Genomic DNA, 60,948 nt, shown 5'->3' on the forward strand with positions numbered 1-60,948 from the left:
ACCGCTTGCCATCCGTTTGGATGCGGGATTCCCGTGCATACTCTGTAATACCGTGCAGAATCGGAGTGTTTCACCCGCACACGTATGGTTTGTATTTCGTCCGTAAACACGCCCTGTTCTTAAAGAGTGAGTCCGTCCGAATGCGGAGGACACGTGGGCGTTTCTACGGACGATGGCCGCACGCGGCAGCACACCGTGGCGTGCGGACCGCACCGTAAGAATTCGGGAATATCCGCACCGATCAGAATAAGGGCCTTTATGAGACTGAATCTGCAGATTACCAGGCAGAAAGAGGCTTGGAATACAAAAAACTAAAATGGCCACTGCAGGTTACAAATAGAGGAAACGAAAGTGAGGCTTGGAATACAAAAAAGCAAAATGGCCACTGCAGGTTACAAATAGAGGAAATGACAGTGAGGCTTGGAATACAAACCAGTTCAGAGCAAATTTACTAACAGGATGAGACATGGAGCTTTAAAAACAGTGGAGAAAGGACTCATAAAACTTCTGTGGAAGCTGCTGAGGACCGTCAGACACGTAATTAAGTTGGGAGACACATTTTGAATGATCTCTATCTCTCCACGAGGTATGCAAATATAGCAGCAAGAGCAGAAGGAGGTGTTCAGCATTGTCCTGCAGGACTGTGATACATGCTAAAAAGCAGGTAGATATATACTGCAAACTAAATTGAGAAACCCCCCCCCCCCCCCCAGGTAAAACTGCATAAAAACCTGTGGATATCAGTGCACTGAATGAGAGTATGGACATTTATTTTTCATCTGGGCTATTTAAGTAAACTGCAGTAAATTGAATACCATCCAGGCCAGCTAATGAACAAACTGTGGTAATTAAATACCTTAAAAAAGCCTCCATACAGCTAAAAGGATTATATCAAGCCATTCATATTGCCATCAATAGCTAATCATATTATTTATCGTTTTCTAATTTTATTTCTTATGATTGTATGTATATTTTGTTTTTTATAAAAATGAATTTTTTATAATGTATTATTAAAAGATCCCAAACGTAATAAACTGTTGTAAATTGTTTGATTGAGCAGCGCTTCATTCATATGGTGGAGTAATCCACTATAGTGTTGGTATTTCTGGCTAAAAGAGGTGTACAATTGCCTCATAGGTGAAGGTGACGCTGCAGCACAATCACGTCAGGTTATATACATATATATTTAAAAATGTTTTAATAAGAAAAGACCATTTATGAGAAAATTCTGTTGCTATCAGATCCAGACCAGCGCTTAGGTTTTTGTTTGTTGCTCATGAACAAAATGACTGCTACTTTGGTCTGGACCCGTGTGGCTAGTATAAGCAGCAGTATATGGAAGCTGTACATGACCACAGCACCCGCTCCCTGCGCTGTGCGTCGCCGACACTGCTGTATTATTGATTACAGTACATCGGGAATTACCACTATGTCATCACAGACTCCATGACCAACAGACTGTTAGACTCTCCGCCTTACACCCCAGGCCTTCTACAGCACATTAATCCACGGTCTTGCGTGACAGCTGTTCTCGGCTGTGAAGGTCCCTGCTGTCAGAGGGGAAAAGAGTGGGCAGCGGCTCAATGGTTACATTAGGTAATCACCTATGCTGTGGCAGAAGAGAAGAGGCAGCATGGGAGACCATAAAGCATGTACTTAAGTGAGCTAAAACAATGTCTAAAACAACTCTGCTGTATTGCACATGCTGAAATCCATGACTGGATAGAGAGATGTTGAGATTTCATATAGAGTTTCTATACCCAGTCTTTAAACATACAGTGCCTTTAGTTCTTCATTGTTAATCCTTTTTTCCTTCCCTTTTTCTCTAAAATGAATGCAGCACAATTCACATTGTTTTGTAGGTCACTACACATAGATGAGCCCATGGATTCAGTTTGATGCATAGTAGAATCCTCCTACTCCACTACCTCTCCGCTTGATCCTGTACCCTCAAAAGTCAGTAAAATTCTTTCTCCTGTACTCATCCCAACCTTTAACTGAAATCTGAAATCTCTCTCTTGCTACTGGTATATTTCAAACATGCAGTGATTACTCCCATTCTGAAAAAACACATTTCTGACCCTAACTTTCTCTCTAACTACCGTTCTATCTCTCAGCTCCCTTGCCTCTCCAAGCTACTCGAGAGACTTGTCTACTCTCGCCTCACACACTTTCTTAACTCTCACAACGTATTGGACCCACTTCAGTCTTGTTTTCATTCCCAAAACTCCACAGAGACAGCACTGACTAAAATAGTGAATGATTTGGTCACTGCTAGATCTATAGACCATTACTCATTCTTCTAGAACTCTTCTACTGCTTTTTACACTGTTGACCCCTCTCTCCTCATACAAACACTACACTCTCTAGGTATTAATGATACAGCTCTTTCCTGGTTTTCCTCCTACCTATCTGATCGCTCATTCAGCGTTCACTTCTCTGATATCACCGCATCTTCTGTACCTCTGTCAGTTGGAATACCGCAAGGCTCAGTTTTTGATCCTCTGCTCTTCTCAATCTATACCTCATCTCTTGGCAAACTAATCTGCTCTTTCAGATTCCAATATCACTTGTATGCAGATGACACGCAAATCTATCTATCAACCCCTGAGTTGTCAACAGTGGTTTTGGCCCGTGTCTTTCAATGACTCTCTGCCATCTCATCTTGGAGGGTGCCAGTCGGGATCCCGACATGCATTTACCCGATGTCGGGATCCTGACTGTCAAAACACCAACATCCGGCTATTTTCCCTCGTGGGGGTCCACGACCCCCATAGAGGAAGAATAGAATAGGAGCCACCGTGCCAGCAGCGTTGTGAGCACAGCGAGCCCGCAAGGAGCTTAGTTGCGCTCACCATGCTGTCTGGGTCCAGCCGGTCGGGCTAATGACTGTCGGGACCCCTGTACCACACCCCTCTTGGATGTCTTCTCACTATCTCAAACTTAACCTTTCCAAAGCTGAATTAATTATATTCCCACCAGCCAGGAGCAGTTTCCATTCTGATACATTCATAACTGTGGACAATGCGACAATCTACCCTACCTCTCAAGCTCGCTGCCTAGGGGTCAGCCTTGACTCTGAACTGTCCTTCATTCCCCACATTCAGTCTGTCTCAAAATCATGTTACATGCATCTAAAAAACATATCCAAGATAGGACCCTATCTTACACAAGACACTGCTAAAACTCTAATCCATGCACTCATTATCTCTAGCACTGATTATTGCAGTTGGTCTTCCCAAGAACAGACTCTCACCACTGGAATCTATTTTGAATGCTACAGCGAGGCTGATCTTCCTAGCCAGATGTTCATCGTCTACTGATCCGCTCTGCCAGTCCCTCCATTGGTTGTCCGTATTCTACCGTATTCAATACAAAATACTTCTACTCCCCTATAAAACTATTAACCAAACCACACCAACCTATATCTCCTCACACCTCCTTATCTCAAAATATCTCCCAATTCGCTCTCTCCGCTCTGCACAAGATCTGCATCTCACTTCTGCACTGATCACTAGCTCCCATTCACTATTAAAGGACTTTCATAGGGCTGCACCCATCTTATGGAATGCCCTCCTGTGCACATTTAGACTCTCATCAAGCCTCCAAACTTTTAAGCGTTCCCTGAAAACTCACACCTTAAGGCAAGCCTATCATATATTTAAGTACCACCCACATAACCCTCAGTGGCACTCATGTATTTTATAGCTTCCCTTCTGGACTTGCAACTTGGTGGGACTGCTATGCTATTACCAGTGCCTGTCCTTGTGTTTCCGTCCTATGTCTCTATAGATGGTAAGCTTGCAGCAGGGCCCTCCAACCTCTGTCTGTCTGTTTTACCCACTTTGTTCTTTCAGTGTTGTCATCAGTTGTAAAGTGCAAAGGAATCTGCTGCGCTATATAAGAAACTGTAAATAAATAGTAGCTATGGTTCAGATGTAAATGAGCATAAATGGTCCATAGTGTGAGTGTGTATGAACATATGGTAGGGCAGGAGTAGCCAACTCCAGTCCTCGAGAGCTACCAACAGTTCACGTTTTCCAGCTCACCTCACAGGTGCACTCATTACTGACTAACACATTTTAAAAGATCCAGAGGTGGAGCTAATTACTTCACTTGTGATTCTGTGAGGAGACATGGAAAATGTTAACTGTTGATAGCTCTCGAGGACTGGAGTTGGGAATGTAAGCTCTCGAGGACTGGAGTTGGGAATGTAGATTGTAAGTAGACTGGTGTGACTAAAGGCCCCCATACACTAGGGTGGTGTACATGCAATTTATCGCTTAAATGCATGTACAGTGTCCAGATTGCATGTACATGACAAGAAGTACGATGCAATGTGCGCTGCATTGCACCTCCTGAGTCGCACCTGGCACTGGAGAAATCCGTTGCTGGGACATCGCCCCACCGTGGGACAGACTCCTCACTGCTCCTTCCCTCCTTCCTGCTCCCTCCATCCCAGCGGGGGAGGCAGTAGCAGCCTCAGAAAGAATAATGTTATGAGGCTGCTGCTGACACTGGCTGGGACAGACCCGGGCTTCAGCCTGGGCTGGGGTTCCCCTTGAGTCAGCCAGGCTGACCAGCCAGGGTGCTCATGCTTTGACCAGGTGACCCTGGCTGTGGCATGGCACCCCTGGCCGTTTGAGCCGGGGGCTTGTTTCCAAAATATGGGGGACCCCTGCTCCTTTGTCCCCCGTATTTTGGGAACCAGGACCGGGCTCAAGAGCCTGGTGCTGGTTATAGAAATACAGCTCCCCCTCCGGATTCCTTTAACCAGGACTGGCTAAATGAGCCCGTGCAGGCTTCAGCATGCAATATATCTGATGCGAAATAAGCACTCAAGTACAGAATCTGACACACAGGTCTCCCGGAAAGCTGCCAAGGAGTTCAAGGGAAATTTCAAGCCGCAGATAAATTGCCCTAGTGCATGGCCACCTTAACTGATCTATTTGCCTAATATGCATTCACTATATTAACACTTGGAGTGCCAACGTTGCTAAGACAAATGTTCAAAATATCCGCTAAATATGCCAGCATCGCTCACAGCGACTGTTCTTATGTGGCGCAATATTTAACTAAACGTCAATTATTTCACTTCGGATCATTTTGCCAGCAATAACTAAAGTGATTCATATTCCTCGACTACGACCCTGTCATTTTAAGCGGATATTTTACACATCTTACACAGCAATGTTGGCACTGAAAGGGTTAATGGTTAGTAAATAATTACTGACAACTGATCCTGTTATTGTGCCAGTCTCAAAGTTTGTAGATACATTGCTGGCAAAGAAAGGGCCATTTGCTAACGGGTGTGGTATGACTCACCGACAGTCGGGATATCGACAGTCATTATCCCGATGTCGGGATCCCGACTGCCTGGCCTCAGACAACGTGGCCATTGCAACAAAGCCCCTTGCGGGCTCGCTGCGCTCGCCACGCTGCGGGCATGGTGGCGAGCTATGCTCGCCACCTATTCTATTCTCCCTCTATGGGGGTCATGGACCCCCACGAGGGAAAATAGCCGCCGGCCATCGGGAACCCGGGCGTCGGTGTTTTAACAGTCGGGATCCCGATGTTGGGTTAATGACTGTCGGGATCCCGACTGGCACCCTTGCTAACACTAGGCCTGATTCAGGGATGGGCGCAAATTTGATGTTTCCCAGAACTGAGCTATTATCAGCAGACTGCACATGCATTAAAGTGCCACTGTGCACAATGACAACAGTCTGCAAAGTGATAGACAGGAAGTTACAGTTTGGGGGTGTTAACATGTTGTTGGCAGGGAGTGGTTGTAAAACACAGGCCTGTCTTGGTTGTTTCCAGGCGTATCTGACATCAGCTGTGCATAATGGCATGCAAAAATATGGCACCTGCGTTGCTGCTGCTGCTGCAGCCAGTCTGCATAGCCATAGACCTACTCGAGCAGTCTGTTCCCTGCTCTTACATGTAGGCTGCATATGCAAATTAGTTGTGGTCGCTCAGGTGGGTGTCTCTTCATTTTTGGGCAGGAGCTTAACCTACTGATATCAGCAGCTACTGTGGAAAAAAACGCACTTGCAGGTTTGCCGTATTTCAAATACAGTAGACTTGTGTTTATACTCATACACAAATGTATGATTTGTACAGATTGAGGTAACTTCAATAAAAGTTACCCACACACCATACTTGCCTACCTGACCCTCTCCATGTGGGAGAAAATGTTCTGCACCTGGACTTCCCTGATAATGTATGATTGCCATCACCTGTGGTGAGACACCTTTACCTAGCTCCCCACAGGTGATGGCTATCATACATTACCAGAAACAGAGCATTTTCTCCCGCATGGAGAGGGTCAGGTAGGCAAGTATGCCACACACTGTGCAAAGTGCCCCATGTGGTTTGTACTAGATCACATGACATCTAGTTCAAAATGCATGGGATACACTACAGCAGCGTGCATTGTGAACTAGATACGATGCAATCTAGTACTAAAAGTACGGGCTGCACATAGTTTTTGTACTTTGCGATGTGATGTGCGCAGGAGTGCGGATCACAAGGCAAAAATGCAAATGTACTGTATGGGCACCTTAAGGTGGGAGTTCTATTGAAGATGGGATGCTGCCCACAGCAATCAAATAGATTTTCTACAAGGTGACAGATAAATAAGAATCTGGTTCATCTTCAGTAGAACTCCCATCTTAATACCCTGATGTGTGGATGATTAAAACCAGGTGAAATGCATGCTTGGATTTAGCCATCAACGTAACCTGTGTAAATCACAGGTGTCTCAGATGAAAGGGATATTACGGCAAGCCTAAATATAATGGTCTTATGATCACATATGTGGTCAGGTCCTGTTGTTGAGGTGACCTTCTTCTATATAGCAAAGATTAATAAAATAATTTAGAATTAGTGACCAGTAACTGGTCATGTTTTGTGAATTCTGCCTTTGGAAGTAGTTGGGTTAATTACTGAAAAATACATAGGGGTCTTTGTACTAAGGCTGGTCACACATAATGTAGTGTTGTACCCAGCTAATGGCTTGGAGAGAGATAAAGTAGAGGGAGGTAAAGTGCCAACCAACCAGCTCAAATATGTAATTTTCCAAACAGCTTGTAACATGGTAGTTGGGGGCTGATTTACAGGATATGGGCACTGCCATGGGGCCCAGATTTGCACTGGGTTATGCCAACCTATACATGGATGAGTTAGAGGATGTCTGTGGGGGTATATATATTATTTGGGATGGAGATTTGGATTTAGCTAATCAGTTTGTTGCTTCACTTAACTCCAATCAATTTAATTTATCTTTCACTCACCAGTTTGATTGTGCACGTATGGATTTCCTTGATGTGCTGCCGATTCAGCCCCTAGATGCCATACTTTTGCTCATAAGTGTCTCCACCTCTGCACAGGCGCCAGGCCCGGCATCTTTTAGTTAAAGAATAGAAAAGTATGTTAGCATCATATTCTATATTATAGATTGAAAAATGCTACTATACCATTATGTAAGAAATAGTAGCAGTACAGGATTAGCTTGAAGTAGACGTTTTGTTTTGGTAACAAGTCGTTTTAAGTATATGTGATGAGAACTGAGTACCTTATGACGGTCACAAAATACACAATGGGATATTGTGACATAACAGGTTTTTAATAGTATATTCTACAGCATAGGATCACCAACAGGCCTCAGGTTATTGATAAACTAATGTTCTTGTTTTGTTTGGATTATTTTCTATATTACATTCCAATATAACTAGAGCCACGTCACTCCCTGACTGAATTACGGCATGTAACAGGTGCTTTTGTTAATGCTTACTCCTGCTGGGTATCCAGGTGATAACAGTGTCGTCATGCAAAAGTTTGATCGCATATTCAATGTGTTCTGGGCTCAATATTAGCACCTTGAACCTATAAAGGGATGTGGCATCAGTGGGAATGGAGGGACTCCAATACCTGCTGCTTTCACTCCTACATACATTCAAGTGATACTTTAATATTTGCGAATAAGTAAAAAAAAAGTCTAAAGGGCCAGAGATTTTGGGGGGGATATTCAATTGTTGCTTATTATCGTGCATATCGCACACAGTGGTTCAACCCGACAAAACTTATATACGTGAGATTAAGGGCGGTATTCAATGTCAGGGTCACGGCAGTCGAGCTTGCTCGACTGCCGTGACCCAGTCCCGTTCTCGGTCAGCTCGACCGAGAACACGCAGGCGGGATTCAATGTCCCACCTGCCGGGGAGCGGAAAGGGGGCGTGGCCGCGAGTTGTGTCCGGGAAGAGGCGAGCTGCAGCCGGCAGCTCGTCACTTCCCGGCTGTTCTCGGCAGAACGAGCCCGACAGCTTGTGATGTCGGGCTCGTTCTGCCGAGATACCCTGCTCAATGCTGTCGGGGAAGACAGCATTGAATAGGGCCCGGCGGGCATCTCCCCGGTGGGAGGTGCTCGCCGGAGATTGAATATCCCCCTAAAAGTCCCGTTGGCTGGCTCAAACGGGTCACTTTTCACTCACTTCAGCTCCCTGCCCCCGATAAAACAATTTAATTCCACTGCACTAAGGGGCCCATTTATCAAGTAACATTTGCAGCTAAATCCCCAAAAACACCCGTTTTTGGGAGTTAACCGCAAATATTATGTATCACTGAAATGTATTAAAGGGGACCGCAGCAGGAATCTCTGATCCCTGCTGCGATCCCCCCCTGCAGCGCCGCCGTTGTATCAACATCGGGCAGCCCGGCATCGCACCCCTGGGCTATCGCCATTCTGCCGAGCGGGGCAGTGCGATCACAGGGGTCGGCGGGGGTCAGCGCATAACTGCGCATGCGCAGACCCCCCGGCTTCCAGGTCAGGGCTTCACAGGGACGGGCTCCTTTCGGAGCCCTGTCCCTGCGCCCTCAAATTGATACATCCAGGCGGTATCAGATGATACCGCAATGCGATGCCCGGCGGTGTCATCACGCCGGCATCGCTATACAATGATAAATGCGCCCTTAAGTGTTCGTGGATTGCAAGCATTTCAGTTGATACTTTTTTAAATGAAAGACTGGTTACTTTCTAGCTTGTTTAATCGTAGATGTAGCTGTGGAGATGATTGATTTAATGTCTCTGTACAAATCACATTAGTATATTTTTGTAGATCCACTGGTAACAGTCGCAGGATTTTCATCCACCTCTGAATCCGTTACATTGTCAAATGAACCCATCATCATTTTAATATTCCGATTTTCAGATGCCCCAAATTTTACTATGTTCTTGTACAGTATGTCAATCGTGCTGTTGTCATTTTACTACAAACCAAGTAACTGTAGACAGATCAGAGTCCACCTTTTTATCAGGACAGTGTATGTTATTGCCACGCACAGTAATTGGTAATACCTTTATCCCATACAGAAAGCAAAGCACAGACACTTTCCACCTTGCTCCTGGAGATTGTAGACTGGACGTATGGGGATGGATCAGGATGAGCCTGGATATCAGAGACAGTTCAATGCAGCAGTGTCCGTTATTCAAGGCTTACCTAAACATGGTATGTAAAATGCTTCAGTGAGTTCCTTGAATCATACTGTATGGTATTTTTATTTTGACGAGTCAAAGTCATTTAAAAGGATGTAATACATATGCTGTCCTTATTTAGGGAGTATCCTATTTAATGTCCATGTCCCTATATTAGTGAACCAGTGTTGTACAGTTAGTTTTATGGTCTGCAATATTCTATTCTTGCATCACTACCAGGTTTCAGTTTATCCAGGGTCAACTGATTAGAATGTGCTACTATTGTACTACAGGTTGAGTATCCCGTATCCAAAATGCTCGGGACCAGGAGAATTTTGGATAACGGATTATTCCGTATTTCGGAATATTTTAATATTTCAATTATGTATTTTGAAGTATCTTGCATTTATGCTGTATAAACACATAACATACACACATATATATTTTATTACCACATAAAATACACACAAATATATTTTATTTGTTCAAAAAACAAGGTTTCAACACATGAAACAAAATTTGTGTACTATCTCAGATATTGAATTTGAATGCCAAGCAATCATTTTCTTGCACATATATAGTGCCAGTTACATATCATGTGCCCAGTGATGCTGTTACAAATGTCCCCAGTGAGTTTTTAGCAAAAAAAATATTATTTTTTTCACTTTCTGGAATGTCTGGTTTTCGGAATAATTCGGATAACGGATACTCTGATTTGGGATACTTAACCTGTATTAGAATATTGTCATACATGGTCATATGAGCGATACTATAATGTTCTACTGCAGTGTCACATATTAAAAACATGGAGGAATATCAGTGATCAAAACATGTTACAGTCCCAATGTCCGCACTGAATTGTGGCTCTAAGGGAAGTACGATGTTTAAAATGTCTGATATCTAGATGTATGACTGACATCGGTAATCATCGCAGTATCCAGTAAAAGGTTGAAAATAATCAAGGGATCTGTGGTAAGTTCCTGATCCCATGTGTTGTCGTGTTCCAAAGCATGCGAAACATAATACAGGATAAGTGCGAACGTCTGGGCTAACTGGATAACCCCTGGCACAACAATTACCCTCCGTCAATGACCGTGGATAATTGTATACCATTGTCTATAGGAGTACTGGGGCAAGATGTAACTTTCAGCATACTGTTACATTTTCCTTTTGCAAGGTTCTGTATTACATGTGTTCATCTCTATCCATAAACACTGCTTATGTTGCTGAAAAAGATTACATCTATTTTCAAAGATAATTTTCTATTGTATATTAAGTTTTGGCGCAACGTAGATGATACAGGCAATACTGTAACAAACTCCTATAACTTTAAGTACATTAAATGTCTTCTAATAGGAATTGTAATTGAAACCCTCATAACAGAGATTATGTCCAATAAAATATGCACAAATATTATATAAAAGGAATATACAAAACCCAAGAATAATTTTGGCTTTATTTTTTCATGTAATTTAAGAACCTGCTACAGATTATACTATTATGAAAAACTAACTTTCAAATTGCCCTCAGACACAAATTGAAGAACTTGCTGTAACATCATAATGTATACATAATGTGAAATTAGTATTGTATTAATGTTCATTCTTAAAGAGTCCACCATCAGGGTAAATATATCCAGAGTAATTGCCCTTTGATTCAAAGGTCAGAGTCCTACACTCAGCCATTCCAAATATTGTACATACTGTAATGGGATTATTATTCAAACATGGGGCCTTATTCTAGTTCACTCTTTCTGACAAAATACTTCTTAGATGGACAAAACCATGTGCACTGCAGGTGGGGCAGATGTAACTTTTGCAGAGAGAATTAGATTTGGGTGGGGTTTTCTTCATAGTGAGATCTATATTGCAGTGTAAAAATAAAGCAGCCAGTATTTACCCTGCACAGAAACAAAATAACTCACCCAAATCTAATTCTCTCTGCACATTTTACAGCTGCCCACCTGCAGTGCACATGGTTTTGTCCATGTAAGAAGGATTTTGTCAGAAAAAGTGAACTGGAATAAGGCCCATAGAGTCTAATTCAGCATGAGTTGTAATTTTGCTAAGTTAAGAAAAAATAAAAACTCCTGGCAGTACAACGCAGCACATGGCAAAACCACCTGCATGCTGGGTCCTGTCCAGCGATGTGCTCCCAAAATTATGCAGGCACACCATGGATTGCAGGTGCATCACTATAATGAAGCAGTCACACATCACTGGCTACAAAGCCAGATGCAGGCCAGCCATGTTTTAGCCCCCAGAGTGATGTGGACATGCCTGCGTTGTCGGGACTGCTCCCACAAAATGGTTGAAGCCCCCCCGCAAGTGCTTGGTTGCTGCCCCATCATGCTCTGTACATTTCATGGCCTTGTGGACACACGGATCTGGAAAGATCACAATCTGCAATTTATTGAATAAGCCCCATAATGGGGGTGACATAATTCTGAATCTAAATGCATATACAATCACACATTAAATAGTTGTGAGTAAATGTAACAGGTTTTACTCTATAGATTAGGTACATTTTCCCTTAGCTGCTGTCTGAGTTGGTGCTTTTCTTTTCCTTTTTTCTAGGTTCTTACAGTCCATCCTATGATGAGATGCTCAGATTCTATGGTTACTACAAGCAGTCTACAGCAGGACCCTGCAATATCTCTCGTCCTGGTTTCTGGGATCCTATTGGCAGATACAAGTGGTATTATCATTGTGCTTTTATTTCATAAATACATTGTACTTCCATTTTTAGTTCTGGCTTTACACCGCCCACGACCCACGTCCAACCAGTGTTCAACCCTGGTCAGGACCTGGGTAGGAGACCAGTGTTATGGACCTGGGTTGGCCCCTTTTACACCAACGCTGACCTGGGTCCGACCTGGGTCCAACCTGGGTTATTCCTTGGTGTAAAAGGGGTATTAGATAACATGTCCCATTAAGGAAGCTCTGTGCACCATGAGATAACTCTGTCCTTTTACTGTTAAATTGGGGTTTTTATTATTAAATGTTTTCACAGCTGATTTATTTAAAAGCATTGCAGCACTGGCCAATCGTTTGACGATAGAAGCCAGGACTTTTAATTGTTTGCTTTTCCAGGGATGCCTGGAACAGATTGGGCAAAATGAGCCAAGAAGATGCAATGTGTGCTTATATCAAAGAAATGAAGATGGTCGCACAAAAGGTAACGCTCATTCTTGTTTATTACATGATGATAACAGTGTTTTATGGCTTGGAATGTGCAGTAAACTTTCGGTTTACGCAAAACTGCATAAGTGCAAACCACCTGGTGAAGCAGCTGGACCAGTCCAAAGCAGTTAAGTCGTCTAAATACTGGAGGAAGGTCTCCACTGCAGCTTCCAGTGACTCAAAACAAATTCAGCACATCTTGAACTTGATTTGTGGGAACACACAGAAATTGCAGAGGGACAGGTCTGGACTGCATGGCAGATGACCAAGCTCTTGGATTCGTTCGTGGGCCGGAAAATCCACCACTTGTGTTTAGGTGCATTGTTGTTATGGAAAAGGGCACCACATGCACTACTACTCAGTGTATGGAAATGACTTCCAGCACTTGCAGCAGGCATTGGTTAATGTACCAGTTCTCATTAATGTACACACGAATGGTTCGGTAGCTACATGACCAGTCTTGGCCAAAAAAACAGCCACTGTCTGTATTATCCCACACAAAATGGTTCAGGATGATGCTTCCTCCCTAAAAGTAACTCACAGTTGGTCAAAATGTAGTTGTAGAAGATCAAGGTCTTCAGTGGACTATGTTGAGCTCCATAATGAGTTCATTAACCCTTTGAGTGCCAAGTGATTTTGTCAAAATTGGTGTGAAAATTGCCAAGCAAACATTTTTATTCATCATAATCACCTGTAATGTTTACCTTTTTATATAAGAAATATAATATTTTTTTTTACACAACATTTTTATTAGAATTGACATAATAAATGTGAGCGACGCTGGCATTTTAGCGGATATTTTGAGTATCTCTCACAGATGTTGACACTCAAATTGTTAAGGAATTGAACAGGTTAACTTCGTCAGTTATTTACGCTTCTTCGCCGTGACATTTCACAAAAACTTTAATCAGAGAATACAGTTCACAACTAGATAGTCAGATTGTGTCTACTCTAGCTATGCACTACACACAAACTTATTATACACCTTTCGCTCAGAAAGCAGAGGAAATTTTGATCATCAAATTGTCTTAACCCCAAAGAAACCATTGCGTTACTGGTACAAGTGACCCATACACATTTTTTTTAATTTGTATGTTAAATATAAAGCAATGAACAAACACTACAGAGATGTACCTGTAACAAGATGTGTACACAAAATTACAATTCAAAACCAAGCCACCTAATGTTGACAAAAGCATACCAAATCATCGCCGTGCTCAATAGAAGAACCGTCTGGTTTAACAAGTAGTGAAAAAATACAACTGGATGCGTCACATGTAACCTCACTATTGTTATAGCAGTATTATGTAATGTGATCACCAATGTTTAGTGTCAGCCCTGACTAACAGTTTCCAGGACACGGATTAAAAGTTTGCATATTGACATACAGTATATTACCAAACTTGAAATACAAAATTAAAATGATACAGTCCCTAGCAAAAGTTTTAGGAAGGTGTTGTTCTTGTCAAGTAGATGCATTTTCCATTGCCATGGTAATGGGTGAGCTACTAAGCCTGTTACTGTGTTGTGAATTGTAGCTTTTATGTATTTTTATAGAAATATTATGCAATGTAACACTGTATTGTAACTCATATACATTTTACAGTTGCTTTTTGCTTCTTATTTTCTCCCATTTCTCTCAATCACAGTGATCACAGTTGATTCACTGAATAGCTTTCATCGCTGCAAAAGTGTTCATACAGTATATGTTTGTATAAATACTACAATGCTAAATACTACAGCACCTCAAGTATCATTCTTCATAGTAGGCAATAGACGTGCTGGCCTAGATAAACCTGTAAATAATAGAGATTATTTTATCTCAGCCAAATCCATGTGTAGACAAGTCTGCAGTAGGTGGGGCTGGATTACTATGTAGTCAATCTGAGCACCTAAACATTTACTCTGCAAGAGCACATTGCCATGGGAGCTTATTAACGAAGCATTAGGTTGTAAAACCTGGTGCTTTTGATTGTGTTCATGCCTGAAATTTTAAAATGGCAATGCTTTTACTAGCCATGTCCTTCTAGTAAAAGCATTGCTGCTTCAAATATCGGGCATAACATGATTAGAAGCAAGTTCAACAGGTTGGTGCGTAAATAATCCCCATGATGTGAGGACCCTTATCTGTATATGAACAATAATGACCTATTCGTATAGTTAACAGACCGCTTACCATGTCCACTACTATCATATATATTTTGGGTGTGCTTTGTTAAATGTAATTTGTGTTGATCTTATCTGTTTCACCTGCTCCAAAATGTTTTCTATCATGCTGATATGTACTGTACCATGTTTCAGATCATCAACACCGTTCCTCTAGAAGACACCTCACCCGATATGTTTGAGCCTTTCCGCCCTTTATACGAAGTAATCCCAGATATGCCACGTCCTCCAGACTCCTTTTTCAAGGACCAAATTGGTGTGTAAACAAACTGTGTGCTGTTAAATATTGCCTATCTATATTGTATTGGTCATACTTTTATAAAATAAGGAGCATATATGGAATTACTATAAAGTTACATTCCACAATGATATTGGAAGCTGAGTTGCAGAATGTTTGGCTCCAAAACATATCATTAGAAATCTGAATAAAATAATTATTGGTAAATGGGGTCAGAGGATGTACACTGTAGGCTTATGTGTTGAGTCCTCTTCCAGCAATGCTAATGGCCCTCAAGTAAAAATGGAAGAAATCCAGGTGTTCAGTCTGGGTTCCAAGTAGTCCAATATTGCTCTGCCTGACCACAACATGTTGGAATTGGGAGTTCAAATACACCTCTTGAGGCTCCACAATACCTAAGACATAGGGGTGTATTCAATCCCTGCCATTTCCGAGGGGGGGAATAGTGGTGGGTGCCTATTCAATGCTATCTTGCCCCACAGCATTGAAGAGGCAGGTCGACAGAACGGGCCTGACTTTAAAAGCTGTAGGGCAAGTTTTGTCAGTAACGGCCTTGAATTGTCACAATCATGGCCGAATCTTGACAATCCACAGCTGTTTACTTGGACACGCCCCCCTTTTCGCCAATCACCAGATGGGACATTGAATGCCGCCTGGTGATATGTGGTCAAGCAAAATGAAAATGGGCCAGGCTCATGGCTGTTGAGACGGATCGGCAGTTGTGAGACAGGATTGAATACATTGTACCTGTGTTGTATATTGAACATTATCATAATACTAGGAGTGGCTCAGTGATGGACATTGAACCAGTACATTATTGGTAATGTACTAATACAAAACACATTTACAACAAAAATGTGCCCCATTTGTAAGCAGGTTATTAGAAACCTAGATTCTCTGTTTCTCAAACTACTTTAGCTTCTGTTATAAGACTTCTGGAGAAATAAACTCAGAGACCAGCACATACGGCAACTAGGAATCTATTAATTCATCATTGTTTCCATGTTACAGTGAAGGAAACATTGGGTAATATCGAAGAGCAGGAGAATGAGGGGATCCAGGACCAAAATTCAGGAGACCGTCACACCGATGAGAACACCGCTACGTTAGGTGCCCATCCAGGGCAGGAAGAGCCAGAGCAGCAGAGAAACCCTCTAGGTCTGTAATCCATTCTCTACTTTACAGCAGTTGTCCACTTCAATAGTCAGAAGTGTAATATGCTGCTATAAAGTATAGAACATTTTTGATTTTATTACAGCTGTTGATTTTAATGTAATGTATAAAGATGATATTGCTTACATATGTAGCCCCTCTCTTCCTTGGCCGGCGCTCGCCAGAATGTTCCCGCTAGCAAGCTCTGGCGGAGAGGGACTCCATCAGACTGGGACGCAAGAGCGTCCCAATCTCTTGGTGGCTGGGCAGCAGGACCCTGCCTGTCTCCGCTTCAGGGAGACGGGCAGGTTTAGGGAGGGGTGCGGGGAGGTGGGGGATGGCGGCGGGAACCTGGGGGGTGCTCCGTCGGAATGGGGTATGCGAGCATCTTGTGCACGCACACCCCCTTATGATAGAATCGCCAGCCCCTGCAAGGATAGAGCACGCTCCATCTGTACTTGCTGGATAGAGTGAGCTGGATATGATTGATACACTGCTCTCATTGCTGCAATGTGTTTCTCTCTTGTTGCGGTTACATCTCTAGATGAAGCCACAGACCCAGCTAAAGTTGAGATGAGACTACATAGCTGGGGGTCTGAAATAGATTATTCCGATAGTTTGGAACAACTGGAGCCTAAGGAGGTGAGAAGCAGTATTATTTAATATTGTCTTACCAGGACTACACTTGTTTACTTTTTTGTTTTAAAACCTTCAGAATTTTGTCCAGAATTTCTTGCCTTGCAGGCTTATGAAGATGAAGGTTCTAGGATTTATCCTCACTTGTTTCAGCCATCTGATGTCACCCACAAAAAGCCAAAGGCAAAGTCAAGGAAGCATAATGCAGAAAGACAAAAGGATGATGACATTGTGACAGGTATAAAGAAGTGTAATTGTAGAATGAGAAGTTGTAGCACCAGAGCCTATGTGCTTGTAGAGTGCGGTATTTATAGAATTAGCAGTTTCACAATCTGATGATGGCCTTGATTTGCATAACAACATATATCTAACTAGCCCCAACCCAATTGCTAGTCCGTTTTCACCATAAAATATAGTGATTGTCCCCAGAAAAATGGTTTCAAAAGTATAGAAAATGGGGAAGAGGGTTCTAAGCAGGCACTCAAAAAAGCAGGAGCACTGGGTTGTATGGAATAGTAGCTTGGTATGAACATGGTAGCATGGTTAACAGTGTGTTTTTATTATCTTATTTAGTGTCGCATTCAACTAGTGATGTCTGGCTGAGGAATGGAGAAAGCTGCTCAGACGTGTCTACTCATTTGCCGATCAAGTGCCAAGGTTTACCACACCACCTGAGCCCTCAGATTACAGCCACAGTGGAGGCTCTCCAGGCATCAATCCAGGGGCTTTCTCAGCGAATAGAAAGCCTGGAGAGAGCTCTGCAGGTTATAGAAACATACTGAATGTATTAACCCATCTTGCAATAAAATGATGCCATGACCGAGACATAGAATACCAGTCCTAGTGAACCACAAAGTTATATAATAACAGTGATTACTTTGTTTAATGATTATGACCGCTAGGTTATGATTACTAGGGTAAAGTTTCTTCTGGCAGAGCATACTTGGGGGCTGTACATGCATACTTAGTGGCTATCCAGTTAAATGTAGGAATTGTAGTAGAAAAGAAAACCCCAGGTTATTTATTTTGGTATGTTGGTAACCGCTAATGAGCCACAGATGTTTACTTGTAAAGCTTTTTAATGACCTGTTTTATATAAAAACATGTTCTTCTTAATAACTATCCTCCCCATTCTGGGCTCCAACTCCATCATGACTGTGTCCCGGCCACCCTGTAATATTCCACACTCCATCCCACCCTGCACAGCCATACTTATCCTGCACAGGTGATGAATCCTCCTGTCCAGCGGCTGATTGGGGTCTGTACCAACTTATTGAGGTACCTGCAAAGGCTTCCACTATGTGCACATGGAGAAGCCAGGAAATTATTATATAGATTAAAGGCCAGTTTTGTATATATACTATATTATTCTGTGTGTTAATAAGAATTCCAGCCCAAACTAAAACCTTTCTTCTCTCCTAGGATTTGTATCATATACATGGACAAACTCAGGGATTACACAAAGTGCCGGTATGATTTTGTTTATGAATCAAGATTTGTAGTGAGATGTGTCAAGCATTGAAGAAAGAGAGAGGGCCAGATGCACTAAGCTTCAAAAGTGATAAAATGGAGAGTGATAATCAACCAACCAATCAGCTCCTGCCTGCCATTTTTCAAACACAGCCTGTGACATGGCAGACAGGAGCTAATTGGCTGGCTGTTTATCACTCTCCATTTTATCACTTTTGAAGCTTAGTGCATCTGGCCCAGAGAGAGATAGAGGGATGATTCTGAGTTGGACAAAGCTGCATCTGTGTCTGACTACTGTTGTCCACAAATGCTGCTAAAAAGTCCCTGATGTACAAATGTACGAGGACTGAAACGGCCACTGTCACCGTCTGTAGATGCAAAAATACTGATTTGTTAACCTTTCAATACACTATCGAAACTTGTACCAACTTTATGGTGCAGTTTCTTTATCCAAGTATGAGCACTTCAGCTTTGACCAACACTCCAATTATAACATGTCCATAAGATGGACATCTCCATGTGCGCGCTAAGCTGTCTGAAATCACAACTGTCACTCTGTATGGGCACAATAGTGCATATGATGAAGAAAACAAATCTCTGCATCTGACATCAGCAGTGTGTGACCAAAAGTGGATAGGTTGGCCAAAGCAACCAACTGGCTTTTAAAGGTCTATGAAATAAGGATTATTTTAAGCAAAACTTTATTAGGGGAAGATTGTACTTTTATTGGATAGCGCCTTCTTAGACTCAATCTCAACATTTCTAATCTTGCTCCAATTCTTGCATAAAAGCACCTTGATTTTACATAAAAATTTAGCCTTTCTCATAGTGATGGCATCTGAATGCTTCTCCGGCTACCTAAATAATGTCTTCCTTCACACTAGTACAGTGATTAAGAACTTCTGCTGGCATGCTCTGATCCCTTAATGCTGGAGAAAAGAGTATAAGTTACCAATATACTGTCAAATTCAATCAAAACCATTTAGACCTCTTGAATTTGGTGTATTAATTGCAAAATATTACTTTAGAATGGACTTATGGCACAATGTCCTTCACATTGGCCAAGTTTTGCCAAATTTTAGAATTTTCTTTATAGGTATTCCCAAATGCAAAACCGGGTTCAGAGGACTAGTATAAGAACATCTTTATTTCTTGTCGTCTTTTATAGAAATCCCAGCACCCAGTGATTGCCCACTCACAGACTCTATTTTTCATACTGGTCTGGCCGTTCATTGTACACTGGCTGCTGCGCAGATTACTTAGGAGGAGAAGATGACCCGCCTCCATGGCTTCTGCTATCCCTTGGCACTGAAACTCTCCAGCTACAACTGAATGAAGCATGCTGCTTTCTGATGAAGACCACTTCAAAAGAGATTTTGGGACTGGTAAAGAAATACTACCATACAATCTTAAATAGGCCTGGTAGTAAACAGGTTAATTTACTGTTCATTTGTGTTCTTGCTTTATGTATGATATCCCATTTCTTTACCTTTGTGAACAATCTCCTCTATCCTGCCTGCTGTAATTGCAAATCCTACACCAATGAAGCAGTGACTGGAGAGCTATCTGATAAATGACGTTTTCTTCCAAGGGAAAGCAAGTACAAAGGCAAAACACACGCAGAGTGGCAGAGCAGGAAAGCCAGCATATATTGACTGAGAGAGATCACAGAGAATACAGAGGAATCAGGAGAGCGAGCTGGGAGTTAGGTAGGGAACCAGGGTGAGGACTAACATGGCCCGAGGACTAGATGAAAATCAGGTAGTAGAGGAATCAATTGATCCATATGTTGCCATGTAATTGCTATTTATAACTTTATTTGAAGGAGGGTAATTAAAAAAACATCTAAAATAATTAAGTCACATGCTTATTACACTGTGACATTTTCGTTCACCTCGAGTTATACCCTTTCCAGGGCAGCCGAGAGGAATGCCGGGCCCCGGTAAAAAAATTTGGGGGTGTGGCCTAAGTGTGGGTGTTGTGGGCACCTCCCACACTTAGGCCACACCCCCAAAATGTTTAGAGGTGGGTAAAAGAAAACTTATCTCAGACGCAGCACACACCTACAGCATGTGCTGTGCTGACAGCAGGCTCAGCATGACCTCTCACGCTGTCAGTGAGACACTCATGCTGAGCCTGCTGTCAGAACAGCACATGCTGTAGAAGTGTGTGCTACTGGTAATACCCGGGAGGGATGGAGGGGGAAGGGAGGGGTCGAACCAGGGCCCCTGCGGGGCCCCTTCAGCAAGCCTGGGCCCGGGTAATTAGTACCTGCTCCCCCCCTCTCTCGGCTCCCCTGACCCTTTCTACCATGACTCTGCCGTGCACTTGGTAATCAAAGGTATATTTTCACTGCTGCCCAACTGTGCATATTGGGTAATTCAGGGCTGTGCAGTATTTTCCTTGCTGCTGTATCTCTGGTGATGCTGCAGGGGGAGTCTGAGGGCAAGACACCTACTGTTGGCATTCTAGAAAACATGGCATTGGACCATCATCACAACCATTGGTCGTGCCATCGGCCATCTGAGTAATCCTAAGGATTCGCATATCCATAGCCAATGCCTGTAAATCTGTGTCAGAAGGCACAAAACGGATGTCATTTGCTTCAGTTTTTCGCCACCTCCTCCTTGTCCCTAAATGGCTGCAGCATGTCAATCGTGCTGTGTTTTGGGTCACTAAGGGCCTGATTCAGGTTTACTCGCTAAGCAGTGGTCATTTGGTGCATGGCGAGCGAGTTAACATTGCCCGGCCAAACGCCTGCGCCCCCCCTGCCACCGAATCCCCTCGATACCATGAGAGGGGATGGGTACACAAATACATCCCCTCGCATGCGGCCAGAAGAGGAGATAAATAATTTGATGGTCGCTGACCACTGAATGATTTATTTCACCTTCAGTAATAGAAGTTAGTCTATGCTGAGTTTGATTCCCATCATGTGACGTCAGCCGCCCGCCCCAAGCATGCATCGCTACCCTTGCTTCTACAGGGGAACGCCCATCATTTTCATTTGGGATACCCAATAAACACTGGCCGTTCCCCTGCACCCACCCAGCCCTCCCTCCCTGCAGAAAACGGCCCAGTGAGTGTGTAACTCGCCAAAGCCATTCGCTGCTGGGGTTTGCACATGCGCAGAAATGCATGGATGCAAATCCTGACCATCGCAGCTGGGGTCGAATTCATATTGCAACGAGTGAACCTGAATTTGTGCTTTTATGCAAACCATTGGTTTTTCCACTACTATTTTTCTGGAAAAATAGGTCCAGGAACTCCAGGTCTACAGGTGGATCAATTAAATAAAAAAAAACATATATAATAGAGAGAGGGAGGGAGAGATAGATGTATATATTGTATTTAGAAACAAAGGCACTCACAGGTACATTTTCAGTTCCTGATGATGTCATATTTAATTAGAGGTTCAGGATCTGAGTTCCTGCTGAAAAATAGCACTGGGTTTTTCGTATAACACTGTATCTGGCCCATTGCCCATGTTGCGTCAACACACCTCTACTGAACTATGTAAAACTGCACTTACAGTCCAACTATGACACTTTAGTAGTTAGTGAAGTGGCTAAAATGAATATAACTCAGCATCGCTATCTTCACACACTTACTTGTGAAGCATGCACGGTGCAAAACATTAAAGGTCTACAAAAAGGTGTAAATTTTACATAGTTACATACATGATGACAGTCCATCAAGTTCAACCTACAGATGGAGCTGCTCTTATTTTTGCAGAGGCTGGCGGTAGATTTGCCAGCTCCCACCAGGGTCCCCTTACTACGGAGCTCACCGCCGGTCCCGGCCACCTCCACGACCCCCCCTCCAACTTTCCCTGAAGCAGAGACGGGCAGGAAACTGGGACGCGTCAGATGGAGTGCCGGCTCACCGGCGGGGTCGTTCTGGCGAGCCCCAGCACTGGCTGAGAGGCGCTCCATCTGTATATTTGAATTACTGCGGTGCACATGTTATCATTTTAAAATTATTAAATAGAATTCTGCTCCATTATGTATTGCTGTTTTATTATTAAAGATCACCCTTCATCTAAAAACAGAGAAAAAGAAGCTGTTTTGTTTATTATTGATTAAATATATATAAAAATAAGCCTATTGGGAACCAGTGACCTCTATGAATATGAAGCCTATCCATTCACTAAAAGCCACAGACAATGCAGCCTACTCAAAGGGGCCGATTCTGTGGGTGCTCAAGGGCCCGAGCACCCACGGAAATTGATGAGCACCCACGGGCCCGAGTCACGCTGCTGGGCCGACATATTAACGTGCTAATTTGCAACTGCAGCACCCGCATCGCCAGCCCTGCCGCCTGGCAAACAGTATGCCGGGAAGAGTGTATTCCGTCCGCTCTTTAGTAACCCGGCGGCTGCCGCACAAAAGTTGCTGCCCAGCACCATTAACAGAGCTGACAGAAGCATCTTCCCGGCATTCCTGTACATGGGGGTACGTACGGTTATCATAGAGAAACAGCTACAGGTCCACAAGTTATGTGTAAAAATAATTTGAATATTGGAGACAACTGTGCTGCGCATTGGTATTATATTGTGGCAACGCCCCTTCCCCTTGAAGCCACTCCCCTATATTTTTGTCTTGAGCACACACCAGCAAAAACATAAAATGGCACCTATGAGCCTAACAACTCATTAGCAGCCAGTGACCACACTGAGAATACAGCCTATGAATTCACAAGGAACCTCACTGGGGGAGATTAAACAAAGTTTGGAGAAAGGTAAAGTGGTGAGAGATAAGTATGAGGTGTGGCTATTCAATAGCAAGACTAATGCTATCATTTACATTTAATTACTGTATATTAAGTACATTTTAACTCTTCCTTTTCTATGTACTCCCCTTCTGCATCCACGCACCGTTATCTGTCGGCTTTCTCCACACCCCTGTCATTTCCTGCATCCACTGTGCAAATCTGTATATTGAGAACTTCTATTTACAAATCTAGGATTCTACACTACTGAGTGGCTCCAAATAACACTGAAATGTCCTTCTGTTTTCTGTAACACATTCAAGATTTCTTATGGCTGTTTGCACTTTTATATTAAGATCCTTTAATCCGAGGAATCCAGCCTTCTGTAAAGAGTTATTACTGAATAATGCTAAAAATCTGTCTGCAGAGATATAAAATTGTGATTCTGACAACTATGTTTTTTAAATAATGTATTAATAATTATGTATTCTAACAATTAAATGCAATATGATTCAACTGAATGTAATTTCATTCAATTTCAAATAGTAACAGACAGTCCCGACTGGTGGGAATACCTCACATCCCCTTAAAATAGTACTTGCCTGTTTACTTGTCTAATGACACTGATGGTCCTAAATGCCATAGTCCAAATGCAGAGTGGCTCATGTTGATTTGGATATATGCCAGTTTGCATAGCTCAAAATACACAAATTTGTACTGTACATGCCCGCAAAGAAAGCTGCATGCTGACTAGGGATTCGCGTGTTCGGATCCTAGAGAACTTACCTGATCCGAGGAGTTTGATGGGTCCCCGCCATTTTCTGAGTCCAAAACAAAGCCGAACATCATCTTCCTGCTGTCGGATTCTCGCGAGACCGCAAGATATATACTTCCCGGCGCTCAGCGCCATTTTCAAACAGGCTTGTGATCTCAGACAGCATGGATGTATCTGTGCGTCTGCTGAGGAGGGGAGGGAATCTTGCAGGGGGGCAGCCGAGTGGGGTGATTTATGGATAGAAGAGGGATGCATTATTTTAATAAAAGAAAAAAATTGAATGCAAAAAAAAATGTTTTTTTTTTTTAAATTACTGCTGCCAGTGTATCAGGATATGTACAGGGTGCCCGCATGTGTGCTGTATCAGTCCAGGGGGACTCACATGTGTCCTGTATCAGTCCAGGGGTGCCCGCATCTGTGCCATATAATGCCATGGGTGCCCCCATGTGTCCCTTATCAGTCCAGGGGTGCCCGCATGTGTGCCGTATAATTCCAGGTGTGTCCCGTATCAGTCCAGGGGTGCCCGCATCTGTGCCTTATAATTCCAGGTGTGCCCCCATGTGTCCCGTATTAGACCAGGGGAGTTGACCTTTTTTTAACTAAAAGAAAAAAAAAGTGTTTCTTTATAATTCCATGTCGGCCGCAATGTGTGCTGTATCAGTCCAGGGGTGCCGCCATCTGTGCCGTATAATTCCATGTCTGCTTTATCAGGTTAGGGGTGACCCCATGTGTGACGCATAATTCCTGGGGTGAGCCAAGTGTGTCATATAATTCATGGGTTGCTGCAAAGTCTGCTGTATAATTCATGGGGTGCTGCTAAGTGTGCCGTCACAGTCCAGGGGTGATGCTAAGTGTGCCGTATCAGTCCAGGGGTGAGCCAAGTGTGCTGTATAATTTATGGGGTGCTGCTAAGTCTGCTGTATCAATCCAGGGGTGCTGCCTTTTTCTTATTAAAAGAATAACTCTTTTTACTGCAGGAGTGTCACTATGTGTGCCGTATAATTCCATGTGTGCTGTGTCAGTCCAGGGGTTCCGCCATCTGTGCCGTATAATACCATGTGTGCCGTCATGTGTGCTGTATCAGGTCAGGGGCACCTGACCTGATACAGTGCTGTATAATTCCTGGGGTAAGCCAAGTCTGCCATATAATTCATGGGGTGCTGCCAAGTGTGCTGTATTAGTCCAGGGGTGATGCTAAGTGTGCCGTATCAGCCCAGGGGTGATGCTAAGTGTGCCATATCAGTCCAGGGGTGAGCCAAGTCTGCCAAATAATTACTGGGGTGAGCCAAGTCTGCCGTATAATTCATGGGGTGCTGCCAAGTGTGCTGTATTAGTCCAGGGGTGATGCTAAGTGTGCGTATCAGTCCAGGGTGCTAGTAAGTGTGCCATACCAGTCTAGTGTTTGTGCCGCCCACTTGTGTCACTTATCAGTTATCCAGCTACTTTGGTGCAACCTTTTGGCCTAAAAACAATATTGTGAGGTGTGATATGTTCAGAATAGACTGGACATGAGTGGAGATGAATGCTATTGAGGTTAATAATAGCTTAGGAGCAAAATAAACCTAAATTCTGTGATTTTAGTGTTTTTTATGCTTTAAAAAAAAAAATCAGAACCCAAAAACCAAAACGTTGAGGGAATGTTTTGGCAAAACCCAGTAGAAGCTAAAACCTGAAGGTAATCAGAACCAGAAGCCCAAAGCGCGAAAAGTGGGCGGTGCACATCCCTAATGCTGACGCTCCTATGCAGATTTGGTAATTATACTTGCTTATGCCTGGAGAGGCGTAATGAGTGAAGGGATGGTAAAATGAAGACACAGGGCCAAATGTATTAAGCCTTAACAAGTGATAAAGTGTAGAGTGATAAAGAATGATAAAGTACCAGCCAAATAGTTCCTAATTGCCATGGTACAGACTGTGCTTGAGCAATGTCAATTTCTGATTGGCTGGTACTTTATCACTCTCCACGTTATCACTTGTTAAGGCTTAATAAATTTGGCCCAAAGTGTGGTAAAGGGCATGTTTGTGTAACAGTGAACTGAGGCAGATCCGAGCACAGGTGTGTGTGTGTGTATATATACTGTATATATGCATCTCATGGACTGTATTAATTTTGAATGACTCCCTGAGGCTGATGTACACATATGTAGGTGATTATGGCAGTTACCAACAGAAGCTAGCTTCCTCTTGATTGGCTGATTGAGAAATTACCTCCAAAGCTAATGAGTGTATTATAGAATACATTTTACACAATTTGCACACAAGAAAAGATAATGTTCCTTATTTTATATCATGGAGTCCTTACGGGGTTCTCCTGGGATGCATTCATTACTATCTACCAAAAGTGGTCCAAGGAAGGACAGTTGGTGAACCGTTGACAGGGTCATGTGTTTCCAAGGTTTATTGATGCATTTGGGGAGGTACTATTGGACGTATTACTGAAAAAGTTCAGCTTGCTCTGTATGTGGCTGTGTAGCCACAGAGGGGTATATGTATTATATCGGCACATATTGAACTGCTATAGCGCTTTCTGCTTTGCCTCTTACAGTGGTGAAGCGGGAAGCAACACCAACATGATGTCATCTCTGTTGCTAGAGTGGAGAAGTGATAGCCGCGAGACCTCATTAGATTTCTTGGCCAGCTCCACTGGGCATGCGCAAGATCTCCAATGCAGTCACCACAGCAAAAGCACAGTGCAGTTCCTGCTGTAGTGTCGGGGCAATGATACATGCAGTTGTCGGAACGGTCCATGCAACTGACTGTTCATACATCAGCAGAGACATTGACACTCTCTCCTAGATAGTAGCGCTGATAATGACAGGGGCGAAAAACTTCCCTCTCATTTAGTACACACCTCCATAGTAATACATGGGAGAGTAAATGTATCTGTAGGTCCACAATTTGTAGTGCTTACTGCAATTTTTAGTGCTTCTTGGCAAACAGTCTACAGGTTCCTAGGTAATAGCAGAAGATATATTTTGCCATTTCGCCTTAAGTACTGTGACACTGGGCTGTCACTTTAGCTTCCATATGACAAACACCCCCCCCCCCCCCCCCACACACACACACACACACACACACACACACACAGCATACTACCACAAGTTAATGGGGAGGGAACATGATCAAATGAGGCAATTCTAATAAAGTCGCTGCATTAGGGGATTGTGCTCAGATTGGAAAATACGAGACTGCAATAATCATTTGATCCATCAGGGAAGTTGTGGATATTCAGAAATCCCCTTGCAGGTACTACTGAATTGCTCTTCATTTTAATTATATTATTGTCAGTTTATTTCTATTTGACTAAATTCTGAATAGTTCTATAGATTGATAAATACCCTGCATGTAGATTTTTCTTTATAGAACTTTATGACATTTTCCAGATAAGCTTGGAAATCAGCACATGCTATTGTACATGTGACTAGCCATGATGAATCTTATCACTTTTCTCAAATTCTATGGGACACATTTTAAAACTGAATTTTAGTTGTGACACAAGATGCCGGACACCTTAACACTGAAGAATGTTTGTACTGGGCTCCACCCTCTTTGTACACTGGCTGCCTAAATAGTCATATGGTATATGGTAGTCAATTAATTAGGCACTACCAGAAAAACAATATACGGTAGTCAATCAATTATGCACCACCAGAAACATATACAGTAGTCAATTAATTAGGCCCAACAGAAAAATAATTAATTAGGCACCACCAGAAAGATATATGGTAGTCAATGAATTAGGCACCACCAGAAAAATAATATACGGTAGTCCATTAATTATGCACCACCAGAAAGATATACAGTAGTCAAATAATTAGGCCCCACCAGAAAGATATACGGTAGTCAATTAATTATGCACCACCAGAAAGATATACGGTAGTCAATTAATTAGGCCCCACCAGAAAGATATACGGTAGTCAATTAATTATGCACCACCAGAAAGATATACAGTAGTCAATTAATTAGGCCCAACCAGAAAGATCTATGGTAGTCAATTAATTATGCACCACCAGAAAGATATACAGTAGTCAATTAATTAGGCCCAACCCGAAAAATAATATATGGTAGTCAATTAATTAGGCACCACCAGAAAAATAATACATGGTAGTCAATTAATTATGCACCACCAGAAAGATACACGGTAGTCAATTAATTAAGCACCACCAGAAAAATAATATACGGTAGTCAATGAATTAGGCACCACCAGAAAAATAATATACGGTAGTCAATGAATTATGCACCACCAGAAAGATATACAGTAGTCAATTAATTAGGCCCCACCAGAAAGATATACGGTAGTCAATTAATTATGCACCACCAGAAAGATATACGGTAGTCAATTAATTAGGCCCCACCAGAAAGATATTCGGTAGTCAATTAGGCACCACCAGAAAAATAATATATGGTAGTCAATTAATTATGCACCACCAGAAAGATATACGGTAGTCAATTAATTAGGCCCCACCAGAAAGAAATACGTAATCAATTAATTAGGCCCAACAGAAAAATAATATACGGTAGTCAATTAATTATGCACCACCAGAAAGATATATGTAGTCAATTAATTAGGCCCCACCTGAAAGATATACGATAGTCAATTAATTAGGCCCCACCAGAAAAATAATATACAGTAGTCAATTAATTAGTCACCACCAGAAAAATAATATACGGTAGTCAATTAATTATGCACCACCAGCAAAATAATATATGGTAGTCAATTAATTAGGCACCACCAGAAAAATAATATACGGTAGTCAATTAATTAGGCACCACCAGAAAAAAAATATACAGTAGTCAATTAATTATGCACCACCAGAAAGCTATACGGTTGTCAATTAATTAAGCACCACCAGAAAAATAATATACGGTAGTCAATTAATTAGGCTCCACCAGAAAAATAATATACGGTAGTCAATTAATTAGGAACCACCAGAAAGATATACGGTAGTCAATTAATTAGGCCCCACCAGAAAGATATACGGTAGTCAATTAATTATGCACCACCAGAAATATATACGGTAGTCAATTAATTAGGCCCCACCAGAAAGATATACGGTAGTCAATTAATTAGGCCCCACCAGAAAAATAAAATACGGTAGTCAATTAATTATGCACCACCAGAAAGATATATACGGTAGTCAATTAGGCCCCACCAAAAAAATTATATACGGTAGTCAATTATGCACCACCAGAAAGATATACGGTAGTCAATTAATTAGGCCCCACCAGAAAGATATACGTAGTCATTTAATTATGCACCACCAGAAAAATAATATACGATACTCAATTAATTAGGCCCCACCCGAAAGATATACAGTAGTCAATTAATTAGGCACCACCAGAAAGATATATGGTAGTCAATTAATTAGGCACCACCAGAAAAATAATATACGGTAGTCCATTAATTATGCACCACCAGAAAGATATACAGTAGTCAATTAATTCGGCCCCACCAGAAAGATATACGGTAGTCAATTAATTATGCACCACCAGAAAGATATACGGTAGTCAATTAATTAGGCCCCACCAGAAAGATATACGGTAGTCAATTAATTATGCACCACCAGAAAGATATACAGTAGTCAATTAATTAGGCCCAACCAGAAAGATATACGGTAGTCAATTAATTATGCACCACCAGAAAGATATATGGTAGTCAATTAATTAGGCCTCACCAGAAAAATAATATATGGTAGTCAATTAATTAGGCACTCTCCATGCTCTGCTAAATCTGGCTCAGCCCTCACTGTCACTGCCTTCTGCACGCTGCTCGCAGCGCCTGTCTGACAGCGGGCAGTATAAAGAGCTGCTCCCTGCACCGCGAGTGCACACAGCCTGCAAGCCGCCCACAGTGCCTGTCTGACAGCAGGCAGTAGTATGGAGAGGCGGAGCTGCTCCCTGCACCGCGCACACACTGTCCTCCTCCTGTGACCTGCCCCCTCTTCCTCACGGCCACTTGCGCTGAGGCATGTAGCGCTGTCTGTGAATGCCTGGATGACATGTCATGTCCGGATCCACCCCCTACCCTGTTAAAGTCGAGTTGCACACACGCCATTTTATGATAGTATGGCCGCCATTTCGGTTCACAGAGTTGCGCAAATAAAGTATAAATACCCGAGTCTGTGTAACAAAGTGGATCATAAGCGCAGCCATACTAATACACATAAATTCATAATACCATACTTACACCAAATAAAATATAGTTAATTAAAGGTTTAGAGCACTACACATCTCTGTATAATGTTTAGTATCGTTATGTTCCGTTTCTTATGCGCAGCACTCCGGTCGTTGCGAAAACTTCGCAACTCATATGGTCCGATAATTACGGACAAAATCCATATTTCAAGGACTATTTCTGCTAAACTGTGTGAGACAAAGGAATCCAGTTGTAACTGGTTCTTGTTGCTGTTTACGACCCCCGGCGACGATGCCAACACACAAAGGACACCAAAGTACACCCCCCCCCCCCCCGCACCAATCCTTATTGGATGTAATATTTTGCTACTTGATATTTGAACCTGTGACCAATGGAAATGGCCTTTGACCCCGATTTGTTTGTAAACTATAAAGATAGCTATCCCTGAGCTGGCTGACTCTCTCTCTTTGGCACTGCATCTCTCCCTACATCTTGACCGGGCTAAGTTCAGTTTGAACGTAGCGAGCTCCGACCGGACTGCGCTGCGATATTCTCTTTACGGTAACATTTGTATTCCTGTTTATGTAAATGTGGCTGATTATATTCTGTATCTGTTTCTGTTCCCCTGTTAGTTTAAAGTGTATTAGTATTATTAAGGGAATTGTATCACGTGTTATCCTGTATTTCTTCTTTCTGTAACCCCCTTTTGTCCGCTAGGGACTAAATACACTGTTTGGAGAATCTATCTCCTCCCTTTGTTATATCCTTGTCTCGAGTCTCATTCGCATCTGGCGAGAAAGGTTTATTACGGGCATTGTCCTTAAAAGGTATTCGCAGTTAAGGGATTAAGTACTGCGAAGGGATATCCTATTACTGGCACTGATCCAGCGTGTACAACACACGGAAAAGGTCTGCTACGTTGCGCTACGCTTTGTTTGCACGTAGCTAGGGATAAAGGGTACGCAAGTTACGGAAAGAGTACGTAAACTGCGCATTTCACTTATTGTTCTTTAGTTATATCAATATCAGCTTTAATAACCCATTGTTCCCTGTGCCTGTTAGCTGTCAATCAAATGACTAACAGGCAGCAGCGCCGCCCTTCCTTCCTTCTTCTCAGTGTGCTGTGCCAGTCCTCACCACTACGCCCCCTCTATTTCCTCCCCTCTTCTTCCATCTCCTCCTTCTCTCCCCTCCTTTCCCCTCAGTCACGAGAGGGGTGTAATGGAATCCTCAGCGCCCTGCCTACGCAGATAGAAGAGGAGGGACTGCACAAGAGTTAAACAGCAAAAGAACAGTGAGTCTTTTATTGTACATGTTTATAACAATTTTTTTAATAATTGTAGATTTTTTTATATTAATTTAGACATTTTTAAATAATGGGCTCTGTTATGTGCCTAAAGGTGGCCATACACGCTGCAATAGCAGCGTGCGATGCGATGTGCGCTCCTGCGGGCATTGCACAGTACAAAAAGTATGTGCTGCACATACTTTTTGTACTGCTTTTGGATCGCATCACACACACATTGCATGCATGCCGTGCGATGCTATCTAGCCCATAACATATGCGATTCTCGCAGCGTGTATGGGCACCTTTAGTGCCTGCAACATTTTGCGGACACAGCACTGAGATGGTGTATGCATACATGTACATGCACCCGAGATCCTAAATAGGATTGCATGTTGCATACGCTTTTACAATCGGGCTGCAGCTTGTTGCAATGGCAATGTGAAAGGGCGCAAAATTTATGGCTTGCAGGAGGGCTCCGGACACCCTAGCACCGGCCCTGTTCGCGCGGGCTTGGATCTGGGAAATCCGAGCCCGCACATCTCTAATTAATAGTAAGAACCTGTTTCACAGTATGCACTAAAGCTTTCACACCCTGGATATTACCTGAATCTTCCAACTGTCAGGATAATTGGGTTGGATTCTTATACCCCTTTCAGACAGAAAAAAAGACCCGGTAATTTCCCTGCTCTTGCCGTGTCGACACGGGTTTTTCTTCTGTCTGAAAGGGTCAACACGGGTCTAAAGTTCCGGGACTTCGACCCAGGTATTTACCTGGGTTTTTCCCGTGTCAGACACGTGTTTGCGGCTGTGTGAAAGGGTCCGACCCGTGTTTTTCTCCCGACTATTGAAAAATCATGCTGATTGGCTGTGCAGCATGGCGCTGCATGATTGGCTGATCTTTACAGGTTCCCTGATTGGCTGAGCGCACGTGGCAGAGGCGTGCAGCGCAGCAGTAAATGGCCATGGCACACTGGAAAGATGAGGAGATCCGTGAGCTGCTCAGTGTCAGAGGGGAGGAAGAAATCCGAAAACAGATTACTGGCACAGTGAAGGACGCTGTAGTCTACACCAATATTGCCAAGGTCCTCACTTCAAGGGGCATTGTGCGTACCCAGCAGCAGGTGGTCAACAAACTAAAAGCTCTGCGCAGGTACTACAACAAAGTTTGTGACAACAACAGGAGGAAAAGTGGTGCTGGGAGGATGGAATGGGTTTACTTCGACCAATGTAACGAGGTCTTTGGCAATTCTGCCCTGGTGAACCCTGTTGCCATATCATCATCCAGTGCAGCTTCATCACGGAGCATAACTCCAGAATGCAGCCCATCTTGCCCACCTATAATGGAGTTGGAAGACAGCATAGACAACAGCATCCCTGATCCTATTGCTGCCATGGAGGACACAATTGATCCATTAGAGGCTGAGGTTGAGGACAGTGGAGCCAGCACCATTACTCCATCTGGGACACCCACTCCTGCACAGACTGAGACCCCAACGTTGCGTCGTAACAGTAAGTTTTTCAAGTATTGTTTGTGTATCTATTTTAATAGATGTACAGGGGGCTATAGGTATCAGCAGGCCTTTAATGCCCCACATGCTGGTACCTGTGGTTCTCCCAAGTATCAGCATGTGTTGCAGGCTTGCTGGGACCTGTAGTCCCACTGTAACACAGGTAACAACCCCGCACCCACTACTACAGCACACGTGTGGTGTGCCCTGGAGAGGGGTATTGTGGGAACCAGTAGTAGTAGTCTCTCTCGCTCTCTCTCTCTCTCTCTCTCTCTCTCTATATATATATCTCTATATATACACTGGCATGCCGCTATTGGATTGTAATGATTTTTCCTTTATTTTTAGTATTTGATGTACCTGCAAGGAAGAAAAAACCGTCAAAGATGGAGCTTGCTACGCGCTCAATGTCAAGAATCCTGGTAGATCATCTCCGAGAGTCCGATCTTGAATTTCAAACTCAAGAGGATGCCCGACTGCAGCGCTTCTTTGACAACGAGAGACAGTTGCAAGATTCCTTTCTCACACAGTTGGTGGGTCTGCACGAACGCATAGCGCGTGAAAATCGAGATGCACAGATGACCTTCCTTACCAATATGGTGTCTACATTACAGAATCCGCAGCCTTACAAGCTGTGTAGTCCGTACGCTGAGGGTGATTATTGTAATCCTCCACACAGAGGCCATACATTTATGCCTTCAAATTCAAGCCAAACTACTGTGCAGGGCCAAGGGCGTAGTTATACTGAAAACATGGGCAATAATTTTTCACATGCCACACAGCCAAGTAGGCCACATGCCAATACCAGTCCACAGGAGACAGTGCATGATACTGTCAATGGCACAGGATATAGTAGGCAATATGGCATTGTGAAAAATTATGCTGATGATTCAGTGAATGCCAGTAATCATAACACTCCTGTTAGCACTGTAATCAGCACTGCCTACAGGCATTTGTAGTAATGTTGCTATATGGTTGTTCTTTTTATCTTTTTTCTGGGCTCGTTCAATTTTTCTTGCTTAAAAAGTGGCACTTACAAGGCCCGTTAAATGCTGTGTTCCATTTTGATGTACACAGTAGAGTATTATGGTTCTTTAGTTTATGAGCCTCAAAAAAGCTCATTTGGTTCTTCAGTTTGGAGCTGAATCAAAGTTCTCAAACTTTTTTTTTATTTAAATGTGTACAAATAGAGTATACTCTAGATATGTGACTGAACATAATCTATAATGTGTACACAGTATGCCTTCTTCTTTATCTTTAAGGCAATAAAAAAATTCCCTGTTTGGGGCTTATATTTATATAATTATATTTTTTTGGGGTGTACTAAGGGCTATTTCACACACTCCGACTCCTGTCGGATGGCGAAACCCCGCACGGCCAGGAAGCCGTGCCACACACCGTAGTTAATAATGGGCACAAATGTGACCATTCACCCAGGCCGCCTGGTTTCAGCCGGATCCCATCATTGTAAACTGCTGTGTGTGGCACAGATTCCTGGCCGTGCGGGTTTTCACTGCCCGGCAGGAGCCAGAGTGTTTCGAATTGCCCTACAGCACAGGTCTTCAACCTGTGGCCCTCCAGATGTTGTGAAACTACATGTCCCACCATACATTGCCACATTTTTTCCTATAGTAGGATGGCAAAAAAACTCAGGGCATGCGGGGACATGTAGTTCCACAACATCTGAAGGGCCACAGGTTGAAGACCTGTGCCCTACAGGTACCAAAAATTGCAAATACAAGTGTTTATCTATATATACAGTGCCGGATGAAAAGGTGTGGCTGCTGGACAGTCAGACTAGGTTTGTGTCTCCCCTATACAATATCAGCTTGGATGGCAGCACAACCTATTCACCCACCACTGATAGTAGACCTATGCTAAATACATATTCTACCTCGTGTTGCAATAGTTCAATGTTGTTTCAGTGTTGAAAGGGTATTTATGACCACTAAAGATTTATATTTGAAAACATTTTATATTTAAAGTGAACTGCATAAAACATGTTTTGTGAAAAATAAAACAAGTTCTTTCAAACATACAACCAATGTGTCCTTGTACTTCTACTGTGTCATAGTATTTAGGTTAATAGAGAGGGTGTTCTGCAACTTGTCAGCCATGTTTAATGCAATGCAGTGAGCAGTCACCACCCACTTTTCATGATCTCATCTCTGTGTGCCTTTAAAACTGTCCTTTTCTTATGACACACAGAGTTTTGCAGGAAAAATCCGGCTTCTGTGTGAAAGGGGTCGACACGGGAAATACCCGGGTTTTTGCTCCTGTGTGAAAGGGGGTCAGCCCCTTGCTGTCTAGTTGTACCCGGGTTTTTGTATCCGGGAAATACCTGGGTTTTTGGGATTTTTCTGTGTGAAAGGGGTATTACACAACTTTTCTGTCTAGGATTAGAGTTCTGTACTGGAATCCTCCCAGAAAATGGTGTTTATTGCACTCTGGTTGCTTGATTAACCCCTTCCCGACGGGGCGTTTTTTGTTAACTTTTTTTTTTTTTTCCTCCTCGCGTTCAAATAAGCGTAACTTTTTTAATTTTCCGGCTATATAGACACATGAGTGCTTTTTTTTTGCGGGACAAGTTGTACTTTTTAATGGTACCATTTACTATACCGTATAATATTCTGGGGAATCAGGAAATAATTCAATGTGGGGTAAAAAGAAAAAAAAAACGCAATTCCACAATTTTGCGCTGGTTACGTTTTTTTTGGAGTTCATAGTTCGTTTAAAATGATGGGTTATCTTTATTCTATGGGTCGTTACGATTCCGGTGACACCAAACTTATATAGTTTTCGTTACGTTTTACCACAAAAAAAAAAATATAGAAAATTTTACGGTTTTTCTAATTTGCGTCGCGTCGCCATGTTCTGCGGCTTATAACTTTTTTATTTTTCCACCTACGGACCTGGGTGAGGGCTCATTTTTTGCGGGCTGAAGTGTACTTTTTAATTAATACCATTATGGGATATGTGCGACTTTCTGATCTCTTTTAGTTACTTTTTTTTGGGTAGGCGATGCGACCAAAAAACGTAGTTTTGGCGTTGGGAATTTTTTTCCGTTTACGCCTTTAACCGTGCGGGATAACTAATGTTATATTTTAATAGATCGGACTTTTAGGAACGCGGCGATACCAAATATGTTTATTTTTTTATTTTTTATTTATTTTTATTTGTGAAATGGAGAAAGGGGGGTGATTTGAACTTTTAATATTTTTTTTTTTTTTTTTAACTTCTTTTTTTTTTAACTTTTACTACAAGGCCCCCTAGTGTACTTGACCACTAGGGGGCGCGATCGCCTGTACTAGGTTCAGCCATAGAGCTCTATGGCTGAACATAGTGATTTTCAGCACTTCCTATTACATCCTGCCAGGCAGGATGTAATAGGAATGCTGACATGGCCAGCACAGGGGTCTACATTAGACCCCTGGCTGCCATGGCAACCGATCGGCACCCTCCGATCTCGCCGCGGGGGGCCCCGATCGGCGCCGGAGGGGGGCGCCCCCCCTCCGGTGCTTAAAGGGTTAAACGGCCACGATCGGCGAACTCGCCGCTCGTGGCCGTGAGAGCAGGTACCTGGCTGTAATATACAGCCATTACCTGCTCTCTTTCAAGCCAGCTCACTCCGTGAGCTGGCTTGATTCCCCCGCAACCGTCATATGACGTACATGTACGTCATATGTCGGGAAGGGGTTAAGCATATTTTTGAAAGATTATTAAACCTTGTTACATCTTGGACAGCAATAAAAATCTTGGGCCCAGGATGGCTCCATACCTCCCAACATTCGGAGACACTGGAGCGGGACAGGGTGCGCAGCGAAGGCTTGCTGCAATTTTTTTAGGGAGTGGCCAATCGGAAAGGGGGTATGCCCTATACTTGCAATCTAAAAGTATAGATGGTATATGGGGATATGCACTTAAGCCTCTCAGATATACACTGCTTACAAAATGATTTTTCAAACCAAATATTTAGTCAAAGGTTGGTTTAGCTACAAGGTCTTTTGTTTGGATTTCATTGCATCAGTAAAATTAGGAATATACTTTCCCATTTACTTAGCAGGTTTTTCAATCTGTCCATTTAAAGGCTTTCCTTTGTTTACAAAAAAAAATCTCTTGTGTGACTAAACATTGTTTTCACTCACCAAAGGACATCAGGGTCTTTGTACAAAATGCCGATATTTACAGAAGTGAGCGATTATTGTCCAACTGCACATGATGTGCTAAGGTACCTCCAGTGATGTCGCTCTCAGTGAGGATTTATTTGTGTGATTGACGGTCAGGATTTCCTTGAGGTAGGCAACAGACAGTTGTAGCAAAAATGTGGCCTACAATTGTGATCCACTACACACAAAACATGCACCATCATCTCAATTCTCGCAGCCATCTTGCACAGACATAGCATTACTTAGCGAGTCGATTATCAAAGGAACTGCAACTGCTGCTACAAATTTCTACACAGTGGTGGGCGTCTTTACTATATTTATGAAACAGGCCTAATATCACTAATGGGGCCTACACACTTAGCAATCTCTGGGTATTTTCTAAGCAATCTCACTAGATCGTATAGAAAATGCCCCTCCATCGTTCCATGTGCAGCGGCCAAAGCGATAGCGATGCGCGCCTCCGCGCGTCGCTATCGCCCAACAAATAATATTCAGCACGCTGCATAAATTTAGTTAATTGCGTCCTGGCCAGTGTTCCCATGGAGGTTTTCAGCGACCTAGCATCGCCCAGAATTGAGATCTCCCAGTGTGTAGGCCCCATTAGAACCTTAAATTAACTCAGAAACTAGATAACGATTCCAGGTAATGAGCTAAGGTAGACCCACCTATTACTTACCTCCATTCTATACAGAGTCTGCTCCTCAAGGGTCTTGCTTTTGTTTGCCCATCCCCCTCCGCACTCACAAACCACCCATATCCTGAACTGGTTAGGATAGAAACAAAGGGTACATAACCTTCTGGTAGCAGAATCTAATCTCCTCCAAATTCTTAGCTAAATCTGCAGCAGTCATTCAATTGCCATCTGATATGGGTTACACTTTTTCCATTAAAGACTAGGAGAATACAAATCTCCACTACATTTCCAGATGTCTCAATCATGTAAAAATGTCATATAGATGAATCCGCTGTATTAGCTCTCCCTCTTCAGTGAGATTATATAACATGCTTCCTCAAGTCTAAAATATGTGCTGGTGTAACTAACAAGGTCAGGCATATCAGCCATATGTTCTGGATCTGCCCAATCACTGTTCTCCTCTGGATCATAGTGTTATCCCCGATCCAGCAAGTCGCACGGCCTTCATTGTCACCTAGATCACAAAATAATGTTTTCTATATAACATATCCGATTATATTATACATTCAGTTAAATATCAAACTGGAGCCATCTTTGGCGTCCAGAGTGATTATGTTCCAAGCCTGTAGAATCCCTACCTCCCCCCACCATTTAGATGAGCCATACAGATTGAAATCATTGGACTGAGAAACAATAAACCTCTCCTCCCTTTTATTAAAAACGACTATTTGGTAGAAATAACACTTTTCAACAAAAGCAAATGACATTCCTTAAGATCTACACATCATTATCTAATTTGTTTTCATTATAAATAACTATGCATGCTTTGTTTCATATGGTGTTTGGAAACTTCACTATGACATCATACGAATGGCCTGTTCCCCACCCTACCCTCATCCCCAAGTTTTATTTTCTATATCCCTTTCTTACCTTATAAATAAAAATGCTAACATTCTAGTGAAGAAAACAAAAACATGCTGGAGTGTCTGTTTCTTTTCATGCTTTATTTTTTGTAATCAATGCAATTTTAGCCTTCGGCCAGCCTCACAATACATTCACCCGTGATAGGAAAAGCTTGGTGTCACTGCAGGCCTTTGTGGCAGTGACGAGGTTAAGCACACACACTAAGCAACTGAAATAGTGATTATTGGCCACTTGCGCTGCCAGTCTACTTCAGATTGTTTCGTCCCGCCCCCTCTCATGTGCAGTACTAGAGGAAGAGTTGAGAAAATATTAAAAGGGCAATACCATTTACTGAAAATAGCACAACTAAATAAAAATCACACATTATCACTTTTATTATTAAACAGTTACAATAAAAGTATTTACTGATTATACATACGTACTACAGAACAGAAACTAAACATTTTATAGTAAAACCTGGGATGTTCTAAACAAGTTGCATTGTCATATTAGATGACAGAATGTGACAAAGTAGTAGTGATTATAGGACTAGAATGTGATATATGGAGTAATTATAGGAAATTGTGTTATTTGTGTAATTTACCTTTCAATCACTCTTCTACATACCGTATATACTCGAGTATAAGCCGACCCGAATATAAGCCGAGGCCCCTAATTTTGCCCCAAAAATCTGGGAAAACTTATTGACTCGAGTATAAGCCGGGGGTGGGAAACACAGCGGTTACTGGTCTGACACACACACACACACACATACGGTATTACCGGTAGTATACATACAAACAGCGAAGAACTCACAATGTATACAAACAATACTGACAAAAACACACAAATGGTATACACACAGTTGACACAGACATACACACACTTGCACAGTATACATACACATGCACAGTATACACACATGCACAGTATACATACACACACATGCACAGTATACATACACACACAGACATGCACAGTATACATACACGCACAAACATGCACAGTATACATTACATACACACACATACACACACATAGACATGCACAGTACACATAGTGTGTAAAAAAACAGCATAAAGGTAATTTATTACAGCACTTACCCAGAGCCCCCTCACTGCCCCCCCCCCCCCCCCCCACACACACTGGAATTTCTTTAACATTTCATGTTGGTACCTTTATTCACAGTACCGGTACTTTAGACGCAGGACGGAGCAGAGGGAGCAGAGCACCAGGCAGGAAGTGTCAACCTCTGACACTCCTGCGTGGGTCCGGCCCCTGCTCTGTCCTGCTGCAGCGCGGCGCCGGCGGGAGAACGGGCGGGCAAGGTAGGGAAACCGGCTGGTGAGCTGGGAGAGCGGGCGGATAAGGCAGGGAAGCCGGCGGCAGCAGTGCACAGCTCCGGCGCTTTGTGATATGTCTGCGCCCGGAGCTAGTGTTCTGCCGGCTCCGCCGATGTGTATTTTCCACTTGACTCGAGTATAAGCCGAGGAGGGGGTTTTCTGCCCAAAAAATTGGGCAGAAAAACTTGGCTTATACTCGAGTATATACGGTACTTTGCTGCTGGCAGTTTCTGCCACAGGATAGCATCATCAGACAATCTACCGGTATAAAAGGGCATACACACAGAGCGATTTTGTGCTCTCTTCTAAGCAATCTGGCAAGATTACACTTATATAGAAATATAGATTTCACTTTGAAGTAAAACCCCACCCAAATCTAATTCTCTCTTAACAAGTAACATCTGCCCCACCTGCAGTGCACATGATTTTGTCCATCTAAAGATGCTTACACACGGGGGCGATTTTGTGTAATATCGCGGGAAATATGGTCGCTAAGCGACCATATTGCCTGCGATGGGAGTGTGCACCGGCGATATATCGCCGGGTGCGCGCTCCCGTTTTTACCCCTGCAGTGATCAGCTGACAGCTGATTTCCACTGCAGGCCTCCCCCCGGCAGTTTCTTTTTCATCAGCGACCATCTCTGGTCGCTGATGAAAAGGAGAAACTGAGCAATATAATGCTCAGCCATATATGGCTGAGCAATATATCTCCCCCGTGTGTACGGGGCTTTAGAAGGATTTTGTCAGAAAGAGTGAACTAGAATAAGGCCCTATGTGTGTATGCCCCTTAAGTATATTAGCAGGCAGCAATGAACATGCATTTGTATCTTTATAAGGGAAAATGGTACTTATGTATTATCTGGGCTTCCATGTTAAATGCTCCCGATTTTTTCATACCCCTACTATCCAACTACGCATGGAGTTGATTTTATATAGTGTGGCGAGCGCAGCGAGCCACCATGCCCGAAGCGTGGCGAGCGGACGCGGTCTCATAAGAAAAACGGGAGCCCAGATATTACATAAGTACCGGGAAAATATATGTTGTAAATGTAAAAATGTCACTATTTATTTTAAAGTGCCATGCAGTGCATGCAGCTATTCTGTGAGACAATCAGTTTACTAGATCAGACCACAAAATGATTGCCTCCACTATGTAAAAGTTGCAGCTATAGTTTAACAAACTGGAAACTTAACAGATCTGCATTTGTTACTGAAGCTTGGGGTTTGGTGTATAAATGGTCTGTACATCATTAATTAATTAAAGGCAGATTAAATGGGACCAAGATAAACACCAATCTTCATGTGATGGGGTTCAATCGAATGTCAGTTCGATTGCGTGGTTTTCCACCGGGTACTCCGGTTTCCTCCCACAATCCAAAAATATACTGGTAGATCAATTAGCTCCCAACAAAATTAACCATAGAATTAATGTGTGTGTTAGTACATGTGGTAGGGAATATAGATTGTAAGCTCCACTGGGACAGGGCCTGCTGTGAATGTTGTTAAATATGTGTGCGCTATATAAATCTTCTTTTCCTTACTTAAACCATTTTTGATGGAAGTAAAATAATGTGGTTTTCTGCAACAATAATACTTATACCAGTGTCCTCTGCTGATGCAGCTATATCTATGTACCCTGTAACTGTCCTCTATTATATTCAACTTCTTTTTACATGTATTTATGTACTGTGTAATTGTGTGCTGTGTATCTCTTGTGGTGCCATATGAATAAAGGATGATGAGAACCACAATAATATTACATATCTAAGCATCATACTTAAAGGTCATCCTGATTAGACTGCACGTGCTTGTTGTTTACTTGGCTCTTGAAAAGGTTCTTCATTTGTCAAAGCCTGTCACTATGTACGGCGCTGCGGACACTTTGCGGCGCCTTATAAATAAACGTACTACTACTACTACTACTGTATTATTGGAGTGTCACAGTGCTGTACAGACTTTAGCCCAGTAGAGATTGATTCATTATCATATTGACTGCTGTTTACCTTCTATCATCTGTAGCCTGTTATTTTCAATAAACCTACTCTGGATTGGAATCAACGTGTGGACAATTCTTCTTATTCACTTACAACCTGTAGGCATCTGACAATAACTGCATTATCTATAAAATACTGGTATGTTTGTATTGCTTTGTCCTCTGCTACAGTATGGACAGTCATTCTCTCACTCAAGTTTCAAATTCGGTCCCAGTTTCACATTCCATTTCCAAGCACTACTCTCATGCACCCTCTCCAGGCTTCACCACTACCATTTTTGTGTTCTTCATGGCAGCATGGTCTGTTTTTTGGTCCTTGCCACTGCAGGTCTTTAACGATATTTGATTAGCCCTTTGTTGGCGGTGCCTCCTCAATTGTCAATTGTCCCATGACAAAATTCCCCCATCTGGAAGTCACTTGATAAAGAGGAGTGGGCCCAAAATCAAAAAGTGCACCACAAGCAATTCTAATTGCGCACCACAAGCATGTTACAAAAAATATAATGTACATATTTATACACTCTATTACTGGTATAATGATATGTGTACTGGCTCATTTACACTATCTAGTACAGGGGTGTCAAACTCAAATTCATCGGGGGCCGCATCAGCAGTTTGGTCACCCTCAAAGGGCCGGTTGTATCTGTAGGTCCCCCTGTATAATTATAATGCCATGACACCACAGGCTGCTCCCCCTGTATAATAATGCCATGACACCACAGACTGCTACCCCTGTATAATATAATAAAAGTAATGCCATGACACATAAATGATTATACAGGAGGAGCAGCCTGTGGTGTCATGGCATTGTTATTATTATACACAGGGACACCTCAGGAAACAGCAGATATAAATATTTTTTTTTATTGTGAGTGTGATCCTCATCCTCACTTCGTGTTTCTCCGTCTGTCCTGCAGCTGCTGCGGCTTCCAGCTTTTCTTCACTGCTTGCTGCGGCCACACTGTCCCCGACTCCCGGTCCAGCTTCCCTGCCTGCTCCTACTTCTCTACAGACGCATGGGCGGGCGGCGTCATCGTCATTACGTCCCCACCCAGTGTCTGTCACTGCCGGGCATCAGAGGGAACAGGCGGCCGGGCCCTCCTCCACGTAGCCGTGGAGGCCGGCGGCCATGTTTCTGTAGCCGCATACATATGTGCCTACAGGAACATGGCCGCCGACAGTGGAGGAACAGGTAAGGCGGTGGGGTGGGTGAGAGGAGGTGGCCTAGGCAGGAGCTGGGACACACTGCCCTGCGTGCTATCTCCTCGCGCGGGCCACATGACGAGGTCTGGCGGGCCGGATTTGGCCCGCGGGACTTGTGTTTGACACCCGTGATCTAGTAGATACCGAAGGAGCTGGTCTTAATCCTGCTACTTCCTAGATATCAGCTGGGAATACTCTAGTTCAAAGGATAACAAAAATATAAGGGATCTAATTTTAACTATGGTTCAACTAGATGTTTCTGAGCCACAGCATATTTTCTCATCCCAGCACAGAGCCCATTGCGCTGATGTAATCAGAATAAACTAATAAGGCACATAATCACAGCAGCCACCTGCCAGTTAGTAAACGATTATGACTTCCTTGCATCATGCAGACCTCAGCAAATTATAGTACACTTACCACTTGGAATACAGTATATTACATTTCACTAAAAAAATCTTCTGCTATGCCACATTTCATAATCTGAGACTGTCCTCCATCCCTCCGCTCCCTTTTCTTTTCATTCTCGGTACCCTCAAATCTCCTGCTAGTCCATTAAAATTCTTTCTTATATTGATCGATCTAATTTTAACACCTTTAGTCCACATTGCTATTTTCCTCAGCTTATCATGATTGCAGCTTGCTTTGTGCATGGTTAAGAATGAACTGACATCACAGTGTGTACTGACAGTGAATTTTGTTCATTGCTGAAATCTTTGCTGTGTGTGTGTGTGTGTGTGTGAGTGTATGCGTTGGTGACTGATCCTTTTTTTCTTCAACATCTTTCATAGCTGTACGTCTCTCAACCATCATGTGAAAATTAGTTTTGATCTCTACATTTGGACCACATTGGTACCTTACACAGGGATGCAGTCAAAATCCTGACAGGGTCAAAATCCTGAATGGGTCAAAATCCTGACAAGGACAAAATCCTGACATTTAAAATCCGAAATGTCGAAATACAGACATATAGAATGTACAGGTGAAACAGTCAACATGACTGTGTCAACAGGTCGACATGGTTATTTTCACTGCTTTTTTTCGGGTAAAAAAACTGTGAAAAAACCCATGTCAACCTTGCGCCCTGTCGACACAAACTCATGTTGACTGTTTCATCTGGACATTGTATATGTCGGTATTTTGACCTTGTCGGGATTTAAAATGTTGGGATTTTGTCCTTGTCGGGATTTTAAATGTCGGGATTTTGTCCTTGTCGGTATTATGACCCATTCGGGATTTTGACTCTTTCGGGATTTTCATACCGAATCCCTTACACAGATTTATGTGGTCAATTTGAAAAGAGGTGAAGAAAGCACTAAGGGGCCCATCTATTATTGCTTATGTATTGAATGCAATCTGGGTTTGGTATTAGTGCTCAGTGAGCTGAAGGAACTTCTGCGCACTTGAACAGTGGACCTTTTTTATAGAAGGTTCCTGCATAACCCTCCAGAAATACATTTGCAGTGTGTAGCATGTAGCTGTGGGTAATAATCTACGGAATTATAATAAATTTGGCAGCATCGCATTTCCCATAAAAAACTATACTGTAGGTATGCGGCTGCTGGCAGGAATGGTGGGATTGGAACAAGTATCAGAGATATCTGATGATGTGCCCACTACATACATTCAGGGTATACTTAACAGTGGCTTAACTACAAAATGCGCCCCCCCCTCCCCCCCGGCCAAAAATTAGGGAAACAACACCCCCCCCCCCCCTGTCTTACCAATCTTTTTGCCGCCACCGGGACCCGCAGATCTACTTGTCTGCGGTCCTGGCGCTCCTCCTGGCTCCTACTAACGAAAGTAACCATCACAAAATGGCTGCCCCCTAACAGCAGACCATTTTTGAGGATGCAAGAGGTTGCCTCCTCTAGCATCCTCAAAAAGTGTCTGTTCCTGAACAGTGCAGCGTATCAATAGCCCCGCAGACCCCCGGCGCCCACACTTAACTCAGCTATTGTTATGCCACTGATACTTAATATTTGAAGGTAACCAACAAATTTGGATTAAGCCACAAATATACAATGATAAGTGGGCCCATAACTGAGCTACTGTATGGGCTTAATTTAGACCTGATCATAAAGCTGATTTTTTTAGCAAATGGACAAAACCATGTTGCACTGCAGGTGAGGCAAATGTAACATGTGCAGACAGATTAAAGATGTGTACATGTGCATTCTGTCTCGTGGAAGGTTTTTGACTACCTTCACTTACAATTTTGAATATGTGCTACAGGTTGAGTATCCGGTATCCGGACATCCCTTATCCGAATTATTCCAAAAACCGTGGTTTTTGGAATCATTCGATTTTTATTTTTTTTAACCCCTAACCTTCTTTTCATACTTACCAAGTCCCCGGGCATCCACAGCAGGCCTCCGGCATCTTCTCCAGGGTCTCCAGCGGTCCCAGGAATGCATTGCGCGAGTGTGTGCGCACGCCGGTCACGTCACCGGTGCGCGCGCACACTCGCGCAATGCATTCCTGGGACCGCTGGAGACCAGGAGAAGATGCCGGAGGCCTGCTGTGGACGCCCGGGGACTGCGCGGACGCCGAGGGACGCCCGGGGACCATCAGGGGACAGGTAAGTATGGCTGCAAAAAATAAAATCCAAAAACCGGAAAATTCCCCTATCCGAAATGCTCGCGGTCCCGAGCATTTCGGATAGGGGATACTCAACCTGTATTTGGCCTATGGCCATATACACTATAGACATAGTCAAAATTGTCTTGCCTGCACAGTCTATCTCTACTTGCGATACCAACCTCGCGGGGCTGCACATTGATATTGCATGCAGGGTTCACACTGTGCAATTTTGACTATCTATTTAAAATGTAAGCCAAAAACGCACCGCGTGTACACAGCTATAGATTTTGGGGAGTTATTTTGTTTCTGTGCAGAGTAAATACTGGCTGCTTTATTCTTACACCGCATTTAGATTTCAGTTTGAGCACACCTCACCCAAATCTAACTCTCTCTGCACATATAACATTTAACCCACCTGCAGTGGGTTAAATGGTTTGCCCATTTTTGCTAAAAAAGCAGCTTTGTGATCAGGTCTGAATTAGACCCTAAGTGAAGTGTGCATTTCCTAAAGATGCTCGTTAATAGGAACTGTTGATGGATAACTTCCCCTATTTACTATAACTGATATGCCAGAATCCCTATGTCATAACTATACACTTTATGCCTGTGAAGGCATTCTTGCAGGAGGGATCTTCTGATCCCTCTCCATTTGCCTCTGTCAGACTCTGGAAAACTAAGGGGGCATACACACGGGGCAGTTCTAGCCCTATTTTTAAGCAATCTGTCCAGATCGCTTGGAAATTAAGCACGGATCGCTATGTGTGAATGCCCCCAAGCAACGGCGGTGCGCAGTCCTCCCCGTCGCCATCGACTGACCAGATCTTGGCAACATGTATTCAATATTTAGTCAGAAAACTGAGAGAAAACTGGTCAGTACTGTTTGCTCAGCACACCTGTGCTAAACCAGTGGTTCTCAACCTCGGTCCTCAAGGACCCCAAACAGTGCATGTTTTGCAGGTCTCCACACAGAATCACAAGTGAAGTAATTAGCTCCACCTGTGATCTTTTAAAATGTGAGTAATGAGTGCACCTGCCGGGTGACCTGTAAAACGTGCACTGTTGGGAGTCCTTGAGGACCGAGGTTGGGAATCACTGTGCTAAACTACATCGCTCAGCATGGGGCAGGAGTCACCTTCTGTGTAAGAGCCTTAAGGAGAAGTCTATAGAAAATATGAAATACTCCTTCATACCTCCACATATGACCCGTTCCAGGAGGGATACAATGATCTGTTCTGGGCTTCCCTCTTATAGGGACTATACACGTAGAGATTTAGGGACATTTTCTAAGGAACATCACGAGATTGCTTAGAAAATGCCCTTACATCACTCCGTGTGTAGGAGCATAGCGATCTTACATCACTCCGTGTGTAGGAGCATAGCGATCTTACATCACTCCGTGTGTAGGAGCATAGCGATCTTACATCACTCCGTGTGTAGGAGCATAGCGATCTCACATCACTCCGTGTGTAGGAGCATAGCGATCTTACATCACTCTGTGTGTAGGAGCATAGCGATGCTCGGCCCGAGATTAATATCCAGACATTAATCTCTTAATCACCATGCAGCGCCAGTGTTCTCCAGAAAAATCACTCAGCATACAGTGCTGACACATCACTGTGTGCTGAGCAATCTTGCATTGCTCAAAACGCTCAGCAAATTGCCACATGTGTAGGCCCCTTTAATTTATGATTGCCATCACCTGTTTTAAACAGGTTAATGGATGAGAAAGGTGCTTCAACACAGGTGATAGCAATTATAAATTAAGGGGGGTGGAGTCCAGGAAAAGAGCATTATGTCCCTCCTGGAGAGGGTCATGTTAGGAGCGTGCTGGGGGTGTAACTTGTAGCTATGAATGTTACTGCTACAGCTATCCCAGTGAGCAACAGTAAATAGTGGGGGCATTTTTGTAAATTAATTAAAAACATCCATACCCTCCAACATGACCATTAGGTACAAAATGCTCTTTTCCGAGACTTCATCTAAAGCCGTGTACACACGGCTGCGTTAGGGGCTGAAATCGCTGGAAACATGTTCGCTGGGGACCATATTGCCAGTGATGGGAGTGTGCCTCGGCGATAAATCGCCAGGTGTGCGCTCCCGTTTTCAGCCCCGTTCTAATGACCAGCTGATTACCTCTGGTCGCTGATGAAAAGGAGACACTGAGCACTATATCTCCAAGTGTGTACGCACCTTTACTGTTTGATAATATGGTTATAATTTGCCATGTTGAAACACCCTTCTCATCAATTTACAAGTTAAGCACAGGGGATGGCAATTATACATTATGTGGGTAGTCTAGGAGCATAGCATTTTATACCTAATGAAATAGGTCATGTTGGAGGGTATGAAACTCTATCACAAAACACACTGATAAAATAAGCACTGCAGCACTGACAATATAATAAATGCATAGGCCCCTTAATAAGCTTAAAATAATAAAAAAAATATAAGACATTTGTATTACAAAATCACTACTTAAAAAAAATATTTTTTATAAAGCTTGGAACTGACCCTGACCTTTGGCAATGGAATTACGTGTTTTGATAATAGAATCATACTGTGCTATGTTAATGCACTGAACATAACCACTAGTTACATAGACACTCTCACAGAGATCAACTTCTACAAACGTTAGACAGTGTGATATATACTGCCCAGGTGTTGTGCAAGGAAATGCAATTCTGCCCACTTCCTGTTGGCTTCAAAGTTTTGTCATTTCCGCTTTAAGACGGGACTAATTACGGCGTATGTTTACAAGAACCTGCGCGGAGAGTTTTACACATTGAATGTTAATATATGAATCATTGTATACCTCCGCCCTAGATGACAAAATATGCCACGCTTCTAGGCGCTTTTAATATTGGCGCTCAGGCCATTCATTTCTCAGTCCTGGATGTACTCCCGCGTGTAGAAGTGTGTCCGATGTAACATATGTCGAAAATGGGCGCTATTTTTACGCTCCCCCTTACTCCCCCTCCCTATAGCTACAGGGTTTCTGGTATGTGTGTGTACATGGGAGGGGGGATATTAAAACAATTTATGACCGCTTTCATTTTGCGATTGTTTTGTTCTACCAAACTGTAGCATAACAGAAATCTGCCATTAACGTTATGCTACTCCGTCTGAAATCGTATACAGTTACACTAGGAAAATATGATGTTCCACCCACTGGCCAGCACAAATGGTACGGCCCACGGTCGGCGATTGGTTGGATGATCATAAACAGACAGCTACATCAGCCGATGGCATTTCGTTTAGAGCTTGGCAACAGCCCGTTGATCCCCCATCCAATAAAATGTTAGAATAGGCGCTGCTCGATTTGCCAGCGCCCATTGGCCATCGCTCAGGTGACATCAGAGGCTTTGTGGGAGTGGTAGTCAAATATACTTTAACCCCTCATCTGCGACAAACAATGTGGACTACAACTCCCATGAGTCAACTTCGATATGAGAACGACGCATGCGCTTAGTGTGGGGGCCGGGTTTAGTATAAAAGACAGCGTCCCAGGCTGGGCAGCAGCAGTCGGAGGTTGGTTGGCAAGCGTGTGTATGCTAGCTCAGAAACAGGAGAGAACGAAGGCGGAGGAGGAGGGGGGCTCAGCTGCCCAGTTTGTGTGTCCTTACAGCAGCCGCCAGCTGGTGGCAGCCTTAACAACTGCATTCCAGTGCAGAAGCCTCTAGTCAACACGCTTGCCTCTGAAGTGGGAAGAGCAGTGTCTGGAGATCCCATCTCAAAGGTGCTGCTGTCATATGCAAGGTGGATTTATATTACAGGCAAGTTGATTCCCGCTGCTTCATGTCTCCATGAGCACTTAACACCTAATAGAGAGCTGAGCAGCGTGTCAGTAGCAAGCCTTGCGCCCTTGTGGCACTTTGAGTGCTCTGTTGCACCCCAGGAGGGAAGATTGGGGTGCCATGGCTGAAGTGGGAGTTCAGGAGCCAGCCTTACCCTGCAAAACTTTGGCAGGTGGGGGATCCCTGCTGGCCAGCGAAGATAGTGGGTGGCAACCGAGAGCAGAGGAGGGGAGAGGGGAGTGCCTGAGAAGAAATCCCTCCACCCTGTCGTCCTGCCCAGAAGAAGAAGAAGACGAGGACCATGGCAAGGTAGAAGAGCTTGGCCATGGCAAAAGCCAGCAGGAGGAAGCGTGGAAGGAGCTGGGCAAAAAGAGGCACCGGAGGCTGCCATCCAAAAAGAAGAGAAGGTGGAAGCCTTACAATAAGCTGACCTGGGAGGAGAAGAAGCGCCTGGAAGAGCGGGAGTCTCAGAGGGCGTCCAGGATGAGGGCAGAAATGTTCGCCAAGGGTCAGCCTGTGGCACCCTACAACACCACCCAGTTCCTCATGGACGATCATGACCAGGAGGAACCAGACCTGTGCCCGCCGCAGCGGAGAGGCCCTGCCGCCCTTCCCTCCCTGCATGCCAACTCTTTCAGCAAAGGTGACAGCACGGAGGAGGACGTGGAGGAGGAGGACGATGGCACTGGCAGCGACGGCATGGGCAGTGATGACGGGGCAGAATTCTTACAGAAGGACTTTTCCGAGACCTATGAGCGCTACCATGCAGAGACCCTGCAGGACATGAGCAAGCCGGAGCTAATCCGGGAATACATGGAGCTGGAAAAGTGCTTGAGCCGCATGGAGGAAGAGAACAATCGCTTGAGGCTCCAGGAGGTGTCGGCCGCACAGGTAGCGGGGTCCAAGGACTCAAAGATCCAGGAATTGGAGATGGAGCTAGAGAAGCTCCGAGAAGAAAATCAGAGGCTGCTGCGGGAAAGGGAACCGGGGGTGGCTGACCCTTAGCTGCCATTGCACATGCACCTCCATCCCAAGCTGGACTTTTCCCCCTTCCCATGTACTCTCTGACCGTCATTACAGAGCCATAAACCTGCCCCCAGACACACGTGCCCGCGACCGAACCCACGCATTGGGAGCCCACACAAATGTCCTGACCAGAGTGCGCATTGCAATGACTTATGACTGTGACTGTGTGCATCACGTTCAGAGACTCCGACTTCCTTACAGTACGTGATCACAGGACAGACTAGTTTTATGGTGTCTATAGATCCTATACCTGTTTTTGTTACAGCTATCTTGTCATTTATAACGCTGGTCCTATTCTCTCACATTTTCTTATTTTCATGTAATGTTTATTTTTCTCTTAACTCTGAAGATTTTTTTTTTTTTTTTTTTTTTTTTTTTTTGTAAAATAAATGTCCAAACTTTACCAATTCCGTTTAAATTATTTATTGTTTTTTTTTTGTCAAGTAATGCATGTTTGTTTTACATGTAGCTATACCTCTTCTGCCCCTCCCACATTTCCTAATTAATATACTTAAATGTTTTGTTGGTGTTTATTTATTTAAGAAATGTATTTATTGTTTTGTTATTTCTGCACCATGATTCCATATCCTTGCATGCATTACTGCATTTTGTTCCATATATAGATAGATATAAGTGTATGGCAATTGTGTAATTATACCCCTTTCACATCGCACCTAATTACTTGGTTCATGCCGGTTTGACCCAGTAATTGGTGCGATGTGAAAGAGGTTACTGGGTCCAGCAAACCGGTAGCAACATAGCCATACGAACCGGTAAAAAAGAAGGGTTCTTACTGGTTCGTTGCCGTGTTGCTTCCTGGTGTGAACAGGTTAATCGGGTCGAACGACAACTCTAAGCGCTGCCACCTCCCCTGCATGATGTCAGCAAACCGGCAATATTCTTGGGTTCGCTGAAGCGATCTGAGCAGGCCAAAGTGCAGGGTCACACCGGAACTGAACCATTTCAAAGTTCCCATGCAACCCTCCATTTGCAATATGAAAGATTAGTCTTAAGGTCCATACACGCTGGGCGACTATGCCCAGCATGTATGGACAGCGATGACCATCATCGCTGCGGGGAAAGCTGCTCGGTGCATAGCGGATCGCTATGCAAAGCCGTCCTGAAAGCCGCTCATCTGCTGGTATAACCAGCAGATGAATGGCTTTCCCAGCGATGTTACATGTGGTAATGGTAGACTTCAAATCCATTCAAAAAATTTGAATCAAGTGAATCTGATAGCTGGTGGAAATAATTCCTGATGCTAATGTTTCTTATAGACTAAGCAAAATGTACCTCCTCAAATCTTGTTTCTTTATTGGCGAAGGAAAATCCACTTTATTCCAAGCAGAAAAAATAATTCCCAGGCATGATTGCTAGTTTGAAGGTGGTTTTTTTTAAAGGGATTTACTAATTTTGCAAAAGTATACAAGATTTTTTTGTGTACATATTTTCTCATCAGGCATAACCTTTTCAGAATTTCGGAGACTTGGGGGTAAATTTACTAAGATGGAAGTTCTATTGAAGATGTGATTGTTGCCCATAACAGCACGTCAGATTCCATCTATTATCTTCTAGAACAGGGCTGGGCAACACCGGCCCTCCAGATGTTAATGAACTACACATCCCAGGATGCTTTGCATTAGTTTTGCTATGTGGCCATGCTGAAACTGATGCAAGGCATGCTGGGATGTGTAGTTCATCAACATCTGGAGGGCTGGTGTTGCCCAGCCCTGTTCTAGAAGGTGCAAAATAAGTAAAATCTGGTTGCTATGGGCAATATCCATGTTCAATAGAACTCATATCTTTAGTAAATTTACCCCTTATAATTATGTGTTCCTTATGTCCTTTGTATTGCATTTGGCAGCAAACGGATCATTCTATTCTGACTAGAGTTTAGCTAACTTGTGTGGTATTGTGGTATGGTAATCTACAGATCATGTAGAGGTATGGTGTTTCAGGTAAGTAGTCTGGCTCCCCTGCGTTTACTTTGTCATTGTAGAATTCTCATTTAATAATGTATTTTGTCAATTTGCATTTTGTGGAAGTCTGTTTTATGGTGTGTGTACACGGTGCGAGCACTATGCGATCAGATCGCACAGCATGTATAGTTCAGATCTGCACTATATAGTCTATGCAAGACTTTCTGCTTGCGATACATGAATGCGCATTGGGATCGCAAGGGTTAAAAACCCATGTGATTTGCATGCAATCCTAAAGTAAGTAACAAACTGACATAGTTGGTTCTGTGAGGCCTGCCTGAAGGCCCACAATTAAGTTGGTGATGTAGCCTACTGCACATGATTATGTATTTGCATAAGGGATTGCAGACTGGTTATTTTACAGGAATTCACCTGGAGAATTAAGTATAATGGTATCATTATCCAGTGGGATTTTCTTATTTTATTTGTCTTATGTTTAATCTACCCATTTAACATTTTTGCACCTAAAATTGTGATCTATGATTCCCTTTTACTGTAAAAGGTAAGTTAATTGTATGGATTCTAATATCTAACTTTTATTTTTTGTTTCTGGTAGGCATTGCTAATATAACAACTTTTATCATGTACAGTTCTATACAACCTAGTATTACAACAAAATAGAGATTGTGGTAAATTTAAGGACTGTAAATTGACAGGTTCTAGAAAGTATTTTCTCTGAGCAGGTCTGGTACTTAATGCCAAAGTAAAAATGGACCAATGCAATCTCAGTTCAAGGAGTTGTCATGAAATTGCCTTGTAAATTCCATTGTAAAACCTTGATATTATTTGTATACAGATGTAGCGGGAAGCAGAAGGGACCCGCGGCAAGCTACGTTGCCACAGAGAGCACAAGCGTCTCTTGCGCGGGAGCCGGCCGCTGGCGGGGCAGAATCGCCAGCCCCTGCAATGATGAAGAGGGCTACATCTATTTGTCCCAAAACTTCAAAGTTTGAGTACAAAGCCACATTTGGTCTTATTCCTGGGCTCTAAAGACCCATATATACCTGCCGATGGTGAGCGGCGGCAGCACGGCCATTGTGAACGAGGACCGTCCTCATTCCAAAATGCTGGAAGAGGGAGGTATTTGTTTACTATTGTAGATGTGGGACTGTGTATTGTTTATGACAGGGAGTGTATGACAGGGAGTGTACACACTAGGTGATATTGTCCTCAATATTCCTCAGAAAGCTCTTTCTGAGCGATATTGTGAACATTATCGCCTAGTGTGTATGGGCCTTAAGATTAGGACTTGGGCTCATGGTTTTGGTTTGTTTCAGTTGAAAATAACCAAACCCACAACCCCCCCCTTGATTAACTGAAATGGAAAATAATTAAGTACAAAGTGTTCACAGTGGACCATAGGTTGACTTTTTTTTATGTTTGTTTTTTTCAAGATCCACATGTCTCTCAATGCACTTTAGAAGCCACATTTGTAGGCCTGGAGGTAGACCAAAACATCGACTCATGGTCCACTGTGAACTCTTTGCACTTTTGATTGAAGAAATTATTTATTATACCAGCCATTATGAGGAGTACCCTTGCAATTCTTGGCACTCATCAGAATATTATTTGTGATTATTGGACTATGCTTCTATACCAGGGTTGGCCAACCAGTCAGAGACCGGGAGCCAAAAAAATAGTTTTTCGGATGCCCAAGCGCCAACATCATTTGAGTGCCAAAAATTGGGCATTGCATCTTGTCCACTAGGCCATACCCCTAGTATAAAATGCACTGCTCAGTCACCTTGTCTCATCCATGTTCACCTCAGGCATACCCTGCTCCCCCACTCCATCAGTGTTTTTTTTTTTTGGGACATGTGCCTCTACCTTCCTTCCTCCATCCACTAGTAGGTGTATGTCGAGATGCCCCCTCCATTCACCGGCATTAGGGTGGCCAATATCGGGATCGGCAGGATCCCAGGACTTGGCCCCAAAAACCGCTGGGATTTCAATCCCAGGATTGGAGTTTCCAGCCCGCTAATGCCGGGCAGCATCTGAGTGGGTGCTCAGCAGCTGCCCGGCTTCTCCCGTCCTGGGCAGTGCGACGTGCCGCCGTCAGAGGATATCTCCATGCTGTTCCCGGCACAAACACCCGTCACAGACCAGACTGCCAGCAGCGGACCAGTGGACCAACATGCATCAGTAAGTAAATATGCGGGGTGGTCGAGGTGTGTCTTTTATATCAGGGAAGCAAATCCCGGGATTGGGCATTTTTCAATCCCGAATTCTGGGATTGAAAAATTGCCCCGGGATTGGCATCCCTAACCGGCACGAAGTATGATGGTGACCCTACCCTCTCACATTCTGGTCATCGCTGCTGAAAGATAGCAGGCATATCGGCCTGCTTTCTATTAGATAGTAGCGCCTATATGAATGCGCCCATGTCATCTAGCGCACCCTGGCTGCTTCTTACATGGGTGCAGTGCACATATTGACAGTGGATGTTTTTTTTTTTTTTTTTTTTTTTTTGTTAGGCCCGAGCCCAACTGTTTTTGCTGCTAGCTGGCTACAATATTGCACTGCACTTAGGTCCCTTAGTTATGCTATAGCAGTAATAATTGTCCCAGGTCAATTCTACCCCTTTTACACCAGCAAGCCGGGATTTTAGACCCAGCTCCAACCCAGGTGTGACGTGGCTCGTGACCCCTTTTACAACAGCCTCCCCACCCAGCAGAGGCAGGGCATCGAGAGCACCTGCTATTGCATTGCAGTGAACTGGTCTTGATCCTTGCATTGAACAGGGTTACCAGTTTACACTGCACAGCGAGCCCGGTTGAACCCGTGTTCTACCCTGCTTGCTACCTGGGTCATTTTAAATGGGAGAGTATACACCGCCGCAAGCATGGGTATTTGCACGCTTCGGACATTAATACCCATTTTATACTGGCCTAAATATCCAGATGTCCTAGTTGGTGGCAACTTTTCCTCTTAAGGTGTGTACACACAGTGCAATATATTGCTAGCAATCATATTGCTCAGTGTCCGTTTTCATCTGCGACCAGAGATGGACGCAGATGAAAATGTCACACTGCCGGGAGAAGAGGCAGTTGAAGTCGCTGGTCAGAGGAGCATGCTCTTCTGACCAGCGACCATTCAGCAGCTGAAAACGGGAGTGCGCACCCAGTGATTTATCGCTGGTTCAGACTCCAATCACCGGCAATATGGTCGCTCAGCGACCATGTTTCCAGCTGTATTTGCTATAATCTCCCCCATGTGTACACAGCCTTACTGTTATCTGCATATCCTCAGTGGTGAAATAGGGAGTGCTCTTTTCTTTTTCCATGCTTAAGATTAAGTTTCTAATTGGGTAGTAATGGCTGGTCACGCTACTGAGACACAGCCGGGTATGCATATAGATAATGCGCAACTGTCCATTACCCCAGGAATTTAAATTTTTACCCCATTTGGGGTAATTTACTCTGGCTCCCTGACCACTGGTGTACAGTATCCTTCCTGTCAAGCAGTCCCTAGGTGTGGCCCCAACTTTAATGTACAATTTTCTTGACGGCAATTTATTTTGTAACCTTTGTAGTAGCTGCCTTCTACTTTGCATGACAACTGGTGAAGCAGGGTCCGTTTTATCTCCACACTAATTTTGAAACTGGGTGGGGTGCATCCTGTTGCCAGTGGCACTGTTCTTTTGATCCAGCTTCAATGGCTACAGCTGCATGAAATCCACAAGTGCTGTCTATATACATAGATATGTCCACTATCTATCCTCCTTTCTAGTAGCACGGAGTGTCTCTTAGGATGCATTTTAATGCAAAAGTCACCCAATTTACAAAACAATGCATATAGAATGCACAAGCGGATTACATTTATATACAGCATGCCTATATTCTGTGTGCAGCTGCGGCCGTATCTGCATATTAAATGGTACATTACAGTACATAATATTTCATATGCAGTTGCATACAGAATACAGGTTGAGTATCCCTTATCCAAAATGCTTGGGACCATGATATATTGGATAACGGATTATTCTGTATTTTGGAATATTTTAATATTTCAATGATGTTTTTTTTGCATTTATGCGGTATAAACACATTAACCACATGAAATACACACATTTTATTTGTTCAAAAAACAAGGTTTCAAAACATGAAACAAAGTTTGTGTACTCTCTCAGGCACTGAATGTGACTGCCCACCAATCATTTTCTTGGAGAGATTTAGTGCCAGTTACACATCATGTCCTCGGTAGTGCTGTTCTAGATGTCCCCAATAAGTTATTCATTTTTTTTATAAAAAAAATAAAAAGATGTATGGTTTTCGGAATAATTCGGATAACGGATTTTCAGATAAGGGATACTCAACCTGTATAGGTATACTGGATTTAGTATTGAATCCCGACGGTCGGGATCCCGGCGTTCAGAATCCCGAAGCCGGAATCCCGACAGCCGAAATGCCGACAAGGGGGGGACGTGGATCGCCCCCCCCCCCCCCTTGCGGGCTCGCTGCGCTCGCCACGCAGCGGGCCCGGTGCCTCGATACGCTCGGCACACTAATTTATTCTCCCTCCAGGGGTGTCGTGGAAACCCACGGAGGGAGAAAGTGTCGGCAGTTGGGATTCCGGCGCCGGGATCCCGACCGCCGGGATGGTAACTGCATCCCGGTATACTACATTTCATTTCAATCAACAGATTTGGCTTGTGTGTTTTACTCATAAAAATATGTATATTATTATGTGATTGCCCAAAAAAGAGACTTGAAGTTAACAGGGTTGCACAGGTCCTGCCAGCTCACTCACAGCAGGCAATTTTTGCTGCATGGTACTGGCTAGATGTATGTGGACATAGCTGTAGTTCACCTCTTGCAACATAGTTTAAAAGTAGTTGCTGCCTCTACTGAATATTGGGTCTGATTCAGACTTGGCCGTACGGCTGCACGATTATCGATAAGCTCATTGTATGCATCTGTGAGGCCGTTCTTGCTACTTTTGCTACTTTTTTTTTTTTTATCGCTGGTTCACAAGGTGATTGACAGAAATATGCCATTTGTGAGTGGAAACTGGACGCTTTCTGGGAGTATCAGGGAAAAATGCAGGCATGCCCATGTGGTGGAGGTGAAGTTGTGATATCAGCTCTGGCTCCGAAAAGCCTGTTTGTTCTGCAGCTGCCAAATAAGTCTTGGGCTATGCACAGACTGCACACCCCGGATAAATCATTAGATGGCGAGCAGCTTGAGAATTAATCTACAGCTATTCACACGGCTGCAAAGATTTCACAAGCCGAGCACATCAATTTGCAGGCCCGCACAGTGCGGGATTTCACTTCGACTGTGTGGCAAAAACCCTGATCGTGGTTAGAAGCTGTGCTAGCAGGTCTGTTGTACAACATGGAGTAAGGCCCTGTAACAACTAGAGTACTCACTAGGACAAAAAAAAATGCATTTAAGAAAACATCAGTTATAAGGCTCATACACATGGGGTGATTTTAGGGCTATTTCACATAGAAATTAAATACATTGCCACATTTGTATGGGCGACAGCCATGCGTGGTCCGCTGCTTTGCTATTGCCATGCTTCAGCAAGGCTCCCCATTGTGTGTACAGGGCTATAGTGACGTAGAGCCATACACCATCTCCAATAGCTGTGTAGTTAGGATTTCTTACAATACTACTACACAAAGTTCCATCTTGCGTGATAGAAGTGTCCACCTTAATGGAATAGGTATTTCTTCATACACAAATAGCAGCTGCTAATGCTACTCTACAGAATATCTCTTGTGTTCAGGACTCTATGGAACTAATAACTTTTAACATGTTAAAATCTAGGGCTCAGACATGCAATCATTGTTTCCCATATTCTCAATGCCACATGGCAGTCCATGTTTTGGGTGTACAAATGTTCTCATTCATAATTGGTCCAGTTGTACCAAAAACAGCCCCCTCTTGGCACGCCAGGCTCCGTGAGACTCTGCTAGTGTCAGGTGTTTGCCTCTGCAATGTCTAGGACACACCACTGAATCTTTGAATCAGTATATGAAATGCTACGATGAAGAAGGTTTTTTTTTTTGCCTATATAAAGGCGCCCATACATGCTGCGATAGCAGCATGTAATGCATGCTCCCGCAGGCATCGCATCACAGTACAAAAAGTATGTGCTGCACATACTTTTTGTACTGCTATCGCATTGCATGCACATTGCATGCAAAATTCATGCCGTGTGATGCAATGCGATCTAGCCCATAACGCATGCGATTCTCGCAGCGTGTATGGGCACCTTAAGGTCTGTTGTACTGTCACACACAATATTCAAGTTGTTGCATATGAATTTAATCAGCACTGTTGCGCTGCATAGTGTATTGAGGCTAGATGTAGGAGGACACCTCTGTATAGACAGCATAATAACCTGGACTGATATTTAGGGAGTGGCCCCTCTCTATCTAACACTTCAACAATTCACTTGCCCCACTAGTGTGATGCTTTGTTGGGCTGGTTTTGGGGGTGTTTTACACCACAGATTTGTATCCCAAGAATGTTAAGGACTTTCCTCACAGGTTCTCAAACTCTTTCTACACAGTGCATGTTTTGCAGGTCTCCTCACAGAATAACAAGTGAAATAATTAGCTCCACCTGTGGATCTTTTTTAAAATGTGTCGGTGTGTAATGAGTGCACTTGTGCACCTGCCGGATGACCTGGAAAACATGAGCTGTGTGGGGTCCTGAGGACCGAGTTTGAGAACCTCTGCCTTACCTGATGAGGTCACCTCGAGGTGGTTGGTAAGCCCATAACCCTAACCAAGATTATGCAAAAATACTCTATTTATTGTAAGATTTATACAAAAAATTCTAATAAGAAAAGTTAGAATAATGCCCCTGCATCTTTTTTCTCTATTGTGTGTAACCTGGGCTGATATTAACCAGTTTCCAAGATAAGCCTACCTGGGAAGGTCGAAACCAGATCGATTTGACTAGAAGATGGTTCAATGGACTACCCATAGGGCCAGATTCAATCACATGAATTTGTAAGGTGGGATTTTACTCTAGTGGGGTGTCTTAACTGAACACTGATGGTGCAAATTTGCAGCTATGCAATCAGGTCTGAATCGGGCCCATGGATCATTCAATGGTGTTGCCTCTGTGGGGAAGTTGTTCAGTAAATTGAAGTTTATTGTTGCATGCTGCCTGGTGTTTACTCAAACACAGTGGGGCCCACCACCTAGGATCGCATTTGCAATATCCACTCCGATCGGCGGGATGTACTGTATGTCCCTGCAGACAGGGGCTCTGAAAGAAGCCTGTCTCTGCGATCTGCTTCGCAGAAGTCTGCGCATGCGCGATTAGTGCTGACCCCCATATGACCTGCGCTGATTACACTGCCCCGCCAGCAGTGCGGTAAGTATCCCATAGGTTACACTGAGCTACCGCCATCTCAGAATCTCAGTAGCTTTGGGCCCCTATGCAACGCTACCCGATATTGGTACATCGGACAGCATGGTATCACCCATAGAAACCTATGGGGGAAGGGGCTGCAGGGATTGCAGACTTAGACAGACTTAATATATCTTTAGATTTAGTGCAGCTGTATTGCAGAATAATATCTTTATTTCTAAATGGTGCAAAAAATAATAATAAAAAAAAAATATATATATATATATATATATATATATATATATATATGTGTGATATGCTAATATGCGCATTGGTCCCCAGAGCGAATATGCTGGGGACGGCCAGTAATGAATCGGGCCCTATCGAGTGTTTATCTTCCAGTGCGTATGCACTATATCATTAACAATATGTGCTACCTTACTAGGAAGGTCCTTTGGGGTAGTCTTATTATCTGGCGCTAGGGGCTTAATACGCAATGCGCGCATATTAAGTGCCACAATTAGCGTATCATTGTATTAATCCTGCAAAGTGGAAACTAAGGTAGCGGGGATATTGGGGAATGTGCTTTATCAGTGCTTCAATATTTGAAATAACACTCCTGCATGTGATGTTATGTATGAATGATCATTGTGCATGGCCATTTTATTTTTACCTGTCTAGGAGATCGTTGGCCTAATGCGGTGCTCCGGGTCTCCTTTCCTGTTTTCTTTTTGTTCCTTTTTTCAACAAAATTGTTTCTCCTGTGCTCTCCCTCATCTCCCTAATACAAATGGCAACCGCACATGCACCGTATATAAGGATGCTATTACAGAGGTGGCACCGTCACAATCCTGACGCTGTCACTAACCCAGCATCATACTGGGAACTGATGGTGTGGCCTTGGAGCTGATGGTAGGGGTCGGTCTGGGAACCAATGGTTCGGCCTGGGAGCTGACACTGGAGAACTTTCAGGGGAACTGACAAGTTGTTCAAGGCAAAGAGCAATCTGGGAGGCTAGCTTGTAACCCTCCACATGGCTGCTTGTTGACTGCAGAAGCACACACAGAACCAGGAAATGAATACTTGGATTCACCTGTATCATGTGACTAACCTGGAGTCAGTGGACAGGTGGCCGGAGGTCAGGCAATCCAGGGTGTCATGGCGGCACCCATGTCCCTTGGACATTGCGGGGGTGAATTGGGTGCCAGGCAGACACATGGGACTGTGAGTTTAGGAAAATGGCAATAGTGCTCAAATCAGTAAGCATGTGAGGTG

The 60,948-nt window shown here is 43.4% G+C and overlaps 3 protein-coding genes across 5 annotated transcripts; all 3 read left to right on the forward strand.

Moving 5' to 3' along the window:
- The first annotated feature begins 404 nt into the window (after positions 1-404).
- ACBD4 (acyl-CoA binding domain containing 4) lies at positions 405-23,545 on the forward strand. 3 transcript variants are annotated; one of them, XM_083147460.1, is made up of 12 exons: positions 405-664; positions 9,374-9,509; positions 12,052-12,172; positions 12,568-12,652; positions 14,959-15,079; positions 16,073-16,219; positions 16,758-16,855; positions 16,958-17,087; positions 17,423-17,613; positions 18,056-18,127; positions 18,272-18,319; positions 19,488-23,545. In XM_083147460.1, exons 2-12 carry the CDS (start codon positions 9,428-9,430, stop codon positions 19,593-19,595), a joined length of 1,203 nt encoding a protein of 400 aa, XP_083003586.1. In that variant the 5' UTR covers positions 405-664; positions 9,374-9,427; the 3' UTR covers positions 19,596-23,545. The 3 variants fall into 3 exon arrangements, with proteins under 3 accessions (XP_083003586.1, XP_083003587.1, XP_083003588.1); XM_083147461.1 differs by having other exon boundaries at positions 405-586; XM_083147462.1 differs by lacking the exon at positions 18,056-18,127 and having other exon boundaries at positions 406-664.
- A 7,914-nt stretch (positions 23,546-31,459) lies between these two features.
- LOC146009658 (uncharacterized) lies at positions 31,460-38,165 on the forward strand. Its single transcript, XM_083150110.1, has 3 exons — positions 31,460-32,737; positions 33,085-33,639; positions 38,107-38,165. Exons 1-3 carry the CDS (start codon positions 32,185-32,187, stop codon positions 38,163-38,165), a joined length of 1,167 nt encoding a protein of 388 aa, XP_083006236.1. The 5' UTR covers positions 31,460-32,184.
- A 10,906-nt stretch (positions 38,166-49,071) lies between these two features.
- Positions 49,072-50,751, forward strand: HEXIM1 (HEXIM P-TEFb complex subunit 1). Its single transcript, XM_083147463.1, has one exon. It carries the CDS (start codon positions 49,476-49,478, stop codon positions 50,358-50,360), a length of 885 nt encoding a protein of 294 aa, XP_083003589.1. The 5' UTR covers positions 49,072-49,475; the 3' UTR covers positions 50,361-50,751.
- The last annotated feature ends 10,197 nt before the right edge of the window (positions 50,752-60,948 follow it).

The sequence above is a fragment of the Crinia signifera genome, chromosome 6, assembly GCF_055691185.1.
Source record: "Crinia signifera chromosome 6, ASM5569118v1, whole genome shotgun sequence".
In the NCBI taxonomy this organism is placed as follows: domain Eukaryota; kingdom Metazoa; phylum Chordata; class Amphibia; order Anura; family Myobatrachidae; genus Crinia; species Crinia signifera.

What these genes read in the sequence shown, in the direction of transcription:
- HEXIM1 (XM_083147463.1), top strand. Translation starts at nt 49,476, where the DNA reads ATGGCTGAAGTGGGAGTTCAGGAGCCAGCCTTACCCTGCAAAACTTTG.
- ACBD4 (XM_083147460.1), top strand. Translation starts at nt 9,428, where the DNA reads ATGGGGATGGATCAGGATGAGCCTGGATATCAGAGACAGTTCAATGCA. An exon ending in CTTTTTCAAGGACCAAATTG is followed by an intron (nt 15,080 to 16,072) that starts GTGTGTAAACAA and finishes TCCATGTTACAG; the next exon opens with TGAAGGAAACATTGGGTAAT. An exon ending in GCAGCAGAGAAACCCTCTAG is followed by an intron (nt 16,220 to 16,757) that starts GTCTGTAATCCA and finishes TTACATCTCTAG; the next exon opens with ATGAAGCCACAGACCCAGCT.
- LOC146009658 (XM_083150110.1), top strand. Translation starts at nt 32,185, where the DNA reads ATGGCCATGGCACACTGGAAAGATGAGGAGATCCGTGAGCTGCTCAGT. An exon ending in CCCAACGTTGCGTCGTAACA is followed by an intron (nt 32,738 to 33,084) that starts GTAAGTTTTTCA and finishes CTTTATTTTTAG; the next exon opens with TATTTGATGTACCTGCAAGG. An exon ending in TGATGATTCAGTGAATGCCA is followed by an intron (nt 33,640 to 38,106) that starts GTAATCATAACA and finishes TTATACATTCAG; the next exon opens with TTAAATATCAAACTGGAGCC.